Source organism: Salmo trutta, chromosome 14 (genome assembly GCF_901001165.1).
Source record: "Salmo trutta chromosome 14, fSalTru1.1, whole genome shotgun sequence".
In the NCBI taxonomy this organism is placed as follows: domain Eukaryota; kingdom Metazoa; phylum Chordata; class Actinopteri; order Salmoniformes; family Salmonidae; genus Salmo; species Salmo trutta.
In genome coordinates this window covers 22,705,282-22,777,370 of record NC_042970.1, presented here as the reverse complement: position 1 = coordinate 22,777,370, position 72,089 = coordinate 22,705,282, and the positions used below count along the sequence as shown (strand labels likewise).

The 72,089-nt window shown below is 42.8% G+C and overlaps 1 protein-coding gene across 4 annotated transcripts; it reads left to right on the top strand.

Moving 5' to 3' along the window:
• The first annotated feature begins 15,800 nt into the window (after positions 1-15,800).
• Positions 15,801-66,659, top strand: LOC115207645 (FYVE, RhoGEF and PH domain-containing protein 5). 4 transcript variants are annotated; one of them, XM_029774944.1, is made up of 20 exons: positions 15,801-15,933; positions 17,822-20,651; positions 37,686-37,803; positions 38,674-38,732; positions 40,520-40,550; positions 49,728-49,879; positions 51,456-51,612; positions 56,642-56,732; positions 56,904-56,954; positions 58,026-58,084; positions 59,821-59,892; positions 60,093-60,161; positions 62,097-62,180; positions 62,473-62,552; positions 62,682-62,778; positions 63,033-63,170; positions 63,391-63,630; positions 63,756-63,884; positions 64,336-64,490; positions 64,680-66,659. In XM_029774944.1, exons 2-20 carry the CDS (start codon positions 17,896-17,898, stop codon positions 64,714-64,716), a joined length of 4,575 nt encoding a protein of 1,524 aa, XP_029630804.1. In that variant the 5' UTR covers positions 15,801-15,933; positions 17,822-17,895; the 3' UTR covers positions 64,717-66,659. The 4 variants fall into 4 exon arrangements, with proteins under 4 accessions (XP_029630804.1, XP_029630801.1, XP_029630802.1 ...); XM_029774941.1 differs by having other exon boundaries at positions 15,801-16,093; positions 56,645-56,732; XM_029774942.1 differs by having other exon boundaries at positions 15,801-16,093; positions 63,756-63,857.
• Positions 66,660-72,089: the final 5,430 nt, after the last annotated feature.

The following is a 72,089-nucleotide window of genomic DNA, read 5'->3' as shown; positions in this document are numbered from 1 at the left end:
GGCTAACAATGACTAAATAGCTTGTAGCTAAATTAGCTGGTTAGCTTCTGATGGCTAGGTGGCTCTTGCTATAAGGTCTAAAAAAATATATATAATAGCGATTCTGTATCACATTGGGTGAGGCAGGTTACCGGAAGGCATAATTGAGTTAAAATGGAAAGAGATTGAAAATAAAAATCGAAATATATACAAAAAATGACGAAAAATACAAAAGCACATGAGAGGACGAATAAAACACGTCTGCACTGCTACGCCATCTTCGGAACCAAGTCTAAGTGTGAATCAAAAAAATCTCAGACTTAGCCTACACATACAATATGAATCAAGGGATGGACCTTTCTATATCAACACAAAAAGTCAACCCATCTTCTCTCAAGTGAATATACGTTGATGTTATGATTTCTATTCATTTATTGCTTATTTGTTTGGAGCATTGAGAAAGGTGTTTCAAGTGAACATGCTATGGAATATGTATTAGCTGTCGTTATCATAATCAGGTTGGGCTGGAGCTTTGGCTGTGGGTGCCCTTGTAATGGAGGTTCTCTCCCATTGTTCCTTGCGGTAATGGATTCCCATATCAGATGAGACAGAGGTGACTGAGGGAGCTCAGTCCTGTCCTCTAAGGAAGAAAAAGCATGTTTTAATGGGTCAGAAGGTCTAGTGCTGTAGGATCTTACTTGAGTTTCTTTTGTGAAACATCTCAGTACTGTGGTCTTCATTGCGTTTAGTCAGACTGTCGCTCTGTTTTGTTATAGGATTGAAGAATAATGTATCCTTGATTTGAATTCCTATCAAAGCTCTGCAATACATTTAGAGGTTTAGACGGTACAATGACTCTATACACTGCTTGTTTTGTCACACAAAACTAAAATTAGCTGAACCATTAGAATTGTAGCAACCAGGCAATGGCGGAGCGATTCCCGCATATTGCACCTTTTTATAATTAGAATATATATATTTTTACTTTTACCCTTTTTTGTGGTATCCAATTGGTACTTAGTCTTGTCTCATCGCTGCCACTCCCGTACGGACTTGGGAGAGGCAAAGGTCGAGAGCCATGCGTCCTCCGAAACACAACTGAACCAAGCCGCACTGCTTCTTGCTTAACCCGGAAGCCAGCTACACCAATGTGTAGGAGGAAACACCGTATACCTGGCGACCGTGTCAGTGTGCATTCACCCGGCCCGCCACAGGAGTTGCTAGAGCACAATGGGACAAGGACATCCCTGCCGGCCAAACCCTCCCCTAACCCAGACGATGCTGGGTTAATTGTGCGCCGCCCCATGGGTCTCCCGGTTGCGGCCGGCTGCGACAGAGCCTGGGCTCTAGTGGCACAGCTAGCAACTGCGATGCAGTGCCTTAGACCCCTGCGGCACTCGGGAGGCCATATTGCACCTTTATTGGCTATTCTAGTCCCTGTTGTATGTACTGCTGATTGTACTGTGCTGTTGCCCATGGATGCCTTAATTAGCCCCCTGCTGTAAAATCCTAGTGAAACGTCTCCTGTTCCATCTCACCTCCCACCACTGCTTCATTTCCGTCTGTCACATCTCGCTTTCTGCTGAGGACAGGAACACTTCGATAAAAGTCACTCCATGCATATTACTTCTTATTTCTCCACAGTAATATCAGCATTTTGGAAGTATATTCCCTCGCCTGTGTCCCTCCTCACCTCATCACCTTACCGCAGGAAAAGTGCAGATATGCATGAGCACAGGCCATCCCCCATCAGCAGGGGGGGGGGGGGGGGCTGCTGAAACTTATATAACAACCGGAGAAAAGATTTGTACAGCAGAATAAGCACATAGCATATTATGTCCAACCTGAGGAGAAGAGGAGTTCAATGGTAAGTTCGCCCCGAGGATGGTGTTCTATATTGTATGGCCCATTCACGTCTGTGTTAACACAAACTCCTAATAGGACTCATTAAATCTGCTGTAGTAGAATGGACCACATTCCCTCCTGTGAGAACCTGTATCAGCTGTAACAGCAGTAGCGATGCGGTGATAAAACCACTGGGGAAGCCGAACCAGGGAAAAAAAATCCATATTACAACCTATGTGTTGTGATAATTGCGTTGTTTGCTCTATAACCTGTTAGTTCATATGCCTTGCGACGGTGATATATAGGCCTACGGCTAAGACAATAAGAAGACACTGTGGCAGAATAAATTCAACCACACCTTTGTTTCATCACAAAACTGGAGAGCAGCCTCTGTCCGGTGAAGTCCACAAAGCATTTTGTATGTAACAAACCGTTACATGACCTACAGCATTACATTATCAAATCACCAATGCTTCGTCTAATACAGTGACAACTAAAAGATACCAAAACTATTTAGTCCAATCAACATAAGCTAAATATGATGTGGCTGTAGAAAAAACATGTTGACTCGCCCTACTTGTAGAGAAATGCCAATGCCATCCTCCTCTCTTTCATTTTGATTAAACGGTCTATCACTCTGTCATACAGTGCACGCTTTTATTTTTTGTTGTCCTTAGGCAAGCTGACTAAAATGCTTGCTCGCTAGCTTAACTTCCTTTCATGGGCAACATTAGCTAGTTAACATTAGCCTTCTACATCTAGCTACATATTGAACTTCCATCCTCTCAGTCCAGGGGCACAATGTATGAACTTATGGTTGGATCAGAATCGCCGTTATAGTTGGCCAGTTCGGAGAATTAAGTAAAACCACAAGTCCAAATCCTGATCTCCATCCATGGCTAATTTAGGAAAGGGATGATTTTAGCTATCTAGCTAGCCACCGGAGGACAACAACACAACAAAAAGCAACAATTCAAGTTGTTTCGGTCTATTTTATTTTTGTAAAAAAAAATGTACCTTTATTTAGCCAGGTAGGCTAGTTGAGAACAAGTTCTCATTTGCAACTGCGACCTGGCCAAGATAAAGCAAAGCAGTTCGACACATACAACAACACAGAGTTACACATGGAATAAACAAAACATACAGTCAATAATACAGTAGAACAAAAGAAAACAAAAAGTCTATATACAGTGAGTGTAAATGAGGTAAGTTAAGGCAATAAATAGGCCATGGTGGCGAAGTAATTCCAATATAGCAATTAAACACTGGAATGGTAGATGTGCAGAAGATGAATGTGCAAGTAGAGATACTGGGGTGCAAAGGAGCAAGATAAATAAATAAATACAGTATGGGGATGAGGTATGTAGATAGATGGGCTGTTTACAGATGGGCTATGTACAGGTGCAGTGATCTATAAGCTGCTCTGACAGCTGGTGCTTAAAGTTAGTGAGGGAGATATGAGTCCCCAGCTTCAGAGATTGTTGCAGTTCGTTCCAGTCATTGGCAGCAGAGAACTGGAAGGAAAGGCGGCCAAAGGAGGAATTGGCTTTGGGGGTGACCAGTGAGATATACCTGCTGGAGTGCATGCTACGAGTGGGTGCTGCTATGGTGACCAGTGAGCTGAGATAAGGCGGGGCTTTACCTAGCAGAGACTTGTTGATGACCTGTAGCCAGTGGGTTTGGTGACGAGTATGAAGCGAGAGCCAACCAACGAGAGCGTACAGGTCGCAATGGTGGGTAGTGTATGGGGCTTTGGTGACAAAACGGATGGCACTGCGATAGACTGCATCCAGTTTGTTGTGTAGAGTGTTGGAGGCTATTTTATAGATGACATCACCGAAGACGAGGATCGGTAGGATGGTCAATTTTACGAGGGTGTGTTTGGCAGCATACAACATATTTCCCTTCACTCCAGCAGGCGATAGGAGTGAAGCCAAATCCAAACTGGCTTCCCTTGACACTTTTTATTTTGGTGCGCCAGCTCAACGCTGATTGGCTATTATTTATTTTTTTATCAAGGGAGGCCAAGTGCTCGCTGGCTTCCCTTGTATTCAATGCTACGTGTCGCAACAATGTCATACTCTTTATGACCAGACAGCATCAGATAGATGACCTACACGTACAGAGACAGAGGGGTGCTGTTCGCTCGCTCGTATGCTTTCTCTGGTGAGATACCGTACACGAATTGAAGGAAAGTTATGAAAACACAGAGAGACTAAAGATCATTTTTATTATTTATTTTTCTTGGTCAATTGTTTGGGGAGCTTGGCTTCCCTTGGCATCCATGAATACATTCCATTGTGCAGTAGCACAATCTCTGAAGCTTGTCCTCACTTGCTCATTCTTTATGATCACTCATATAGTATAGAGATCTCTACATCTTCACACTGCACCTTTGATCATAAGCGGTCAGTGGTTGTTATTAGTGCTACATAAACCACAAGCAGATATTTTCGCGAAGAGGTCAAGAAATAATGGGGTTCAATCCGATGCAGCAAGCTGCTGAAACATTTAAAAGTGTAACTGCTCTTTATACAATTTCTCAAGAGCCCTCAGAGTAAATGTTTGAAAATGCCATACACTCGCCTCCACCCTCACAATGAGTGTGTGCGCATATACAGTATGTGTGGTCGACATCATTTCATTGATAAGCTTCAGTCTGGTACACTTTTGAGAGAGAGTGAGAGGGGGAGATTAGAGAATGAGTGACAGAGACATGTCTGAGTTTATATGTTTGTCTGTCTGCCTGCCTGCCTGTCTGTCTGCGGTCCCGTGTGGCTCAGTTGGTAGAGCATGGTGTTTGCAACGCCAGGGTTGTGGGTTTGATTCCCATGGGGGACCAGTATGGAGAAAAAATGTATGAAATGTATGCATTTGCTACTGTAAGTTGCTCTGGATAAGAGCGTCTGCAAAATAATGTAATGTAAATGTCTGAGTCTTTCACCAATTTATCCATTGCAGCTTTATCACCAACTGTTTTTTACCTTGAATACAATGTATTGACTTATGAGTCCACTGCTTCAATACCTTGATGCATATCATACGGCCGCTTATCAGTTGATACCAGGCTTGTGTGTGTGTGTGTGTGTGTGTGTGCGTGCGTGCGTGCATGAGTGAGTGCCTGTTCGGTCTGCCTGTCCGCTTCAGTAGAATCTGAGAATCTCTGTTTGTCTTGTTTAATCTTGCCACAATGTTGAGATCTTATTCTAACAATGTCAAGGCCATTCCACCATAGCTTTATTAAGACTGTGAATGCCACTCCAGAAGAGAAAGGTGGCTGCCATAACAATTACGCTTCATGACAGAAAACTTAATACCACAGCTCATGAATCGGGATGCCATTTGAGTAAATCCCTTCTAGCTAATCAAGCATATTTGATTGTTTGAGTGAATTGTTCTCACTTTATCACCACATTTGTCAGTAAGCATTTCACGGTAAGGTCTACACCTGTTGTATTTGGCGCATGTGACAAATAAATAAAATGTGATTTGATTTGACGTATTACTCAATAACAGTCAGATACATTTCAACAGTGCTCGGGGGTCTAAGGGAATTGGGTTTCACTGGGGTGACAAATGGGATCTGAATGAAATAAGGGACAGATGGAGGGGGGTCCAAAATAGGGGAGGTTTGTGTGGTTTGTTATTCGGCACAGGGGAGGGTAGTGTGTTTTTTTCCCGGCTTTACATTAGCTTTTTTGCAGGTTTTACTATAGCATTTCTTCCATCCTAGCCACATTTCCTCATCTGCTTGCATGCGCCTCCCCCATATCAAGGTGTTTTGGTACTTCCCTTATGCACTACGCTTTTCCATGTGCTAACTTTTATTATAAACTGGGTGTTTCGAGCCCTGAATGCTGATTGGCTGACAGCCGTAGTATATCAGACTGTATTACACAGGTATGATAAAACATTTATTTTTACTGCTGTAATTACGTTGGTAACCAGTTTATAATAGAAATAAGTCACCTCGGGGGTTTGTTGTATATGGCCAATATACCACGGCTAGGGCTGTATCCAGGCACTCCGCATTGCATTGTGCATAAGAACAGCCCTTAGCCATGGTATATTGGCCATATACCACACCCCCTCGGGCCTTAATGCTTGACTATACCTCAGGTCAATATAGTCTACCAGTCTAACTCTCTATCCTGCCCTCTATCCACCATTCACAGCGAAAATAGTGGTAGGTGTATCGTTTATCCAGATCTGCAATAGGCTAACTAGCAATCATACCACACATGAATCCACAAGAACAAATAGGAATAGCTGATAGGCAGCAGACAGGCCATGTGCATCATTCCCATGGAAGGACAGTGAAGACATGAGACACGCAGCTCAAAAAGCTCCCCTATTGATCTTATTTAGGGACAATACAATGATCCTACATATTCCTCTAACACCACAATGCAATGAATAATTGCATTATTGTTTTCAAGTGGGTACAAAATTATACTCTAGGCTGCAGTGAAAATATTCATTTGAATAAAGGCACAAAAGTCCTGTGATTTGAATGTTTCATTCCATTTGGATCCATTGTGGGTCTACTCTGGACAGTTTAGAAAGAAACAGTAGCAGGCCAGTCTGGCTGTATTTTTACTTCTGATACTGAATGCGCTGTCTGTTGCAGATCATCATTCTCCCAAGTCATCCTATAATAATGTGGCCTGTGCAAACCTATGCAGACATTTTTGTGGCAAAACCATCAGTAGGCCAAGAGTGGAAAATGCTATGGAAACCCATTTAGCTTGTATTTTTTATTTGGTACTGTACATGGGAATTTAACCGCAAAAGTATGTCCAGTATACTGTGTACTCACAGACTTTTATCTGCAACAAGTCAATTTGATGGAAACACAACTCTGATGGGAAAATGTGAATATGGTTTTTATGCCGATTTTAGAATATTCACATAGATCGTGTACTTCAGGAAACAGCAGAGAGAGCATTTCCCCATCCACATCAACGGGACAGTAGTGAAGAAGGTGGAAAGTTTTAAGTTCCTCGGCATACACATCACGGACAAACTGAAATGGTCCACCCACACAGACAGTGTGGTGAAGAAGGCGCAACAGCGCCTCTTCAACCTCAGGAAGCTGAAGAAATTTGTCTTGTCACCTAAAACACTCACAAACTTTTACAGATGCACAATCGAGAGCATCCTGTCGGGCTGTATCACCACCTGGTACGGCAACTGCTCCGCCCACAACAGCAAGGCTCTTCAGAGGGTAGTGCAGTCTGCACAATGCATCACCGGGGACAAACTACCTGCCCTCCAGGACATCTACAGCACCCGATGTCACAGGAAGGCCAAAAAGATCATCAAGGACTATACCTAATGTCAAAAGCAACCACCCGAGCCACTACCAGCCAAAACAAGCTTGTAAGATTTGTACTTAACCCCCCCCCCATACTCATCTGGAGGAAGAGCATTTTAAGCAGCTAGGCTGGCTGGCTGGCTATAAACGCAACATGTAAAGTGTTGGTCCCATGTTTCATGAGCTGAAATTAAAGATTCCCTACATTTTCCATATGCACAAATCTTATTTCTCTCAAATTTTGTGCACACATTTGTTTCCCTGTTAGTGAGCATCTCTCATTTGCCAAGATAATCCATCCACCTGACAGGTGTGGCATATTAATTATCTGATTAAACAGCATGATCATTTTTACACAGTTGCACCTTGTGCTGGGGACAATAAAAGGCCACTCTAAAATGCGCAGTTTTGTCACACAACACAATGCCACAGATTTATCAAGTTTTGAGGGAATGTGCAATTGTTATGCAGGAATGTCCACCAGAACTGTTGCCAGAAAATAGAATGTTCATTTCTCTACCATAAGTCGCTTCCAATGTCGTTTTAGAGGCCTGCATACTCACCAGACATGTCACCCATTGAGCATGTTTGGGATGCTCTGAATCAACATGTACGACAGCGTGTTCCAGTTCTTACCAATTTCCAGCAACTTCGCACAGCCATTAAAGAAGAGTGGGACAACATTCCACAGGCCACAATCAACAGCCTGATAAACTCTATGTGAAGGAGATGTGTCGCGCTGCTTGAGGCGAATTATGGTTACACCAGATACTGACTGGTTTTCTGATCCACGCCCATACCTTTTTTTGAAAGATATCTGTGACCAGCAGATGCATATCTGTATTCCCAGTCATGTGAAATCCATAGATTAGGACCTAATGAATGTATTTAAATTGAATGATTTCCTTATATGAACTGTAACTTAGTAAAATCTTTGAAATTGTTACATGTTGCGTTTATATTTTTGTTCGTTGTATTATTAATTATTTTGTTCGGTCTAGTATTAATTCATTGGTCTGGTCCACAGAATTACCACGAACTCAGCCCCCAGGTACCTATCAAACCATTTTCCATTTGTTAAAGATGTCCACCAGCATAATGCCAGAGACTCTAATATTCACTGTTTTAAATGTAAGAGTCTATCTAGTAGGAACACATTTTTATATAGCCTACTTGAGCTGTAGAGTGAGACAAACTATCACAGCAACTCAAAGCCATACCAACCATAACCACTTTTAAAGATAATGTCAAAAGCTGGCTAATGTGTAAACAGTATACTTTTTAGGTCTGTATCTCTGTAATGTATCTCTATAATGTGTCTGCATCTATGTAATTGTATATGTATTTATGTAAAACATTGGGACCACAATGGAAATAAGTCCCCGACTTTATTGTGCAATCCTTGTCACTTTTAAAAATCTTTGTACTGTGTGTATTTTTATTTTTTATTTTTACTGACAAATAAATCAATCAATCCAAACTGTGCAGCGGCCATTTGATGAATGCAAAAATACATCTGTTACAAAACACCAAAAAGTTGACAATCAGAGATTGCCAAGCCTTCGATATTGGGTAGGCCTACAAGATAGGGAGGTATGTATTTTCTGTTTGTCAAGATTGACTTAGTCTATTTATAGTGGTTTTGAAGAAAGAAAACATGATATTGAAGTGCCAGAAGTCAGTATGCTTTGTTTATTGGTTGTGGACACTGGCACAGAAACCTGTTGGTGTATTTTTTTCTTCATATACAGTATTTTATATAATGGTAAATATGGCATCAAAATGTTGAAAATCTGATTTCCTCCTAGCTGATCATTGTCTGCAGCTGGCTCTGATCATAGTGTAGCTTTTGAAAAAGGGTTGTGGAAAGTGCAATGTGTGCGTGTGCATGCGTGTGTGTGCGTGTTTTTGCCATGGCAAGGCATGCTGTCTGCTGCTCCAGCTCCGACTACAGCTGTCTCACCTTCATGAGCCACTTAATGTTGTTACGGGGAAATGAAAAGACACTTAAAACAGACAGACAGACAGACAGACAGACAGACAGACAGACAGACAGACAGACAGACAGACAGACAGACAGACAGACAGACAGACAGACAGACAGACAGACAGACAGACAGACAGACAGACTATACACACTTTGCACTTTCCACAACCCTTTTTCAAGAGCTATTCTACTTTATTGCCCACTTAAGGTAAAGTGCCCCAGATAGTTGAGGTTTAATCTCTCATTTACTGCAATGGATCCATATAATGGTGACGATGACACAACATATCCATCATCCTTGTCAAGAGCAAGCCCCTGTCTTGGCAATAACGACTGAGATCACAAAAATATGGATGAGGAAGGGGAGTTTGACCCTAGAGAAAAGGAGAGATTCACATAAGGTTTTCAATTAAAACCTGAGAATAAAGTGACAAATTATCAGCCATCAACTGTTTACCAAGATAGTGATTAGTGACATTTGGAGGGGGTATCATTGTATTAAAAACAGACCTATTTGACCCCATGTGTTGCCATGGCAACAGCAAATCCATCACAATTCAGTTGCCCAGAGTGATAGACATCAGTTGATATGGAGGTTGGCAGGACAAAGACGCAGGGAAATGATGTCACAAAACATCCTATTTGAAATTCCCCCTTTCATCCTATGTCCTTTTCCTGATGTCCCATACAGCGCAATTGGCACAACCAACGTTTATTACGTACATGGTTATTAAAAAATGCAATCACGCACAAAACCTACCAAAACGTCCCATACATATTTCCTTGAAATGAACATTGAATATGCCATTTGAGCTTCCTCCCTCCATCCCCTGGGCTGGGTGTCCTGTGCATGTGAATGAAGGAGAGCTCCTGCTAAGACCATCCAAGCAAAACCTTGACCACAAACAACCCTCACAAAAGATATGTGTGTGTGTGGGTTTGTGTGTGTGGAGAGCAGAACAGACGCATTGAGAGATCTGACTATGGATGACACACTATGCTCCACGCAGTCTTAGCAGTACCTCAGAGGACCTCAGCAGAGGATCCCACGGGCTTCTCCCCTACAAGAGGGGCACGTTGCTCACCCAGGGGATCCTAGCACTGTGGGAAGTGTACGTCCTGCTTATATCAGGAGATCGTGACGAGTTACCTGGAGGGAACCCGATCATCTCTGGGCATAAGGGGTGACAACATAAGACATGAGGGCATACCTTTAAAGCTAGAATCCACAGTTTTGTTAAAAAGGAATGGAACTGGAAAAATGTAACCACTCTCAAATTCATAGACAGAGCTAAGGACTGATCATCCATGATATCAAAATTATTTGTTTTAACCATGTTTTGAGGCTATACAGTGATTATTTAAATGTACATGTTTATAAACATTGGAGTAAAACAAACTTATATTTTGGGTTCTAATGGGGTACGACAGTTTAGCTATAACCTCATGAGGCATGGATAAGTTATTTTCTTCAAGAATCAATGGGTATATATCACACATTTATAAGTCCAACTAAGGATTCTAGCTTCAAGGACTCTTACTGTACTGTACAGTAGGTGTACCACTGGCAGCTGTTATAGAACTGGACTGCCGCATGAAGCCCCATGTAGGCTCCTGTCAGGATAGTAAACAACAAGCAGAGCAGATTGACAGTTGAGTGGTCTGACATGTCCCATATCTGTCTCCTAATGAGAGCTGGCTATCATTCACCGGCTGTCATTCACTGGCTATCATTTAGGGCAGGAGAACTTGCATACACCGTTCACACCTGACAGGTGATATTTTGACTGTGTACTATTGTCAAAACTGACTTCAAATACTCTATGGCATTCATTAAAAATGACTTTAGACAGCAGCTGATACAATGGGGCACTATGTGTAAGATAGGTGGAGACACTTTGAGTGTCAGCTGTAAATGCTGAATATGCATAACTCGTATTATACAGCCTAACACTAATGCTATTTTGACCTTGATTTCAAATTTTCTGTCCATCAGGGATTAGAAAATATTTAATTAATCAAAATCAAAGGGAGAGGATAAAAAAGTGGAGCTACTGATATTGCCATATCAGACAGCCCTGAGCAAGAAGGAAGTGCTCTGTCTGAGCTGCCAAGAAGCAGTGTTTTTGGGAGGGGGGTGGGGATAAGAGACTGCTTTGTGTAAATGTCACGCAGGTCTGGCGGAAGAACCAAAACAACAACCATCTGTGTTTTGTAGTGGCCTATCTCCCCTGCCTAAGCAAACCTGTAGCCAGTCGATGTCACAGAACTCCCTTATATCTACACACAGGCAGCATGATGAAAGGTGCATTGTCAATCCATGTGAGAGCCCCCAACATATGTTTTCTTTCTTATGCTTGCGCTTGTGTGATTGTTTTTCCAATGCACTACATTTTTCTTCGCTATAGAAGGTAGATTACGTAACCTAGGCCTACATAATGACCGCTGATACATTATGAGGTTTGAGTTATTTTTGGTACACTGAATGTTTATGTAGCATAAACGTCTGAATCGACTTTCCACTCCTTTTGGGAAAATATCTAGTGTTACTGTCATTTTTTTTGCGATATCCTGGCGCACGTAATCGCATAACTTACTCCCATATAGTTACACATGAACAATGCCTATGCAATGTAAAGTGTTGCCAAATACATGTATTTGGCTAGAGTAGTATCAGCATCTTCTCTGGCTGAAAGATCACAGTCCACAGGAAGAGTAGGCCTAAATCCAGGCAAGGGAATGTTTTAATTCATGATCCTATTATTTCCTTCAGGCCCTACAGAAAAATACCTTCGAACCACAAGCTATAATTAAGCAATTAGGCACAAGGGGAGGTGGTATATGGCATATATACTGTACCACAGCTAATGGCTGTTCTTAAGCATGACACAACGCGGAGTGCCTGGATACAGCCCTTAGCTGTATATTGGCCATATATCACAAACCCCTGAGGTTCCTTATTGCTATTATAAACTGGTTATCAATGTAATTAGAAGAGTAAAAATACTTGTTTTGTCATACCCGTGGTATACTTGTGGTCTGATATACCCCGGCTTTCAGCCAATCAGCATTCAGGGCTCAAACCACCCAGTTTATAATGAGCTTGATAACACAACTAAGGATTTCACATTATATCATGGGCAGAACCATGGGACATACCGTAACTGTTCAGTCCTATTGCCATGAGAAACAAAAACATATTACACAGAATTAGGAAATATAAAGCCATAAAAGAGTGCACAAACCCGACAGTGCTCATAAATCTATAGCACTAAAGGCTCTCAGCGAATGTTTTGACTGTGCCATTGTGATTCATTTTAAAAGCCATGCACAACTCTTTTTACAATGCTTCTTGAGGGGTTTTGAGCCTTATAAATGGTTGTTTTCACAGTCAAGCTTGGAGGATTGTCTCTCTATGAATAGAGAAAGTAGAATAACAAATCAGTCTGTTATCAGACTGTTATTTTTCAGGCTCTCGGCTAATTAACAGCCATTGTACTGCCCTTTTATATGGACACATATAATACCTTGTTATTAACTGGGGAAACAAAGCTAGAGAAGCACTGCATTCTTCATTCATAGGCTAAACCTTTTTCATTGTACACAAACATTACAGAGATATCATTACAGACAAGTTGCAAATAATGAGACAATGTAAAAACCTTTCAAGCAAAGCACTTAGTAATAATAAATGCAGAAGGGAAAACTCTTCACAAGACTTATATACAGTAGGAATACAAACACACGTTACAGTGCAGTAAATAAAAGAACCAGGCAGAAGGCTGTAGCAATGTGTATTATCAAATCGAGGTTGGTTTCGGTGACCTAGGTAATACAGGCTGGCTGTATTGATTGGCTGCGGAGGTTCTTGGGCCTGTGGGAAATTGAGCCTTTTTTTGCTGTTTTTTGATGAAGTGCTGACTTCCCAGATCCAGCTGTTTACTGCAATACTGTGCTCCAGACTGTGTTACTGGGGGAGGTGGGAGTAGTGGTCCTGGGTTTGTGCTGTTGGGAGAGCATACTGTATTATACACACATTTGCTGATACCAGGGTTTTTTATTTCACTTTTATTACAAAGAAAAACAACTGAGCTTTGGCCAGTTGTGCGACTTCAGTGGATTTGGGTCATTGTATACATCTGTTGCAAGTCCATTTACACACAATCAACCTAAATTAATTGAAATGGTTTATTATTATTATTTTCATTGTATTTTCATTTTATTTTCATGCTTCAAATATTCAAGGTACTTAATGTGTGTAAACCTCAATAAAATGTGTCAATACACTTTCAATGTGTCAGGCTTTACCACCGACTAATTACAAAGGGGTTGAGGTCATTTTAAGGAGGATTTCTTCTTGATTGCTCTCTGAAATGACACACATCAGTACACTAGAACCCGTTGCAAATAATGTGTAATCAAGGCTAATCGTTCCATTGAATGAAACTTCACAGGTAATACGTCTGTGACGTATGTTTGTGCAATGTTTGGGAGTGTGAATAAATACCTACCAAAACAGTGGTTTCCAGTAATTGGCCTCAGTACAAAAATAATGTCTGACAACTTTACTGACTGGGGACAAAAACATTGAGAACATCCAGGTCCAGTGGGTAGCAGAGCAGGTGTTACGAAACATCTGGACATGTCTAGAGGGCTGGGAACAAGTTGCTGACCCCTTTCGCTGGTCTCTTTCCTGTCTAGGGCAGTGGAGGGAATGGAGAGGAGGGGGGCTTGGGATCGATTTGTTCTTTGACATGTTTTTCCTGGTGACTCCGCTCCCTTTCTCTCTCTACTGCTCCGTCTGTGTTCCAGGTGGTGGGACAGAGCACTGCACACAGAGACCCTCACAGTCCAGGAAATGTGTCTTCAGTCCAAAACATGTTTTTATAGTCTATGCTACATCTGGTGGGATATTTACCCATGAACCCATTCTCTTTTCTGTCCACATCTATCATGACACATTACACAAAGACCCATACTCCAGTGGCAAAACAGATTTGTGAAATAATAGTGAAAACAAAAACGGTCAGATACAGCACTCAATACAGCACTCTCCAAAGAGAAACCCCACTGACTGTGCCAACGACCAGGCAAGTGCTATCTTTAGAGGTGATTTGCCGTTTGGGGAACAAAAGGGCAGGCACTGCAGCTGTGAATGTGCTACTGACACATAACATTGACCTGGCTGGCTCAAAAAGTAGGCTAATATTTAATGAAAACATTAACAAGCCCATGCAAAACTACACTGTGTGTAATGAGTCATATCATTTGAGGCTTTGCAAAAGTTAATCAGCCTATGTAAAACAATACAAACTCCACATACAGTAGCAGGTGCCAACCATATTTCAGATAGTCTAGTCTAGAGGACCTGGATCACCTACTGTGGCCTAATATATCTGCAACACACAGTGCTTTCTGCACCAAGCCATCTGGATTGGGGAGTTTGCAATGTGTAACACATGACATGCCTCTGCAGTCCATAGGCCAACCCACTGGGCACAGATGCCAATTCAATGTGTATTCCACTTTGGGCCAACGTAATTTCATTGAAATGACGTGGAAACAACACTGATTCAACCAGTGTGTGCCCAGTGGGAAGTGCTCTCCAGCAATTCAACAAAGGTGATTATTCTATTGCACTTTCCTCCATTCACCTCCGATGTAATATATCCAGGAGGATCAGCTACAGTGTCTGACCTTCTAGTTTGTAGAAAAGAAGAATAAAGAGGCTAAATTTGACCCTCCCAACCTGTGGGCGTTTAGCCAGCGATGTTAGCTGGCAAAACAGGGGCCCCAGGTGGCTGACTATTCCAGCTTCCCCTTGTGTTTCAGGATGTCTCTGCGTCCTTGAACAGCCCATGCTTGAGCACAGATGGAGGTTACTGAAAGTTTGGCTTTCCTTGAGCCTTAAGGAATGTACACAGCACCACTCAATCAGCCAACATTAGCATACCTAAGGGGTTAACGTTGTCAGCCTTGTCCATCTGTTGCTAAGGAAGGGTTGCCTGTTGTGCGGGAAACAGGGAGAGCGGTTTCCTGTTATGTAAAGCGGTTTTTAAAGGGTTGCTTTTCTCCAATCATGCAACAGATGCCCAGCCAGGAAGCCGGGCCAATAGCAAAAGCTTTTGGTGTCCTACAGAAACTGTTTTTAGAAATTGTTTTTGGGAACTTTAGAGTTCCTAGTAGTCTGGAAATGTTTGAGGGACAAATACTGTATGTTCTGGAATGTTATAGTAGGTCTTACAACACAAGTTTATCATGACATATTGGAAAACGATTTTGCTGACAGAGTTCTCAGACCTATCTCATATTCAATTTGTATTAATTAATTATATATCAATATCAATAAAGATATCAATATTGAAAATGAACGTTTGTTTTCTTATTTAATAATAAGTTAATAATTAGAGACACTATGAAACCACAGATTCCAAAAATATCCACTTCATGTGAATGTGATCAATGCCTCATATAGCCTTGTATACTCACACATCTAATGCATCCAACTATGTCTCAAATACATACATCAAAGGTTAATGCATTAATTTATGGTGTACGTACTGTATATAGCTATTGAAATTTGAAATGTCTACTTTTTAATGATCTGAATGTAGATTAAGTGGGTTTGGTCAGTGGTCCTTGTCCGCGCGATAGACCTTCCTCCTCATCAGGAACTGCGAGAGAGCACCTCCCTTCACGAGCGCACCAGTCGCCCATCCGATGCAAGCTATGTGGACAAACAGCTGCTACCTTGACGGAGAAATCCTCGACAAGTAGCGAACACTTGGATAAATAGCGAGAGAAGGTTGTGAACTTTTGAATTTAGACGACTTGAATACTTTCAACATGAATTAGGGATAGGTTTCTAGAACCTGTGGATATATGTGGCGATTGTTTCCTGCTTGTGAAAAATATATGGATAACTGTATGTTGCTATGGTGGATGATGTCCCAAAATGAACACAGGTACTGTATGTAATAATATTCATGTAGCGATGCGCATTCAATAAAATCGGGCTGCTGTAGCCTATTTACTTTTTCCTACGCCACTTGAAATAGCATTGGATAAATTAAATGTAATTTTTTTTAAATCATTGCAGCATCATAGACCAAACAGGTACACAGTTTAGACTCGTTTTTATTTATTCTTTATAACTTTTTCTTTGAGATATCGCCTATAGGGGGTCAAATCAAACTGGGTGAGAGAACAGCTATTGCAGAATAAAATTCAATGAGTAGTGATGGGTAGTGAAGGCACTCACCAGTGTCATCACTGATGTCCTGCAGCAGCCGATAGAGTGATTCATGTGGCATGTTATACTGTATGACCGATGATGTGATTATTTATTCAACTTTTGAGGTGAACCCAAAGATCTACTGAATTTCCCCTGCACTGTGATGATTGGCCCATTTACTGTGTAGTTTATAGAATTATTGTTATTATTTGATGGGTGACATTTCATGATTCCCTCACAGTCTGAGATCATATCATGTGAGCTTGGCACAGTCAGGGTCCCAATGTCTATTTTTCCTTTGTTTTTTAAAATTGAATTGTTGTTGCATAATTCATATCCTGTTGTTTGCAGAGGGACTTAGTGGGATGTTTGTTTTTTCTATGTTTTATTGTTCTTTGACACACTGAAAGGACCTTTTCAGCAAAAGTGTGTGTGTGTCAGGGGGAAAATGACAAGAAGGAAGTCCATTTGTGTGAAAATTTGTACTCCTAGAAGGGTTCATGAAGGAGTAAGGGTGTGCTGTTAATGTCCTTCCCTCATGGACTTCCTGTGTGGAGGGGAGTCTGCTGGAATAGTTTCTTATTGGAAAACAACAATGAGAGAGAGTGAGAGACACAGACAGACAGACAGACAGACAGAGTGGGACAGACAGACAGACAGACAGACAGACAGACAGACAGACAGACAGACAGACAGACAGACAGACAGACAGACAGACAGACAGACAGACAGACAGAGTGGGACAGACAGAGGCAGAGAGATGGACAAGGAGTGAGAGAACATAGTGCCCGCAGAGTTTAATAAGATGTGTGTCACGGCAGGTACTAAATTACAGGACGAGACGAGGGGTAAGTTTTGTTAAGTAAGGGTGTATTTCACGAAAAGACTTAACAACCAGTCAGCTATCTTTGACAGGTTCTCCATCCTTGAATTGTACTAGTTATTGAAAGCAAATAGCTAGATAACACTGGACTTGACTATAAGCTACATGCATGCAGTGTCTGATTCTCAAAACATGGGACTTTGATATAGGTGAAATACAATAAAACTGTGTTGTGTCTGCATGTCGTTTTTGGATAAATGAATTCATTGATGAACATTAAATGATGATCATGCCATATAAGTGTAGAACAATATGTCTCTATATTCCAGTCAGGAAGATATTATTGTTCCTACAGTGTGTTCCCTATGGCTTTGTTGTTTTCCCTGTAGATAGCCATCTGCATATCACAGAGTTTGAGACAAATCTGCAGTTTTTCTCTTTACAAATAAAAGCAAAGGCTAAGGGATTGCTTTTTATATATCCATACAACCAAAATTCAACCAAATGTCTAAAAGGTTATGTAAATATGATTCTAGGTAGGATATTGCACCTTCATCTACTACTTCAATTACTATTGAGGTTGTGCGTTGTATTTGAACTGAAATGAATCACACTTTTCTCTCCTTTTCTTTCCAGATTTACAGAAGCGACTCCAAGTTCCCCAACCAAAGATCCGCAGTTACCTAACGATCAAGGTACAGTCCAAACTGATGTCAAAGCCTTGTCCCTCTACCCGGGGTCCCGAACCTCCCATCGCCCCAAAGCCCAGACCCTCCTTATCTGAGACAGAGCAAGAGGAGGAACAGTGCCCCCCTCACGGTCTGAGCAATGGAGACCTGACCTCCTCAGAGGAGGAACCTGAGGACCCCCAGGAGGTGGCAGAGGACCACGTAACCCACCCCACAGAACACAACCAGGAGGAAGCAGAACCAGAAGAAAACCTCAATGACATCAGAGATGATGAAGGGGGGAGTGTACAGGAGAAGGGGGATGAGGTAGAGAGAGAGGGAGAGGCGTTGACCGATGCAGCCCCTTTGGATAACACTAGTGGTACTGACACTCACATTGCAGTAGAGGAGGAAAACTCTAAAGAAACAGATGACTTGAACCTTGAGAGTGACAATAATGACACATCTGTGGACCCTGAAGATGTTTTGATGCAGTGTCTTTCAGAGTGTGCGAGAGGGGATGAGGAAGCAAAGTGTGTCAAAGAGCGGAGGGAGGAGGATCAGATTTTATCTGAAGAGACTGAAACAGCCGAGGAGCCTACTGGATGTCCAGAAGAAGATGTAGAAGAACCAGACACAGAGTATTATGATCATGGGAACTTCCCTAGTCAACCTGCCGCAGACACTGACAGTAGGCTTGAAGATGAGGACAGGTCCCCTGGTGGATATTTGCAGTGCAAGGTACCCACTGATGAGGCTGAGGAAGAAGCAGAGGTTATCTCACTGGGAGCACACTGCTGTACACACGCACCCGTCTGTGAGGAGTATCCCTACGACGTGATTGGCCCTTCAGATGAGTCTGTTTACACATGTGACACTGGTGATCCCGGTGACACAGGCGTGTGGCAGCCCGAGCGTGCCACCAAGGACCCCTCTGGGCGTTTCCGTTTCTCTGGCAGCACTGAGGATATGTTTGGGCCTTACTCCGTCATCGAGGCGGTGCCTGCTGACAGGATGCGCTCAGCTGACCCTGATGTGAATCATGACGATACATGCTGTGGTGACAAACCACACACTCCAAAGGAGATGGACACAGCAGGTACCTTTAACCAAGAGCCTTGTTATGTGTCATCGGACGACGTGGCAGAGCTAGAGGATAAACAGAAACTCTCAGAAGAGTGTGAGGTCCAGGACAGTCCTGAGCAATCCAGCCAAGACAGAGAAACAGCTAAGGAGGATATGGATGAATACGCAGACATCGATGACTCCCTCTGCCCAGAGGCCCATGACTTTCAGCATCTGGAGGGTGCCTCATCAGAGGACTATGTGGAGATTGGGGACGATGATGAGACGGATGACACCGAGAGGAAGCAGATCAGAGGGAGGAGTATGAGAGAGAGAACAGCCAAGCGTGAGCAGGCTTTCTCCAGCCAGCGGAACAGCTGCCAGCCCCGTCTCAGGCTGTGTAACATCACAGTGCCAGCAGACTTGGACCGGACCCGTACCCCGGAGCTCACCAACAGGGTGGTGTTTGCCCATACCACAGAGGCCTTCGAGGAGGACATTGAGGAGCTGGACGGCCACATCGTGCCTTATTACGAGGACTCCAACTCAGATAGTGAGGAGCACATCTATGAGGAGGCTGGCTTTGACTCTGAGGGGGAGAACTTCATCTCTAAGAGCATTGTGATGCGGTCACGCTCCTACTCTGGGAAAGTTCCGGGTTATGTCCCTGAGACGGTTCCTGAGGAGACATCAGGGTACCAGAGTACTCATGACTACTATACTGTGGCCTTAGACCAAAATGGAGAACCTCTGGTACGTCCTGAGCAGCCTGAGATCAACAGACTCATCCCCTCTCTGAAGCCACGCCGCTTCCTACTATACCCACGCTCATACTCTGTAGAGGGTCAAGAACTGTCATCAGGCGCTCACACAGAGGCTGACCAATCGCTGAAGGAAAAAGACAGGATGAAAAGGACAGATGACACCCTGTCTCTGCCATGTGTTGTCACTTCTTCCGGAAGCTTTTCTCAACAGAGCCACCAGTCATCTAGTAGCATTTCCACGCCAACTTCTCTGGTGGACATTCCACCTCCCTTTGAATTGGCTTACATCACCAAGAGACCCGTCACTAAAAGCTCCCCTTCCCTCCTGATCAGCGTCTCTCCTGAGTCCACAGACAACAAGCCCAATAAGAAGAAGTCCTCATTCAAGCGCTTCCTGGCCCTGAAGTTCAAGAGGAAAATGGACACTAAAGGCTTTGGTGATGGTAACATCCGCTCCTCGCGCTCCTCCTCTGAGTCCAGCCACCACGGGCCAACAAGAATCCTGGACCTAGAGCGCAGGAGCACTGGCTCCCCTCAGCCCCAGTCCCAGTCTCGCATTGTGAAGCCCCAGCAGCGCCCTCCAGACCTGCCCTCAACCTTCCTGCCCTACAAAGATCACAGGAAAGGAGACCCTAAAGCCTACGGAAGCAGGGGCGTGTCCAGGGTAGAATCCTTCGAGGAGCGCTCCCGTCGCCCCCTCATGCCCCTCCCCCTGACCAAACCTCGCTCCATCTCCTTCCCCAATGCAGACACATCAGACTATGAGAACATCCCAGCTATGAGCTCTGACTATGAGAACATCCAGATCCCACCTGGAGGGAGACCCACCAGATCCATGACTGTCACAGAGTTTTTTGAGGACCCCAACCGCATGGTGGCCCCCTCTAATGACAACGATGGCTATGTGGATATGAACAGCTTCCCTGGGATCGACAGCAAACCCCAGTCACCTGAGCAGGAGCCTGAAAGGTACAGTAGTTTATTATACTCTCGGATGTTGGGCCTCTTTAGTGATTGTCTGAACTGAATTACCAGCACATGAAAAAAAATGCCTGTCGATAGCGTACAGTCTGCAGAGAAGGCTCTTCCCCATAGTACTCTCCACACACTGTTTTCTAGTGAACTGGTTTGGCCAGGCTCCTTCAGTTCAACATTGCAATCTCCAGACCAGTTGATAGATAACTGTAGCTCAAATGAACAGCGGGCTCCTGGCTGACCAGACTTCTCTTTTTTGGAGAGTGTTGTGTTCTGTGAGAGATGATCAACCTGCTGTGCTGAGGCTCATTGGGTTTGGGAAGATGGACAATGCTTGTGGGAGAGCTTATCCCACTTTCTCATTTTCTGGATTTCAAGGTCACACCTGGTGTTGGTTTCATATGTGTTTGAGGGGATGGAATAGCTCACAGACACTGAACACTGTAGACAGAGCTTTATGAGAGAGAGAGAGAGAGAGAGAGAGAGAGAGAGAAAGAGAGAGAGAGAGAGGTAGGAGTAGATTGGTATAATTGCTCTCCTGTCCTTGACACCTGTGGTTAAGTTTAGGATCGCTATTATTAAATTCAGTTTCCCCTTATGCCTCTCTTTCATTGAGCCCTGGAGGGGTGGTGAGATTTACAACAAGGCTGAATAGAGATAGGAGGAGGACCAAATCTCTCTGTTCTCAGCCACTACTCTCTACAGCCACCTCAGGTCACCCTCCAGTCACATTTAGACACCTGTTTGATGGTGGCTGTGTTTTCATAGGGACAGAACATTTCTACAGGACTCTTAACAGACGTTTTATTATTTTTCACAGCATTTCCTGGGAATTTATGGCTGCTTCATGCAAAGCTGCTTATTTCACACTTATTGTGATCATTTTAATTCATTATTTATACACTGCTCAAAAAAATAAAGGGAACACTTAAACAACACAATGTAACTCCAAGTCAATCACACTTCTGTGAAATCAAACTGTCCACTTAGGAAGCAACACTGACTGACAATACATTTCACATGCTGTTGTGCAAATGGAATAGACAGCAGGTGGAAATTATAGGCAATTAGCAAGACACCCCCAATAAAGGAGTGGTTCTGCAGGTGGGGACCACAGACCACTTCTCAGTTCCTATGCTTCCTGGCTGATGTTTTGGTCACTTTTGAATGCTGGCGGTGCTTTCACTCTAGTGGTAGCATGAGACGGAGTCTACAACCCACACAAGTGGCTCAGGTAGTGCAGCTCATCCAGGATGGCACATCAATGCGAGCTGTGGCAAGAAGGTTTGCTTGCCAGGAGACAGGCACTACCAGGAGACAGGCCAGTACATCAGGAGACGTGGAGGAGGCCGTAGGAGGGCAACAACCCAGCAGCAGGACCGCTACCTCCGCCTTTGTGCAAGGAGGAGCAGGAGAAGCACTGCCAGAGCCCTGCAAAATGACCTCCAGCAGGCCACAAATGTGCATGTGTCTGCTCAAACGGTCAGAAACAGACTCCATGAGGGTGGTATGAGGGCCCGACGTCCACAGGTGGGGGTTGTGCTTACAGCCCAACACCGTGCAGGACATTTGGCATTTGCCAGAGAACACCAAGATTGGCAAATTCGCCACTGGCGCCCTGCGCTCTTCACAGATGAAAGCAGGTTCACACTGAGCACATGTGACAGACATGACAGAGTCTGGAGACGCCGTGGAGAACGTTCTGCTGCCTGCAACATCCTCCAGCATGACCGGTTTGGCGGTGGGTCAGTCATGGTGTGGGGTGGCATTTCTTTGGGGGGCCGCACAGCCCTCCATGTGCTCGCCAGAGGTAGCCTGACTGCCATTAGGTACCGAGATGAGATCCTCAGACCCCTTGTGAGACCATATGCTGGTGCGGTTGGCCCTGGGTTCCTCCTAATGCAAGACAATGCTAGACCTCATGTGGCTGGAGTGTGTCAGCAGTTCCTGCAAGAGGAAGGCATTGATGCTATGGACTGGCCCGCCCGTTCCCCAGACCTGAATCCAATTGAGCACATCTGGGACATCATGTCTCGCTCCATCCACCAACGCCACGTTGCACCACAGACTGTCCAGGAGTTGGCGGATGCTTTAGTCCAGGTCTGGGGGGAGATCCCTCAGGAGACCATCCGCCACCTCATCAGGAACATGCCCAGGCGTTGTAGGGAGGTCATACAGGCACGTGGAGGCCACACACACTACTGAGCTTCATTTTGACTTGTTTTAAGGATCAAAGTTGGATCAGCCTGTAGTGTGGTTTTCCACTTTAATTTTGAGTGTGACTCCAAATCCAGACCTCCATGGGTTGATAAATTGGATTTCCCATTGATTATTTTGTGTGATTTTGTTGTCAGCACATTCAACTATGTAAAGAAAAAAGTATTTAATAAGATTATTTCTTTCATTCAGATCTAGGATGTGTTGTTTAAGTGTTCCCTTTATTTTTTTGAGCAGTATATTTTGAAAGTTTTGCCTAGATGGAGTGTTCTATTAAATTAACATGCAATTACAGTATATTTTGATTCATAGAATAATTAAGCAATAAGGCACGAGGGGGTGTGGTATATACCCAATATACCACGGCTAAGGGCTGTTCTTAGGCACGACGCATCGCGGAGTTGGCCATATACCACAAACCCCCGAGGTGATTTATTGCTATTATAAACTGGTTACCAACGTAATTAGAGCAGTAAAAATAAAAGCTTTGTCATACACGTGGTATACAGTCTGATATACCACGGCTGTCATCCAATTAGCGTTCAGGGCTCGAACCACCCAGTTTATAATGTTGCTTATTTCCCATGCATAGTTGTAAGAGGCTAAGTAGGCGTGTATCTTTCCTCTCCCCCAGAGCAGGATATTTCTCAGCTGGTGACATTATCGATTGGGCTCATTGTGTGGTGGTGGTCTAAAATCTCAGGCCCTACTCACTGATCTAAAGGGGACTATCTGTTCTGTCGCCTCGGTTGCATTCTCCCTGGAGATACCTCTGTTGCCGTGGATGCTGTGTCTGTTTTGTTTCATTTTGCTGTGTGTGTGTGTTTGTGTGTCTGCATTCGAATGTTAGGGTGTGTGTTTGTATTTGCCTGCCAAGCTTATGCTGAAGGGTCGACATTGCCACTGTCCGGTGGACCGATGATGGCAGGGTGATTTATTGAGCATGTATTCAGAAGTTAACACTCTTCTCTCACCACCCAATAGAGAGGAGCGAGACTGTTGAGGACAAAGGGACAAAGGGACAGTGGGCTGAAGTAAGACAATGGGATAATACCCACATAAGAAGGCAAATAGTTACCACAAAGTTAGAATGTTGCAACAGTATCTTTTTTACAACAGATTTGATTAATGTACAACACAGTTCTCACACTGTTTAGCATAGAAAGGCAAAGAAAAACCCATTTTGTTTGTAAGTGTAAACTAAGGCAGGGTAAAGAAATGCAAAGTAAGAATTTATGCAGACATTAATGAATGTGCATGCCTGTTTAAACTAGGGTGCTGCTGGATCAGAGCTGGAGCTCACCGGGATAGACTGAGACTGTCTTGCCCTTGCCAACATAGCTGTATAGGGACAAACAGAAGAGTGAGCTCTGTAAGAAAGCATCATGTCAGAAAGGAAGGCATATTGACTGTGCTTGTTTTCTTTTCAGAGAGCAGTCAATGTGCTTATGCAGTACCCGTAGGATCAACAGCACCAATGAACTAATGTCATCCCACTGGAATAACCCCACAACAGATCAAACCACAGTAGTCAATATAATATATATACAGTGTACATACTGTATATATTGTGCAGGTCTTGTTATATATTTCTATATTAGTTCCATCTGCAGCATATGCAAATATAGTCTTAGAGAGAGTGAGAGAGACCTGCCCATTATACACACACACACTCATCGGACAGTTTATTAGGTACGGCAACCCGTTCATGAACATGGATGGCTCCTACAGACAGCGAGTCACATGGCCGTGGCTTGCTATATAAAGCAGGCAGACAGGCATCATGACATACTGTTTGATTGAACACTGGAATGGGTTAAACAAGTGACCTAAGTGACTTTGAGCGTGGTATGATGGTCGGTGCCAGGTGCGCCGGATCCGGTATCTCAGAAACGGCCACCATCCTGTGATTTTCACACACGACAGTGTCTAGGGTTTACCAAGAATGGTGCGATAAACAAAAAACATCCAGTCAGCGGCAGTCCTGTGGGCGAAAACAGCTCGTTGATGAGAGAGGTCAAAGGAGAATAGCAAGAATTGTGCAAGCTAACAGACGGGCCACAAACAGATAAATAACGGCGCAGTACAACAGTGGTGTGCAGAACAGCATCTCGGAACACACAACTCGTCGATCCTTGTCACAGATGGGCTATTTCAACAGACGACCACACCAGGTTCCACTGCTATCAGCTAAAAGCAAGAAGAAGCAGCTCCAGTGGGCACGCCATCACCAACACTGGACAACTGAGGACTGGAAAAACATTGCCTGGTTTGATGAATCCTGGTTCCTGTCGCGTCATGCTGATGGCAGAGTCAGGATTTGGCGTCAACAGAATGAGTCTATGGACCCATCCTGCCTGGTACAAGCAGGTGGCGGTTTTGTAGTGATGTGGGGAATGTTTTCTTGGCACAAGTTAGGTCCCTTGATACCAATTGAGCAATAAACGTTTCCAACACTTTGTAGAATTCATGCCCCAAAGAATTCAGGCTGTTCTGTAGGCAAAGGGGGGTCCAAGCCGGTTCTAGATGGATGCACCTAATAAACTGGACAGTTTACAGTGTACATACTGTATATATTGTGCAGGTCTTGTTATAGATGTATATATTAGTTCCATCTGCAACATATGCAAATACAGTCTTAGAGAGAGTGAGAGAGACGTGCCCATTATTCTTATTTATGGTAAAAAGCTTTACTCGACCTTGAGATACAGCAGCATGATGGGTGAATCCCTAGTGCAGCCTGTACTAATAGTTCCTCTTTGCCTCTGTGCTGTGTTCTGTTAGTTCTACTCAGAGAGCCGTCCTGAGTGCATTGTTGTAGAGGGCGGTGGCTGTCCTCTGTGGCGAGGTGGCCGGGTGGACTGCAGGTCTGTTGGGCGGCAGGGCTGCGGGGCTGCAGGGAAGGGTGTGGGTACTGCAGGCCTGGAGCCAGGCCCTCTGAGGTCATTGCCAGGTCATCCCCAGGGAGGAAGAGTCCTGCCTTAAAGCCTTCCACTCCGCTCTGCTGTTTACAGGAAATGCAGGATAAGGGCAGAGGGAAGGAGGGAGGAAGACAAGGGTGAGTGGATAGGGGAAAACTGAGGAGATCAGGGTCACCAGGGCTGGATTGTTTGTGTGTGTGTGTGTGTGTGTGTGTGTGTGTGTGTGTGTGTGTGTGTGTGTGTGTGTGTGTGTGTGTGTGTGTGTGTGTGTGTGTGTGTGTGTGTGTGTGTGTGTGTGTGTGTGTGTGTGTGTGTGTGTGTCTGTGTGTCTGTGTGTGTGTGCATGCGTACGTACAACAAGACGAGGTGTTATCAGGAATGTAAGGTCTGATCTAGAACTAGAATGTTCTGATGTCTTCACCGATAGAAGAGAGGGGGGGTTACTGGTTTGTATTTTCCAGTGATGAAGACATGGATGTCTTATGGTATGGTGGGTTTTCTAAAATGGTTCAACATTGAGCACCTTTTGAATCAAAAAGTAACTTTCCATCCAACCCAAGATGGCAGAGTAGTGCAGACGTGTTTTGTTCGTCCTCTCGTGTACCTTTGAATTTTTCGTACTTTTTTGTATATATTTCTATTTTTATTTTCAATCTCTTTCCATTTTAACTCAATTATACCTTCCGGTAACCTGCCTCACCCAATGTGATACAGAACCGCTATTATTTTACATTTTTAGATGGGTTGACTTTTTGTGTTGTTATAGAAAGATCCATCCCTTGATTCATATTGTATGTGTAGGCTAAGTCTGAGATTTTTTTGATTCACACTTAGACTTGGTTCCGAAGACGGCGTAGCAGTGCAGACGTGTTTTGTTCGTCCTCTCATGTGCTTTTGTATTTTTCGTCCTTTTTTGTATATATTTCGATTTTTATTTTCAATCTCTTTCCATTTTAACTCAATTATACCTTCCGGTAACCTTATAGCAAGAGCCACCTAGCCATCAGAAGCTAACCAGCTAATTTAGCTACAAGCTATTTAGTCATTGTTAGCCACTGCTAACGGCCTTTACCTTCTGCACAGACACCAGCCCTTTTTTTTAGCTTGGATAATACTCACCAGCCTACCAGTATCGGACTGTCTCTCCACTACAACGCCGGATTCCTGCCGTAATCCCTGGACCATTACTCCTGATCTTCACAGCTAGCTAGCACCCACTGAGTTACCCAGTACCAAAGCTATCCCTGAGGTCCACCTCCCGGCCTACTCAGTTGTTCACCCCAACCCCACCCAAACACGGCTAGAACCCACTACTCCACCGGATCCTTGCCGTAAGCTCTGGACTTTTGCACCGGATCACCGCTGCTACCGAGTGGCTATAGTGGCTAACGCCCCATGCCCTGAAGCTAGCACCAGGTAGCCGTGAGCCAGGCGCATCCCCCGGCTAGCAAACTAAATTACTACATCTACAATACCTCTTTCGCCATCTGGCTTGGATCCTTTGTTGACACAGCGCCACGCCGCACCACCACGACTGGTCTGCCGACGAATACTCCATCCGCTGTGCCTCCAACCGGCCTCCGTCGGACGTCAGAGCAGACGCTTCTACTAGCCCCGGGCTACTAACTTTAAGCGGCGTGTTGCCCGCGTGCTAGTGTAATGGCGACTACTCCGCGGCCTTCCTGTTCCATCTACCGCTGCCCCCTGGACCCTATGATCACTTGGCTACATAGCTGATGCCTGCTGAACTGTCCATTAATCACGGTACTTCATTCTGTTTATTATTTGTTTATCTGTCGGCCCCAGCCGTGAACTCAGGCTGTGTGTGTAGTTAACCGACCCTCTCTGTCCAGTCATCGCCATTTTACCTGTTGTTGTTGTTGTTTTAGCTGATCAGCTGTTGTCTCACCCGTTGTTGTCTAGCTAGCTCTCCCAGTCAACACCTGTGATTACTTTATGCCTCGCTGTATGTCTCTCTCAAATGTCAATATGTCTTATATACTGTTGTTTAGGTTAGTTATTGTTTTAGTTTACAATGGAGCCCCTAGTTCCACTCATCATACCTCTGTTACCTCCTTTGTCCCACCTCCCACACATGCGATGACCTCACCTATTATAACCAGCATGTCCAGAGATACAACCTCTCTTATCATCACTCAGTGCCTGGGCTTACCTCCGCTGTACCCGCACCCCACCATACCCCTGTCTGCACATTATGCCCTGAATCTATTCTACCATGCCCAGAAACCCGCTCCTTTTATTCTTTGTCCCCAACGCTCTAGGTGACCAGTTTTCCTAGCCTTTAGCCGTACCCTCATCCTACTCCTCCTCTGTTCCTCGGGTGATGTGGAGGTAAACCCAGGCCCTGCATGTCCCCAGGCACCCTCATTTGTTGACTTCTGTTATTGAAAATGCTTTGGTTTCATGCATGTCAACCTCAGAAGCCTCCTCCCTAAGTTTGTTTTAATCACTGCTTTAGCACACTCCACCAACCCTGATGTCCTTGCCGTGTCTGAATCCTGGCTTAGGAAGGCCACCAAAAATTTGGAGATTTCCATACCCAACTACAACATTTTTCGTCAAGATAGAACTGCCAAAGGGGGAGGAGTTGCAATCTACTGCAGAGATAGCTTGCAAAGTTCTGTCATACTTTCCAGGTCTATGCCCAAACAGTTTGAACTCTAATTTTAAAAATGAATCTCTCCAGAAATAAGTCTCTCACTGTTGCCGCCTGCTATCGACCCCCTTCCGCTCCCAGCTGTGCCCTGGACACCATTTGTGAATTGATCGCCCCCCATCTAGCCGCAGAGTTCATTCTGTTAGGTGACCTAAACTGGGATATGCTTAACACCCCGGCAGTCCTACAATTTAAGCTAGATGTCCTCAATCTCACACAAATCATCAAGGAACCCACCAGGTACAACCCCAAATACGTTAACATGGGCACCCTCATAGACGTTATCCTGACCAACTTGCCCTCCAAGTACACCTCCGCTGTTTTCAATCAGGATCTCAGCGATCACTGCCTCATTGCCTGTATCCGCTATGGGTCCGCGGTCAAACGACAACCCCTCATCACTGTCAAACGCTCCCTAAAACACTTCTGCGAGCAGGCCTTTCTAATCGACCTGGCCCGGGTATCCTGGAAGGATATTGACCTCATCCCGTCAGTCGAGGATGCCTGGTCATTCTTTAAAAGTAATTTCCTCACCATCTTAGATAAGCATGCCCCTTTCAAAAAATGCAGAACTAAGAACAGATATAGCCGTTGGTTCACTCCAGACCTGACTGCCCTCGACCAGCACAAAAACATCCTGTGGCAGACTGCCATAGCATCGAATAGTCCCCGTGATATGCAACTGTTCAGGGAAGTCAGGAACCAATACATGCAGTCAGTCAGGAAAGCAAAGGCTAGCTTTTTCAAGCAGAAATTTGCATCCTGTAGCTCTAACTCCCACTGTAAATCCATGGAGAACAAGAGCACCTCCTCCCAGCTGCCCACTGCACTGAGGCTAGGTAACACGGTCACCACTGATGAATCCATGATAATTGAACATTTCAAGAAGCATTTCTCAACGGCTGGCCATGCCTTCCTCCTGGCTACTCCAACCCCGGCCAACAACCCCGGCTAACCCTAACCCTAACCCTAAAGATTGGAAAGCTTCCGCGGTCATCCCCCTCTTCAAAGGGGGTGACACCCTAGACCCAAACTGTTGCAGACCTATTTCCATCCTGCCTTGCCTATCCAAAGTCTTCGAAAGCCAAGTTAATAAACAGATCACTGACCATTTCGAATCCCACCGTACCTTCTCTGCTGTGCAATCCGGTTTCCGAGCCGGTCACGGGTGCACCTCAGCCACGCTCAAGGTACTAAATGATATCATAACCGCCATCGATAAAAGACAGTACTGTGCAGCCGTCTTCATCGCCCTGGCCAAGGCTTTCGACTCTGTCAATCACCGTATTCTTATCAGCAGACTCAATAGCCTTGGTTTTTCTAACGACTGCCTCGTCTGGTTCACCAACTACTTTGCAGACAGAGTTCAGTGTGTCAAATCAGAGGGCATGTTGTCCGGACCTCTGGCAGTCTCTATGGGGGTACCACAGGGTTCAATTCTCGGGCCGACTCTTTTCTCTGTATATATCAATGATGTCGCTCTTGCTGCGGGCGATTCCCTGATCCACCTCTACGCAGACGACACCATTCTGTATACTTCTGGCCCTTCCTTGGACACTGTGCTTCTGGCCCTTCCTGACACTGTGCTAACTAACCTCCAAACGAGCTTCAATGCAACAAAGCCTCGTTCACTCACGCCGCCAAACTTACCCTAGTAAAACTGATTATCCTACCGATCCTCGACTTCGGCGATGTCATCTACAAAATAGCTTCCAATACTCTACTCAGCAAACTGGATGCAGTCTATCACAGTGCCATCCGTTTTGTTACCAAATCACCTTATACCACCCACCACTGCGACCACCACTGCGACCTGTATGCTCTAGTCTGCTGGCCCTCGCTACATATTCGTCGCCAGACCCACTGGCTCCAGGTCATCTATAAGTCTATGCTTGGTAAAGCTCCACCTTATCTCAGTTCACTGGTCACGATAACAACACTCATCCGTAGCACACGTTCCAGCAGGTATATCTCACTGATCATCCCCAAAGCCAATACCTCATTTGGCCGCCTTTCATTCCAGTTCTCTGCTGCCAGTGACTGGAACGAATTGCAAAAATCGTTGAAGTTGGAGACTTTTATTTCCCTCACCAACTTTAAACATCAGCTATCTGAGCAGCTAACCGATCGCTGCAGCTGTACATAGCCCTTCTGTACATTGCCCACCCAATCTACCTACCTCATCCCCTTACTGTTTTTATTTTATTTACTTTTCTGCTCTTTTTGCACACCAGTATCTCTACATGCACATCTTCATATGCTAATTTATCACTCCAGTGTTAATCTGCTAAATTGTAATTATTTGCTCCTATGGCCTATTTATTGCCTACCTCCTCATGCCTTTTGCACACACTGTATATAGACTTTCTTTTTTCTACTGTATCATTGACTTGTTTATTGTGTTATTGGCTTGTTTGTTTACTCCATGTGTAACTCTGTATTGTTGTCTGTGTCACACTGCTTTGCTTTATCTTGGCCAGGTCGCAGTTGTAAATGAGAACTTGTTCTCAACTTGCCTACCTGGTTAAATAAAGGTGAAATAAATAAAATAAAATAAATAAATAAGCACTTCTACAGTGGGCAAATATGAATGGAAGATTTCATTCAAATCAAAAGGGGTGCTGTCAAAAAAAGTGATTCAAATCAAATGGATTTACCTCAGGGCAAGGGGGCATTTGCCACACCACTTTTTAATCGTGTGTAGCAGTGCCACACCACTTTTAAATCGTGTGTAGCAGTGCCACACCACTTGGTTTTTAGACCGATTTGACACATGATTTGACACCTCGCGCACAATTTCTCTGTCCTTCACATGAGACTTCTGGCTGCAGGCTCTTAAGGTGTCTTGACCATTCAGATTCACGTAAATTGCAGGTCGTGTGGGTCGGGCACAAAGCTCAAGGCGTTATCTCCACTTTCCTTTGGTATTTATTTAGCAAGCGTGATAACACATCACTCCCGACAGACACAAGCAAAAACTCTTCCATAAATGTAGCAGCCTATACACCTAAGCATTAGTCAATAGTTGACATAGACTGTGACTTAATGTTTTATTAGACCTACAGTTGCAGGGATACAAACCTACATAAAGCATGCTTAGCCCTGTGAGTTGTATTGTCCAATCATGTTTCTTTCTCTGTGTCTGTATATAGGAAACCCCCTAGTCCTTTAAAATATAATTTATATGAACAAGTACAAGTTTGCTACAGTTTGACAGGGTTTTCATTCTCCCCAAGGCCAGGAGTTTGTCCAGGAGTTTTTTTTAAACTATTTGACCTGATTAGAAAAACTCTGGTCCCATCATAGCCCATATTAAAAAGTTTTACAACAGATAGTTGTCGTCATACTGTATAAGGTCCAGAGTTTTACCTGGTTAGGTTACCAGATCAGCAAAAACTACCGGCCCCAGAATTGTTTCTGTTGTCACACCACTCTGGGACCTGTGGTGCCACCATTGATTTACCCTAATGTAAAGAGCAAGTGGGACCCAGTCTTGACAATTTAAACAGGGTGCTCACAGTATGACATGACACAGGCCCCACTCAAAAGACAAATAGCCTCTCAGACTCTCTTCTGTTGTTTGTGTGGATGCTCTATCATGGCAGTCATGGTCAGGGGCCAGGATCTTAGCATGCCGCCTCATACAACACTGTCAGACAACTAGCAGAGAAACAGCCATAAGTCAAACATAATGATCAACATAAGCAGAACAAAACAATTTAAAACTGTTGTTGTGTTTTTAAATCCCCATCTGCGTTTACATTTCCCTTGTTGAGTCAACTAATGACCTTATTTCAACTTTTCCTGTTTTCTTTAATAGCACAATTACAAGGACAGAATAGCACCTGACCTGTGCATGCACAGAATACATATTTAAATGCTCAATGTTTAGCCAAATTGAATTACATATTACAGTTGAAGTCGGAAGTTTACATACACCTTAGCCAAACACATTTAAACTCAGTTTTTCACAATTCCTGACATTTAATCATAGTAAAAATTCCCTGTCTTAGGTCAGTTAGGATCACCACTTTATTTTAAGAACGTGAAATGTCAGAATAATAGTAGAGAGAATGATTTATTTCAGCTTTATTTCTTTCATCACATTCCCAGTGGGTCAGAAGTTTACATACACTCAATTAGTATTTGGTAGCATTGCCTTTAAATTGTTTAACTTGGGTCATAATTCGGGTAGCGTTCCACAAGCTTCCCACAATAAGTTGGGTGAATTTTGGCCCATTCCTCTTGACAGAGCTGGTGTAACTGAGTCAGGTTTATAGGCTTCCTTGCTCGCACATGCTTTTTCAGTTCTGCCCACAAATCTTCTGTGGGATTAAGGTCAGGGCTTTGTGATGGCCACTCCAATGCCTTGACTTTGTTGTCCTTAAAACCTTTTAGGGCTAGGCACCTTTTTTCTAAATACCTGCCTGACTGACGTGCCCAAAGTAAACTGCCTGTTGCTCAGGCCCTGTAGCCAGGATATGCATATAATTGGTACCATTGGAAAGAAAACACTTTGACGTTTGTAGAAATGTTAAAATAATGTAGGAGAGATTATAACACAATAAATATGGTAGGAGAAAATCCAAAGAAAAACCAACCGGAAATGATTTTTTTTGAGAGACCATGCTCTTACAATGGAAAGTATAGGGGCATACTTAATTCTAGCTCCCAGGATGCAAAGAAGGACAAATCAGAGGAAGATTTTCAAAAAGTAAGTGAATATTGAATCGCTATTTGTAAATTTATGAAACCTATGCCGGTGGAAAAATATTTGATATGGGTCGCCGTCCTCAAACAATCGCATGGCATGCTTTCGCTGTAATGGCTACTGTAAATTGGACAGTGCAGTTAGATTAACAATAATTTAAGCTTTCAACCGATATAAGACACTTGTATGTACCTAAATGTTTAATATCCATAATTTTTATGATTATTTATTTGAACTGTGCGCCCTCCTGTTTCACCGGAAGTTGTCCCACTAGCAGGACGGCCATTTTGCCACAACTTTGGAAGCATGCCTGCGGTCATTGTCCATTTGGAAGACCCATTTGCGACCAAGCTTTAACTTCCTGACTGATGTCTTGAGATGTTTCTTCAATATATGCACATCATTTTCCTCCCTCATGATGCCATCTATTTTGTGAAGTGCACCAGTCCCTCCTGCAGCAAAGCACCCCCACAACATGATGCTGCCACCCCCGTGCTTCACGGTTGGGATGGTGTTTTTCGACTTGCAAGCATCCCCCTTTTTCCTCCAAATATAACGATGGTCATTATGGCCAAACAGTTCTATTTTTGTTTCATCAGACCAGAGGACATTTCTCCAAAAAGTACAATCTTTGTCCCCATGTGCAGTTGCAACCCGTAGTCTGACTTTTTTATAGCGGTTTTTGAGCAGTGGCTTCTTCCTTGCTGAGCGGCCTTTCAGGTTATGTTGATATAGGACTCGTTTTACTGTGGATATAGATACTTTTGTACCTGTTTCCTCCAGCATCTTCACAAGGTCCTTTGCTGTTGTTCTGGGATTGATTTGCACTATTCGCACTAAAGTACGTTCATCTCTAGGAGACAGAATGAGTCTCCTTCCTGAGCGGAATGACGACTGTGTGGTCCAATGTTGTTTATACTTGCATACTATTGTTTGTACACATGAACGTGGTACCTTCAGGCATTTGGAAATTGCTCCCAAGGATGAACCAGACTTGTGGAGGTCCACATTTTTTTTTCATAATGTTCTGAGGTCTTTTCTTTTGACGTTCCTATGATGTCAAGCAAAGAGGCACTGAGTTTGAAGGTAGGCCTTGAAATACATCCACAGGTACACCTCCAATTGACTCAAATTATGTCAATCAGCCTATCAGAAGCTTCTAAAGTCATGACATCATTTTCTGGAATTTTCCAAGCTGTTTAAAGGCACAGTCAACTTAGTGTATGTAAACTTCTGACCCACTGGAATTGTGATACAGTCAATTATAAGTTAAATAATCTGTCTGTAAACAATTGTTTTAAAAATGACTTGTATCATGCACAAAGTAGATGTCCTAAATGACTTGCCAAAACTATAGTTTGTTAATAAGAAATTTGTGGAGTGATTGAAAAACGTGTTTTAATAACTCCAACCTAAGTGTATGTAAAACTTCCGACTTCAACTGTATATACCCCATCAAATCCTTGGAAAATGGGGACATGTACGCAGGTCTTTTAATGGAAAATCTGACTTTGTCACAGTCGATTCAACTCCCAGGTATTAAGGAAGACACTGGTTGCAAAGTCAAAGATGTTGCCGGCATAATTATATTGCTGTGTAATGAGCATTTTAAAGTCTTTAAAGTATTGTTCGTATTGCCAGTTTTCCTGATGGCAAAGTTATATACAGTGTAATGAGGACATGTATTGCATATGGAACCAGTGAAACATAGAATTTTAAATGTGGAATAGATATCTGAAAATAAACCATTGGGCTTCCTATGAAAGCAGTGGTTGAGCAGGAGTTAACTCTTGAAATTACCCTTAGTTGGCAGTAAAAGGCAAATATTTCAATCTAACTGTTCTGTAATGGTTTATGTATATTGTCATTAATGTAGCTCTATAGTACTTCATTGCTTTATGAGTACAATTATGTCCTGAGTGCCTAGACTCTGGGAGAGAGAGTACAGTACTATTCAAAGAGTGACATATTATTGGAGAATCTGAGGATTGTGATGAACTCTGGTGTTGGTAAAATAGGGCCTTGACTTGAACAGTCGTATATGGGAAGAAGTGCTGCTGGAGGCAGGCAGGTTCCTGTGCAGAAGTTGTGATATTACTTACAGTAGAAGATGGTGATACACAGATCCAATTGGCAATATTTACAAATAATAAAAAATATACATTTACAAACTTCTCAAAAATATTTAAATGCAAAACAAAATACCTTGGAGCAGACAAACCTGTCTACTTCCTTGAGACTCAGGTTGGGTATACCAGGCTCACGTCAGCCTCCCTTCACATTTACCGCACATACTCTGTCGATGAAGATCAAAACAGGCGCTTATAATCACAAGCCCCTTCCTGGGAGAAACCACTGTCAAAATTACAATTAATCGCTTAACTGGTAATCAATGTAAAAGGCATGTTCCAAGTATACGAAACGTTAAGTGGCAGGTAGCCTAGTGGTTAGAGCGTTGGGTCAGTAACTGAACGGTTGCTAGATCGAATCCCTTAGATGACAAGGTAAAAATCTGTCGTTCTGCCCCTGAACCTGGCAGTTAACCCATTGCTCCTAGGCCGTCATTGTAAATAAGAATTTGTTCTTAACTGACTTGCCAAATTAAATAAAAAGAACACCTGTTCTTTCCATGATATAGACTGACCAGGTGAAAGCTATGATCTCTTATTGATGTCACTTGTTAAATCCACTTCAACCAGTTAAATCAGTGTAGATGAAGGGGAAGAGACAGATAAAATAATGAATTTTAAGCCTTGAAACAATTGAGACATGGATTGTGTATGTGTGCCATTCACAGGGTGATTTTTGTGCCTTTGAACGGGGTATGGTAGTAGGTGCCAGGCGCACCGGTTTGTGTCAAGAACTACAATGCTGCTGGGTTTTCACACTCAACAGTTTCCTGTGTGTATCAAGAATGGTCCACCACCCAAAGGACATCCAGCCAACTTGACACAACTGTGGGAAGCATTGGAGTCAACATGGGCCAGCATCCCTGTGGAACGCTTTCGACACCTTGTAGAGTTCATGACCCGACGAATTGAGGCTGTTCTGAGGGCAAAAGGCGCGGGTGCAACTGAGTATTAGGGATGTGTTCCTCATTTTTGGTATTGTCAGTGTATAATAATAAGCAGACATGATCTTAATTAGAATCCGTTCACAAAGGAAACACCATTTTATTCACAATTCACAGTCGATGCATAATAGTGACATCCAGGTAGTTCACGTACTGTAGCCTAGAACGTTATACAGGAACAGGACATTAGAAACAGACGAGACTCTCCAAGAACTATCAGAAAAGAAAATACACTTGATAGATAGAGTCTTGCAAATGTTAATGTGTATGTAGTTTAACTTGGGAAAACAACATCTAACATGTTCAATGCAAAAACAAAACGCTCTCATTTGGCAGGAGAGCGCACTATGGAGAGATGTGCCTAGTGTGTCTTGGGCACAATATGCAACACTGTAGACACATGTCATATGGAATCAGGGAAACATATTTGAATTTTAAATGTTAAAATTGATCATGAAAATAAATAATTTGTGCTTCATAAAATAGAGGTTGTGCAGGAAATGACTCTTTAGTCCAGACACTGGGAGAGAGAGTAGGCCTACTATTCAAAGAGAGATTCTATTGTTGGAGAAGCTGAGGATGGTGATTTAACACTGGTATGACACAGTGCAACAACTGAAGCAGTGGTCACAAGAAAATGAATAAGGGACTCCCGCTATTTTAAATACAGTAACTATGAGCTCATAGGATTCAAAGGTTCATAGACCCTCCCCTCTGGTCTACTCACCATCCCTGTGACTTGGCCCCACAGGGGGATAGACGGAGGTCACAGATGAGTAATGTCTTCTAGAGGCCTCCTCCAGCCCAGTCAATAGCACCAGTGTGAGAGCCTACATTGTGGTGTGGCCCAAATGAAGGATGACTGTGTCTCGGTGAATATGAAGTCCGGCAGGGAACTCTTTTAACATTTGGTACTCAGAAGCTGAGAGGTTAGATATGCAGTACAGGCCTGTAATAGCCTCTGTCTTTATGGGGTGATCTGTTATAGTCATCAATATAACATGCTCGTTATACCCTCTACCGCAATGTATGTGTGTGTGTTTCCTTGTAAATCTTGGTACAGGACAATATGTGTGCGCCTATATATTTTCATGTCAAACTGTGTGTGTGTGTGTGCATGTGTACGCGCATGTGTGTGTGTCCCTCTGGTCTGTCTCTCTGTGATGAACCTGTTCACAGCAGGATCCCAAAGCAGACACTTCTTCTCATGCTATTAATGCCCCTGCAATCTGGCTCCCGTCATCCATAGTACTACTGTAGGACACACACACACACTCAAACGCAAACTCACAAATCTGAGAGGATATTACATGCAAGGTCAGGAGGAGCGGTGCATTGAAAAATGAAGAGCACATTTGACTGTCTTCTTTGCACTCTTGCAGCCTCTATAGTAAAACTTTATGTCCCTCTTCTCTCCCTGATGTTGCAGTGCCTACACCGAGCCTTTCCCAGTGCACCATACTCCAGCAGGGCTCTCAGCTGAGGAGGACCATGGACGTACCTCAGAGGAGGAGGAGGGAGGAGTGGAGCATGGCTACGACAGACAGGTGAGACATCTAGCAGGAAAGACAATAGACTATGTAATTTTATGAACATGTATTAAGTCACAGGTTTCACAGATCTTCAAAGATTTGGGAATAAAACGGTTATGAGCAAATTTTTCTAAGATGGATGACCTTTACTTGTATTATCCACAAAATAATATTTAACTTGGCTACCATATTCAATGATGTGTATCACTTTCTGTACAAACTCCAGGTTCCTCCTTCTTTCTATTCAATCAGCCATTTTATAGCAGCCCAGAGATAGACCCCACCCCATCCCTCTGCCACAATAATATCAGCCTGGCTCTGGCCACGTGACTCACACTTCCTTGTTTTATTTTTCATCAAAAGGAGAGAAATAGTTGAGCCAGTCCCAGGAACAGTTCTCTGGATGAAAGTGGGTTTTGGTCACATTCTAAGGAAGTGAGGATCGACATACTAGTACGGTTATATTTGTACGCGGTTCTGGTTTAGTAAAAAACTAGAAGAGTAAGACTAATGGCCATAATTCCCTAACGTGTGTTCATGTTTATTTTAGGTCCTTGAGGTTTAGAGGCTAGTGATTACCCTCTAAATCAATGGGGAGCATTGTTGTCGCCACGGACACAGCCAGTCAGCCTCTCATACATAATGCATCTGAATTTAAACGTGTGTATTTGAAAAGGCTTTCTCGTCTATGCTCCACACTAATGAAATAATCAGTCTTATTTTGACAGCAGAAAATCTGAAACAATCTGAATTTGCTTTTCCTCCATCTCCTGTTCCCCACGTAGCTGTTGCTATTTCTGTTTCACAGGAATAAGTGCACAGAGATAGACTTTCAACATCAGCTCTGTTCATTGATCTCATGCTACTTTCCCTTTTGTCACGCAGATTGATGGGCGATCCAGAGCCTTCTACATCGCCAAAGAGCTGGTGGATTCTGAGAGACTGTGAGTATCTCTTTTAATGGATTCAAAATCCATCCCTGCTTTAGTCAGGCCATTCACCCCCGCTCTTGTTCTCTCTTTCTCTCCTCTCTTCCCTCTCTGTCCTCTTCATCACTGTTTTCACAAATTCATTGAGCAGCATCCACAGTAACCCAAACTGACAGACAATTATGTTTAAACCATAAAGCATGAGAACCCGAGGATTATTGTGTGATAACTCCCGACTAAGGACTGTTCTTAGGCCCGAAGCGAAGCCGAGAGCCGGGTAACGGCCCTTAGGAGGGCCTTATTTATTTTATAAAATGGTTGCCAACATATAGTAAATGTGTTTTATTTCTTCCTTCCAACAGACGATATAGTCCAGGCAAAAGCCAATTGTTAATTCTGAAGTTGCTAACCAAACAGGCTGGTCGTTTATTCTATTATCATGTTTGACCATCTTGGCACTCCCCCACCATTGTAAAATATATTTAGGAAACTATAGAAATGCATTTATTAATGTTTTTGCCACATGTATTATATTACAGACACCTTAATGCATACTTTTAAATTGTATTATGTGAGCTAAACATACAAATATTTGTTTTTACTTCAAATGTAATTTTTTGAAAATTCTAGTGTTACTGTCCCCACTACAACAACAAAATACTTAAACACATGTCATTTTGTCCTTTAAAGATGAATTGAAATACTGTAGAAATACATGAATTCCTATGGAGGACTGCTCCTACTGGGTAGTGCCAATATGGCTGACTGGGGGCTTCAAAGCCTCTCACTTGCCAGTATATAGCATCAGGAATCCAGGGTTTATATACATCATTGGTTTTGACCCAGTCTTTCATTCTATTCACTCCACTTTGTTATGCTAAACAAGTCATTGGCATGTAGCGAGCTACCAGAGGGTCAATGATGACGAGAGACAAGAAATTCAATCAATAATGATTTAATACATATAAATAGGAAACAAGAACTTCAGAAAATAATGATTTAAGAAATATAAATAGGCAACAAGAACTTCAGAAAATAATGATTTAATAAATAATTTATAAATAGGCAACAACCAGTTGATTGTCGAGTCAATTCTACTGTATTATTGATTGTATGTTTGTTTATTCCATGTGTAACTCTGTGTTGTTGTATGTGTCGAACTCCTTTGCTTTATCTTGGCCAGGTCGCAGTTGCAAATGAGAACTTGTTCTCAACTAGCCTACAGTGGAGAGTGCAAAAATCTATATAATAATACTTCATGTTGCACAGGTCGGATGGGCACACAGCAAGGCTTATATAACTCCCGCTGTACCAAACCAATTCATGTCTAGATGTTTTTAAGTTTATATTAAGTTTATGCATGCCTGGTTGGGCAGCGGGACAGTGGATGCGCATTGATACTTGAAATTTAATGGTCATCTTTTTACTATACTGAACAAAAATATAAATACAACATGCAACAATTTCAAGATTTTACTGAGTTAAAGTTCATATAAGGAAATCAGGTGGATGGATTATCTTGGCAAAGGAGAAATGATCACTAAAAGGGATGTAAACAAATTTGTGCACAACATTTGAGAGACATTTCTGGGATCTTTTATTTCAGCTCATGAAACATGGAACCAACACTTTACATGTTGCGTTTATATTTTTGTTCGGTATATGTAAATCATGGAAAATACTTTGTACCTTGTTCTTTTATATCTTGTTATAAGCTCCTACTAGGTCTGAATGGATGTGTGAATGGGTTCCCATTCAAGCTGACAATACAATATCACTAACTCTCTCTTGTTGTTTTTCAGACATGTAAAGGCCCTCAAGCTCCTTCAAGAGGTAAGATAAACAAACTGATCAACATCACTGTCAGTGAACAGACTAGAATGAATTCTGGAAAAAGCCCTCTGAATACTACAATTAAAGGTCCCAAAAGCCATTGATAACATCACTTCCTGTGTGTCTGCTCCTTGGTTTGTGGTGGTTTTCTCCAGCCGTCAGCCTGCACTGTGCTCAGGTTTATCAGTGTTGTTCCAGCTAGGTTAACTTCCTCGCCTTGACAACTTGTGCTCGTCAGCCCAGGGGTAGTCAGCCAGAGGATGACGCAGAAACGTACGCACCAGGCTTTGTTTTGGATGTCCTTGCACAAGCGCTCAGGCACAACCAAATTCGTTGACACCAGGGTACCTGACAAAGGTCAGGAATAGGTCAACCTTTTATTCAGCTATGCCTATTGTAACTTCACCTCTTCAATAAAAATGTTGGTACAAGATGGCAAGGGTATTGGTTCTTTGTACAAGTTGCCCTGGGCAGGAAATGCAGCAGAAGGAGACATTTTGAATGAGGGCAGTGCAGTGAGGAGAATAAAGGGTTGAACTGTTGATTCCCAGAGGTCAGTGATGCATCAAACCCAGAAGTTGTCATTCCTCTCCATTATTCTGTTCTGCCTGTCAGAGTAAGTGTCCAGTCCAGATCCCATCAGGGTTGGCTGAAAGATGGACATATCCCAGTAAGGCACTGAAGCTCAACCTTCACATTTAGGATAGATTGAATGTGGTCCTCTGAATAATTAATTTGATCCCATTTTGTTCTCAGAAGAATGTTGTATGTAGAGCTGGTGTGTGGTTACTTGGATAGTTGGAACCTGACAGGTTGAATCCAGGGAACCTCATCATTCATACTGGATACCCTTGAGCAAAGGCACAACCTGAATTAGTTAGTTAGGTATAGACCCATGATTTATGATTTGTTCATTTGAAAGCTGTAGTCTATGCAATTTGATCCAATTAAACAAGCTGAGTGATACATATACAGTACTCTCCACTCTAATGATCGTACTCTATATCATTATTATACTTGGTTTGTTATTTAGATACTATAGTGTAGACATAACGATATTTATGGGATTTTTTTGTTTCTTTGTTATGAGTCTTTCATGTAAAGATCATGAGCATTTTCTTTATGTTTTTTCATTTATTCTTATTCCTGCACACTTCCCATGTTTTTGAATACTGAACGCAGGTAGTTTAACCTTGGGTTTTTACCTTCACAATAATGTTATTATTTCAGCTACTTGTCCCTCATACCCAGAGCCACCTCTTCCTATAGGCAGACTACACACTGCGTGTGGGGTCCTGTGGCAGCTAGGGGGCCCCTGACCAAATAAACTCAACTTACTGTTGAGTTAGAAAAGCAGAATACACAAAGTGTGATTTTGAAATTTGGTAGTGTATTGGCAGGTCTCCTCTTTTTATGTCAGTCACTGACAGTCGCTCAATTATCTAATATCAGATGAACATTTTTTGATTGCTAAATAAGGTAGTCTAGCCAGCTTCTAAACCTTGTAGGCCTAATTATCACCAAATTACCCACTAAGCACACATGGCATTTGCCCGGGGGCCCTGACCTCCACAGGGCTGCCATTGATTTTGTTAGTCACTCTCACATAGATATCATTGTACCCGGCTCTACAAGGGGGCAAAAGGGGGCTTAGTCCCCTCGGTTGAAATGTGTGCCCACTCCGTTTTAATGTTCCAATATAAAAATAGAAAATGTATTACTCAGCTTGTTTAATTGGTATTTTACTGCAGCTCTTTAATTACTTGTTACTTATATTTCTTATCCATATTTTTTTTAACTCCATTGTTGGTTAGGGGCTTGTGAGTAAGCATATCACTGTACGTTGTTTTTTTTGTTTTTTAATGTCTGAGTGACAGGTTGGCAAAGATCTGTATCTGGGCTGTATCAGCACAATGGACAGAATTCTCCGTGATGTGGGTAGGGGGGCTATGGAATGCCACTGGGGTGCAGGGTTTCCGTTAGATGCTAATTGCCGGCTTTTGGCCGATAAAATAAATGAAATGCCGATAAATAAAATTGTTGCCGGCCAAATTGTCGGGGGATGCCCTGCTGTTGAGGAGAGACAGAAAGTGAGAGAGGAGCCTTGGCCTAGGCTACTGTTGATTGCTAAGATGGAGGCCTTTTTCATTTAAGTAAAAAGAAAGTTAGAGAGTATGCCATTAGGGCCCCACAATGGAGGTGTCATAATACCCCAAAAACCTAGTGGTCAAACAGGGAAATGGTACCAATCATTTTTCCCATGGGGAATTTTAGAAACACTTAAAATGAGGGCTGTGTTTTTTGTAGGCTTACCCTGCGTGACGTTTTAATAACCATTTAAATCTCTCGGACAAGGTGACTTTTATCAAAATATTCGGCTCTATTTACTCTCATATTTTGAAATGATAATGAGCATCAAAGTAGACGTCATGCAAGACTACAAATCCCTGCAATCTCCTGTACGTCATGTCTAGCAAACATCTTTGCTAACAGGTATTGTGTACATTTAAAACTTGCACAAGACAGTTCAAAGAATTGTCAATTCTTTGAACTGTCTTGTGCAAGTTTTAAATGTACACAATACCTGTTATGTTTAATATATATATATTTTTAATGTGTTTTCCTTCTTTTTATTTTCCCTTAACCCTGCCACCCCTCCCCTAATTGGAGTAAACTAATTAAATATATTTTCCTTCTTTATTATTTTCTCCAAACAGAGATCCTTACCTTTGCCTCAATTTGGCAGTCTCGTCCATATTATCATGGCATTTGTAGTTCTTTATGATAGCCAAATTAGCAGCAAATTATCTTTTCATTTTTGGGGGTTATAAATACAGGCGAATATATTGATAAAAGTCACCTTGTCCTAGAGAGATTTACACGGTTATCAAAACGTCACACCAGGGTAAGCCTACACGAAACACAGCCCTTATTTTAAGTGTTTTTAAAAATGCCTATGGGAAAAATGAATGGTGGAAAAACGATTGGAACCATTTCCTTGTTTGACCGCTATGTTTTATGGGTATTATGACCCATATTGTGGTACTCTATAGTGAAAACCCTACAAGGCAGGTCTCCAGACTGTGACCATTTAGTCACATTTTGTGACCCTTTGACACCTGGCTGTGGAAGTAAAAAAAATGTATTGGTTGCATCAGTGCAGGCTGCACATTCATTCACTAAAAACTTCTGATTTTTTAACGAGGTTATAACTATGATGCTACTGGGAAAGAAAAGTGTTCTGACTGTATTACATAATGAAATCTAATTGCTTGGCAAACACAGGTATCCTGTTGTCACAGATGCAGATAGGGTGTTCTCAGCTGTCTGTAGGTATGCTTTTTATTTCTCAACTCTCAATTATGAGCTCAATAGCAACTATTTTACAAAAATATTTGATATGGCACTGATAGACAGAGCGCACAAAATGCGCATTGGCCATTGCGAGTGCATAGGCCTCATTGGACGGTAGGCTACAACAGCAATGTTTTTTGGGACATTAAATGCACTGTTAGATTAATACATGGCCACTATGAGTGGGTATTATCTTAAGAGTTAGTGACCTAGCTAATGTGTTCTGAGTTTCCACTTGCTCAGGTGGGGAATTAGCCCAAAATACATTTGCCTATTATATAGTGGCAAATTCATCTCTATTGAAAAAAAACCCCCAGAACATTCTGGAGCCCTGTTTTAACAGTAAAATATAACAAAAATAGCTTAATTGTCTACCCAAAATGCATGACAATCTTTAACATATTTGAATCACAACATCACAAGATGATGAAATAACTTATTTCTTCAAAACCATCTCAGTAGTCTATTACACCTTTTTTTAAGTACTGTGAATGGCTTTATAATCTGATAGGCGTACTCATTGGTGCTACCAAATCATGTAAAGGCACCAGTGCCACCAGGGGAGTTAGTCTGGAGCTCTGCTACAAGAGGAATGTCCTCCGTATGGAAAATGTTTAATGTTGGCGTGGCCAAAGCAGGCTATTGTGCAACTCGCTATTCAGTAGAATGCAATTTTTGAACTTGTAATTTAATTTTTTTTGGTATTTATAATCATTGGTTATATCATTATTATTATTATTGTATATCATTGTTATTATTGTAGGCCTATTTATTCTTTAAATAGTTTTTGTATGCTAAATTAAGTTTGTTCTCTCCTATTTATGACCTAAATTGTGTGCTCTGTATTTAGTTTAAGATAGTTTATTAGTAGGCCTGTTGTAAAATAAATATCTTTAGCATATTGCTGTCATTTGTTGGGTACGTTAGGCACTAGCTTTTCTTGGTAATTGATGCAATATAGCATGTTCAAAACTTTTGTGAAGGTTCAATCCATTTCGCAAGTGTTTTGTTTCATTCTGTTGGGCCATTTTCTTTGGTCAAATTAAGTTCAAACTGTAACGTTGTGTTTGCTGCAATATAATATCCTGCTTGTATTTTCCCTATAAACAATGGCTTGACTTACTTTTGATATTACCCTAATAAAGTTGGGAAACTTTTATGAAGGTTTGTTGTGGTGTGGCTATTAGCCGATTATACTGCAAGCCTATGGTTTGAAGGCAGGGCGCACAGGTGCTCCAACTGATTCCAACGGTTTAACTTGAGGTGTGGAAGAATGTTTTTAGCCTATCAGTTTCTCCTATAATCTAAAAATATAATGCTTATCTTTATAAAAAATATTCTAATAGAAAATTAACGAATTAGCCTCCTCCTCCTTTTTTAAATGTTAATACAGTGGACGCCTAATCCAATAGGCCTTGTAAGCAATGCCCTGATGCATTTAGTGCTCAAATCTCCGACAGCTGAAACGTGAGGTGAACAATTATTGTTTTAGGAAAGTAAAAACCAATGAAACAATAAGCTATAAAGTTTTGCATATGCTACACATCGAAACACAAGGAATAGTGTTTTTGTACAGTGCTTTCAGAAAGTTTTCATACCCCTTGACTTGTGTTACAGGCTGAATTCAAAATGTATTCAGTATAATTTGTTTCACCCATCTACACAAAATACCCCACAATGACAAAGTGAAAACATTTTGTGAGAAATGTTTGCACATTTATTGAAAATGAAATAAAGAAATATCTAATTTAAGTAAGTATCCACACCCCTGAGTCAATAGATGTTAGAATTACCTTTGGCAGCGATTACAGCTGTCAGTCTTTCTGGGTAAGTCTCTAAGAGCTTTGCACACCTGGATTGTACAATATTTGCACATTAATGTTTTGAAAATTCTTCAAGCTCTGTCAAGTTGGTTGTTGATCATTGCTAGACAGCCATTTTCAAGTCTTGCCATAGATTTTCAATCCAATTTAAGTCACAACTGTAACTAGGCCACATAAAGTTAATTTCTTAGTTCACTTTAGTTCCTTATTGCAAACAGGTTGCATGTTTTGGATAATTTTTTATTCAGTAGAGGCTTCCTTTGTTTCGTGTCATTTATGTTAATATTGTGGAGTAACTACAATGTTGTTGATCCATCCTCAGTTTTCTGCTATCACAGCCATTAAACTCTGTAACTGTTTTCAAGTCACCATTGGCCTCACGGTAAAATCCGTGAGCGGTTTCCTTCCTCTCCGGTAACTGAGTTAGAAAGGACACCTGTATCTTTGTAGTGACTGGGTGTATTGATACACCATACAAATTGTAATTCATAACTTTACTATGCTCAAAGGGATATTCAATGTCTGCGTAGATGCCCTTCTTTGCGAGGCATTGGAAAATATTCCTGGTCTTCGTGGTTGAATCTGTGTTTGAAATTCACTACTCAATTGAGGAACCTTACTGATAATTGTATGTGTGGGGTACAGAGATGAGGTAGTTATTCAAAAATCATGTTAAACACTATTATTGCACACAGAATCAGTCCATGCAACTTATTATATGACTTGTTAAGCACATTTTTACTCCTGAACTTAACAAAGGGGTTGAATACTTATTGACTGAAGATATTTCAGCTTTTCATTTTTATTCACTTTGTGTGTAGACCAGTGACACAAAAGCTCAAATAAATCCATTTTAAATTCAGGCCGTAGCACAACAAAATGTGGAAAAAGTCATGGGGTGTGAATACTTTCTGAAGACACTGTAATTAGTTACCGTGTAGGTGGCTCTTCTGAAGAGGTAAGAAACAATCTAGCATATTGTTTTTTTTATCAAAATCTTGCTTTAGTTTGTAGGGCGCTGTCCATGGTGCTGATAGAGCGCAGTAGAAATTTCTCGCCAACCTATCACTTCTTGGTCAAAAGCATTTAAAAGTTTATGTGTATTATGGTATAGTGTGATATAAACAGAATTCAATATAATTCCAATGAAAGAACCCAAATCACGCCCCTGGGTATAGCTGCATATCGGTACAGTGTGTTTCATCATAGAAATGGATACATTAGAATATTTTTTTCTTCGTAGCCTATTGGACTTTGTGGTTGTAAATGGAACTGTATGTATTGGAAATGTGTTCGAGTTTGATTCACAGAAGTGTATTGTGCATCACAACGTGTTGCTGAACTCATGAGCGGCATGATTTTTCATGTCTGAAGCGGGACTATTTATTTGTCAAGACACCTGAACATGACTACATCACTGTAAACTGTTTTGGTTATTTGGATCTCCATTCGCCTTTTATTTACTCCATTTGTTTACTGTTAATGTAACCTAACTAGCCTGAATATACATTGTGTCATGTCTTTATCGATCTGATATTTTGTTTACTAGGCTTACTACTTGGTATCGCTGTTTTGTTCTGTTCCATTCATTCGCATTCACAGTTGTGTCGGTATTCTAAGCCAAACTGCTATTCAGTATGTATGTATATCTAGGCTGCTACGTTCAGCATTTAGTTTACATTATTTTGGTAAGACTGCTGTCTGTACAGCTGTATTCACATAGGCTGTTTGTAATAGGTGAATTACCCTATTTATCTTGTAGCCTATATTCATTACCAAGACAGCCTTGCGTTACTGTGTAGGGCGCTGTCCATTTAAGCTGATACAACGCATTGGAGATTGGTGTGAAATCTGTAGTCTACCTGTTATTTCAAAATAACTCTATGATCTTAGAGTCTCTGTCAGGGTTGTTATAAGGAGCGGACCAAGATGCAGCGTTTTCATAGTTCCACATACTTATTGACCGTGAAACTAAATGCCATACATAAATAAACTTGAATTACAAACACAACAAACCGTGACGCAGAGAGGACAACACACTACTCAAAAGATAATCACCCACAAACAACAATGAGAAACACCCCTACTAAATATGACCTCCAATTAGAGGCAACGAGGACCAGCTGCCTCCAATTGAAGGTCAACCCAATAAACCCCAACCTAGAAATGGACAAACTAGAACTACAACATAGAAATAGAAAACATAGAACAAGCACAAAAACACCCCCTGTCACGCCCTGACCACTCTACCATAGAAAATAACAACTTATATTGGTCAGGACATGACAGTCTCAGCATTTTAACTTTATGTTTATAGTGGTATAGCGTGATACAAGCAGAATTCAATATAATTCCAATGCAAGAACTCCCAAAAATATTTCTCCCACACCAATTTCAACTGCCGCCTTATTCACTTTATCCTGGTGCCCGGTCTGGATATCATATGAGCATGGCATAAATCATGGCCAAATGTGTAAATTGCAGGAAATGTGCTTTAAAATTTCAATGTTTTCTCTCTGCCTCATGGCAAAACGTCTACAATTGCAGGATATTACCTTTGAAATCTCGCTTAGGGCCTCCAAAATGCTACAGGCAGCACTGCTCATACCCACCTATCAGGCATGACATTCAACCATGTTTCATCATTCTGTTGCATAATGCATAAAAGCAACACTGGTCTATAATAATTATTAAAGCTGGAACCGCAGTAAAGATACATTTTTAGATTGGTAAGGGATATTCCAAAGTGGGTTCCCTCTCCAACAGACCTACCCCCCCCCCCCCCTCCCCCCACACACACACACAAAAAAGAACACTGTCAGTGAGAGTTGTAAGAAAACATACTGGCAATTGTTCCATTGTTTGATAAAGAATAACACAAATACAAAGAATTTCCAGACACTGTCCCCAAATGGAAAGTGAAGATCTTCTTCTGAGGGTTCTTCTCCAGGGCTTTCCCAATGACAGGTTGAGTATACAGTATGTTACTCAGGCCTGAATTTTGATGTCTTTATAAAATGTGTCTCTCAGGTTTGACTAAGCTTGACTGGCTGTTTAACCAACTGTCTAATGCTGTCATTTGACCTGGTATGGCTTTATTCAATAGACTGGGGCCGAAAGGAGATTAGAGAAGTAGAGGGTAAAGCTGCTGACCTGTGTAGGGACTTAATGAGCTGTGTGCAGGACAACAGTGTCCGTCCCTGGGGAGCGGACAGCCAGGACATAAAGTAGCAGGTCTGCTTCACAGCAGCAGTGATGAATGCTAACTCAGATGGGATCGATAGTAGATGATGAACGGGAGGTGCTAAAGTAAAGTGTCATACTTGTTTTATGTCTGCAGTGTTCTAAAACTGAAATTGATGAGGTCCAGACGCTTGTCCTTGTAGACACATTATGGCTTTATATTATAGATGGTGTTCGCTACCAGACAACCATACCAGGAGGGAGAATTGATATTAGTTAAGTATTTTGACACCTTCAATCGATTAGTGAGCTTTCATGTTTTCCCCAATTGTTGGAGTAAATAAATGTCCCTTCTCATGAGCATTTCCTCCTAGAAAAGTGCCATAACTCCACTGCCGTTTCAGCCTCTGTGGTCACACTGACACAGCCACGTTTTAAAGGCTTACTGTGGTTATGAACATATAAGTAATGTCAGTATGTTGAAAAATGGTAGGGTTGTGGTCAGCAATGTATCAGCAACCAAAGTCATTATGTAACCCAACAACTGGTATGTAACTCAGGTCCAACACACCTTTTCCTGAGTGGTTGGACAGGCAGAGACCACAGAGGAACACAGACTAATTTTATACTGGATTAGGGGACAGGAAGAATGTTAAGCTCTAGGAGAATCTGACCCATCACCCCGCTACCTCTCTCCCTCCTTCCCCCTTTCCCCCTCATTCTCCCCCTCCCTTTCTCCCTCTGTCCTTTCTCCCTCCCTCCCTCCCTCCCTCCCTCCCTCCCTCCCTCCCTCCCTCCCTCCCTCCCTCTCCTGCAGGACTTCAGGGCAGCAGTGTTGGAGGCGGTGGGGGAGGATGGGGAACCTGTGGTGGAGGAACAGAGGCTGTGGGAGATACTGGGCACGCTCCCTGAGGTCTACATACTCCACAGCAACATCCTCACCGAGCTGGATGCACGCATCAGACAGTGGTGAGACATACAGTAGATAAAACACAGTGGGCATATGACAGTCTATATGCACTCATAGAAAAATACCCACAGACTTGTAAACTCCATAGAATAAAGCCTGGACAGTTTTGCATTTCAAGCACATCAAGTAGAATGATTGTAAATGGTATATTACCCTACTGTATATGTTTGTCAAATCAAATTGCGTTTGTCACATGCGGCGAATATAACGGGTCTAGACTTTACCGTGAAATGCTTACTTACGAGCCTTTACCAACAATGCACAGTTAAATAAAAATTAAAATTCTAACACGAGGAATAAAATACACAAGAATGGAGCTATATACAGGGAGTACCAGTACCAGATCAATGTGGAGCTATATACAGGGAGTACCAGTACCAGATCAATGTGGAGCTATATACAGGGAGTACCAGTACCAGATCAATGTGGAGCTATATACAGGGAGTACCAGTACCAGATCAATGTGAAGCTATATACAGGGAGTACCAGTACCAGATCAATGTGGAGCTATATACAGGGAGTACCAGTACCAGATCAATGTGGAGCTATATACAGGGAGTACCAGTACCATATCAATGTGGAGCTATATACAGGGAGTACCAGTACCAGATCAATGTGGAGCTATATACAGGGAGTACCAGTACCAGATCAATGTGGAGCTATATACAGGGAGTACCAGTACCAGATCAATGTGGAGCTATATACAGGGAGTACCAGTACCAGATCAATGATGGAGCTATATACAGGGAGTACCAGTACCAGATCAATGTGGAGCTATATACAGGGAGTACCAGTACCAGATCAATGTGGAGCTATATACAGGGAGTACCAGTACCAGATCAATGATGGAGCTATATACAGGGAGTACCAGATCAATGTGCAGAGGTACGAGGTATTTCAGGTAGATATGTGCATGAAGGCAGGGTAAAGTGACTAGGCATCAGGATAGACAATAATTAGAGTAAAATAAAGAACAGAGTAGCAGCAGAAATGATTTGTGTAAGTGTGTATGTATGTTTATTCAGGAGCTCAGGAGGTATTGACATATTTCTCTGTGTCACAGCTGTGAAAAGGAGCAGACCAAGATGCAGCATTTTTGTTACACATATTTATTATAACCATGAAACGTGATGCAATACATAAATACTTTAACTAACAAAAACCAACAAACCGTGACGCAGAGAGGAATACACACTACTCAAAAGATAATCACCCACAAACAACATGAAGAAACACCCCTACTAAGTATGACCTCCAATTAGAGGCAACGAGTACCAGCTGCCTCCAATTGTAGGTCAACCCAATAAACCCCAACATAGAAATAGACAAACTAGAATTACAACATAGAAATAGAAAACATAGAACACAAAAAACACATCAACACCCCCTGTCACGCCCTGACCACTCTACCATAGAAAATAACAACTTATTATGGTCAGGACGTGACACTCTGACCATAATTCAATAATTTCCCTGTCAACTGTTATTCAATAACTTACCTGTCAACTATTATTCAATAACTTAACTGTCAACCAACCTGCCAAACCTCAACATGATTCTATTCCCCATCACCAGGGAGGAGAGCCAGCAGGTGGTGGATGTTATCCTGTCTCATCAGGAGGAGTTTGCTGTGTTCGTTACCTATATCTCTGAGTATGACCGCAGCATGTCCCTACTGGCAGAGAGCTGTAAACTCAACCCTGCCTTCCATGACATCGTCAAGCAGTTTGAGGTAAGAGGCTGGACTTAGTTTGAGCTTACAGACTACTTATTAAAGTGGAAGTCCTCTAACTAAAAACTCAATGTGAGTTTATAGTCTGAAAACTAATCTCTGCATATGCAGACTCGGAAAAATCAGACCTGAGTCTTTAGCTACTGTACCTGCCAGTCACATGCATGTTTCTCTGTGAGCAGAGGGATTTACTATAACAATGTCTTTATTCAGGCAGGAGTTCCCTGTTCCATTTATATAGCAGCTTTAGTTTGTTATCCAGACTCCACTGGGAGTCAATGGCCTTTCCAAACTCTATTCTGCTCTGCTCTCCTCTATGGGACTGACCTTTTCAATGCGCTACTCTCATGTTTGATACCTTTCAAAGTCCGAACACATACCTTTTTGTACTGTGAATCCCTTTATCTTGACTGCCAACAGAACGTAGGAAGTAGTATCTGAGAGGATGTCGTCAAACTATATGCACAACTCCATAGTAAGCAAATGACTTCTCTGTTGAGTAGGGAGATATGTAATCAAGGCCCCTAATGATGATGATAGGAACCATTAACCATGGCAGAGGATATTAAACATGCTCTCAGATAAGACCATTGGGATGCAACAATGGATTTCTCATTTCCATTCCAGGCATGGTCTGACCTATAGACTTGATTCAGTGCTCATATAGTGGAAATCTCTCACATGCTCCAGGTTACCTAGCTTACCCTGTTATGTCCTATTGATCGGTAACAGTAGAGTTAGCAGTTCGACTTGTAGAATGCTTGTTCATCTTTGTGCAAGAATAATGCACTATTTCTATGTTAAATTGACATTTGTGTTATGAAGTAATTCAATTAATTTACCACATTAAATTTAATCACCTCAAGTTTCATTAGAATTATGTTAATTTTGGAAATTAGTCTTGGCTCTACATGCTACCAAGATTCTACCCAAGACCGCCCACAGATATGCATAACATACTGTTTCTTGCATATTTATCAGTTAGCGGTTCCTCACCATATTTTGATGCATAGTGATTGGTGGACATAATGATTCTACGCATCTCAATGGTGATTAGGATCACAACCCGACAAGGAAGCAACTGTCTCAGAACTCATGAATATTCAGGAGCAGCTGCCCTCACCAGAGATACTGTGGTTCCACAGTACTATGATAGGACAGGCAATGTAGGTGAGCGCGAGAGAGAGGCCGAGGCAGAGGCCAGTTGGCTACAGCAAAAAAATTATCCTGCAGCAGGATACAGGAAATGTGGAAATATTACATGGATTATAATTCATGGACATTTTTCTAGGGGTTTATATTTTTTGTAAGGAAAAATCAAGTCAAATTTCAAAGTGGAAATTACAAACTTCAGAAGCCTTTTTAAACCTCAAATACACTACACGTTTTAACATTTCTGCATTGCAGGAAATCCTGCAACATGGGGATCAAATTAAGATCGTGCATCTGTAGATAAAATAGAAATTTCAGTAAATGCATGACAGAAACAAGCAGAAAGCAAATCTAGGGTTTTTTGCTCAAATATGAATACTGAGGAATATTATGAATATGAATGTTATTCCTAGTTAAAAGCTTTTACTAGAAATAACATCCCCGCTGCCTGGCTGTGTAGTGGTGTGGGGACTGCCAGGGGACTCCTTCTGTGTGACCTCCCTGTAATGTGACACACAGGGCTCTCTGGGACAGTAGAGACCAATGTCACAGCCAGAGTCACAGACACACAGTTGAGAGAGACAGTAGGCCTAGTTTATCCTACTATTTATCCTGCTATGGCAGTTTAGCCAATGATCAATGCAGGAAGTGGTTGTTATTATGTCAGATGACCATGTAGATGATTTATGTATACTTTATATCTCTTCCTAATTGTTTTTTTTTTTTGTTAATTTTGATATCTTAAAGGAGTTTGTCCTTCATATTATTTCATCTGCTCTCTCTCTCTCTCTCTCTCACTCTCTCTCTCTCTCTCTCTCTCTCTCTCTCTCTCTCTCTCGCTCTCTCTCTCGCTCTCTCTCTCGCTCTCTCTCTCGGTCTCTCTCTCTCTCTCTCTCTCTCTCTCTCTCTCTCTCTCTCTCTGTATCTCTCTGTATCTCTCTGTATCTCTGTCTGTGTACTAGTGAGGGAAGTGGAGGGTTAAGCTCTTTAAGCATTGGTCCAGCAGTCTTGTGTTGTGGGGTGTAATTTCATTGTGGATGTGGTGATGACAGTGATGAAGTAGCTACGGGCTGTGATCAGATCACCATAGGACCTTACAGGATTAGCCCCTCTTCAGCCAATTTGTTGTTTACTGTGCTGCTATATACAACGGCCAATGGTGTGTGTGTGTTTGTGTGTGTGTGTGTGTGTGTGTGTGTGTGTGTGTGTGTGTGTGTGTGTGTGTGTGTGTGTGTGTGTGTGTGTGTGTGTGTGTGTGTGTGTGTGTGTGTGTGTGTGTGTGTGTGTGTTTTATATGATATTGAACGCTTGTGTGCTTTTGTTTGTGTCTAGGTGTTTGTGTTCCCTTGAAAAGAAAACACAGGTGTGTGTGTGTGTGTGTGTGCGTGCGTGCGTGCGCGTGCGCGTGCGTGCGTGTGCGCGTGCGTGTGCGTGTGTGTGTGTGTGTCTGTGTGTGTGATGCAGCAGGTGCGCAGAGAGAGATAAAGACAGTCCGATGGTGTGAAATTCCAGTATAGGCAGCTGGGCAATGAGGCAGACACAAGCTAATTAGAGATGCAGCCTCCTTTACAACTCCCCAATTAGATCAGCTGTGTGTGCAGCCACTGAATCAGCTGGCCGTGTGTGTGTGTGTGTGTGTGTGTGTGTGTGTGTGTGTGTGTTTGTGTGTGTGCGCACACTGGCATGTGAACTGCAGACATCTTCTCTCTTTGGCTCACTAACCCAAACAACTACTCACTAATTATCGTCTTTGGCTCACCACAGAAGCCACTTCCGCCTTTCAATTGGATCACAATTTATATGAACAAGCGACACTTGAGGAGCTGGTGTTCTGTCCGTAAGGTTTTATGATGGGATGTTGTTATTGAACAGGAAGGGGAACATTTTAAGGGTAATCCAAAGAGAAAGGAAACCACACTGAGCGAATGTATTGTAGTATTTTATTGGGATATTCTTCCTGGGGTCGAACAGGAAACAAAACAACAACAAAAAATACATAATATACCTAATATAATATACATAACACTACATAAAATACATAACACAACATAATACTACATAATGCTATATAATACTACATAATATCCTGCCTCTGCCTCATGCTTCAGAAAGAGTAGATGGCTCCTGTCCTATGAGCCGTTCTGGCTCACACTAGCCAAGGCTCGTGCAAGGCCACCCACCTATATATTATAATGCATAATACAGTACAACATATATCAAAATGTCTGTCTCTTCACAGTCCTCGTTGTGCCGTAAGGTGTTCTTTTATCTGTTTTTTATCTGTTTTTATTGCTAGCTTGAGTTACCTGAGGTGGCTGAGATTTCCATGTAGTCATGGCTCTATTTAGTACTGCACGTTTCCCAGTCTCTGTTCTGGAGCTGGGGACTATGAAGAGACCTCTGGTTGCATGTCTTGTGTTCTACCGATGAGTGTCCAAACTGTGTGCCAACTGCTTGAACAGATGGTTCGGTACCTTCAACACCTCACACAAAGACCAATAGTGATGCAGTCAATCTCTCCTCAACTTAGAGCCAAGAGAGATTGACATACATGTTATTGGAATTCACCCTCCGTGTACATCTAAATGCAATACATGCTGCTCTGTTCTGGACTAACTGCAATGTACCAATGTCCCTCTTTGCCGCACATGACCAGTATATATTTTATTGTCGTAGCCGCCGTGTATACTGTTTATTCATCAGCGTACATAGACACACAGGCATTATTCAAGGTCAGTGGAAGGTCTTTAGTTTAGTTTAGTTTATTCATTCAACCATTTAAAATAAACAAGCACACATATAACTTGAAAAAGCCATACATGCACATGAATAAAACCATAGAGGATAACACTAAATAAAGTCTGGGACTTATTTCCATTGTGGTCCTCTTGAGACAAGATGGCTAGACAAGATCGAACACAATAATAAAACAAAAACATAGAAGAAGAACATCTATCTCATCATTCCAGTTACATCATAGGGGTTATTCATATGGGCACAGAAGACTTCAAACATATTTTATATTTTTAAGCTGCTCAGAGAGGATGTTGTTTTTATGGGCAGAAGCAACTCATTCCATTCTGAGGCTCCAGTATACAAGAAAGTACCTTTCACAGCATTACTCCTGAACCTGTATAAGCACACATCAGCAACACCTGATGTGGTGCTGTGATTGTGTGCATCCCTAACACGAGGAAAGTAATCACTTAGATATCTGGGTGCAGGACCATAAATACTCCTGTAAATCAAACCTAGTCTAATCTGGGACACCCTAGACTCAACAGGCAGCCAGTTTAGTTCCTGAAAGCAGCTCCTGCCTATGTGAGTACGTGGACTCACCTTCAATTACTACCCTGATCAGCTTATTCTGGGCTATGAGTTGCCTCTGCCTATAAAAACAATATCCTCTCTGGGGCGGTAGGTAGCCTAGTGGTTAGAGCGCTGTACTTGTAACTAAAAGGTTGCAAGATTGAATCCCTGAGCTGACAAGGTAAAAATCTGTCGTTCTGCCCCTGAACAAGGCAGTTAACCCACTGTTCCTAGGCCGTCATTGAAAATAAGAATTTGTTCTTAACTGACTTGCCTAGTTAAATAAAGGTAAAATAAAATAAATATCTGGAGCTTCCCCTTCATAAGTTTAGATAAGCCCCCAAACCAGGAAGTACTATCATAGTCAGCTAGGCTTAAATTGAAGATGTGGAAAACAGGAGTCGCAATGACATTTGAACCGAGGTCACTTATGTAGAGTAGTGTGTGCATTGTATTATCTATGTGCTTGTGTGAGGTTGTGTGTTTATTTCTGTGCGCAATGCGTGTGTGTATGTTCCACAGTTAAGAATGCGAGCATATATTAACCTGACGATGTGTTTGTGTTCAGAAGCAGGGCCCAGATGGACCTCAGGTCCCACTGCGGCATCAGCTGCTGCAGGTCATTGCGAGAGTCCTCCAGTACCGCATGCTGCTCACAGGTACCCTACACTCACCTCATGATGTACTATTGCAATATTGTAATACTAACTTTCATGTGCATACCCTATCATGGCTCTCCACCTTGAATAGTGTTTCAGTATGTGGCATTCTATACCTTATTAACCAGTTTATGTTTTTGACTAATTTGTCTGTGCCATCATTTTTTCTAGATTACTTAAACAACCTTTCCCCTGATTCTAAAGAATATGAGGATACACAAGGTATAGTCTTACTCTGTAGTTTCTCCAATATACGTTAACAATTCAGTTGTTTCTTCAGCAGTCAAACACACACACACACACACACACACACAGACACACACACACACACACACAGACACACACACACACACACACACACACACACACACACACACACACACACACACACACACCACACACACACACACACACACACACACACACACACACACACACAGGCTGTTAGATACAATGTCAGAGGATAGTTGTTCAGGGACAGACAGAGCCGTGTATACCGTAATTTCCGGACTATTAAGCGCACCTGAATATAAGCCGCACCCACTGAATTTAAAAAAATAAATATATTTTGAACATAAATAAGCCGCACATGTCTATAAGCCGCAGGTGCCTACCGGTACATTGAAACAAATGAACCTTACACAGGCTTTAACGAAACACGGCTTGTAACAAAAAATAAATAGGCTTTAGCGAAACACGGTTTGTAACAAAAAGAAATAGGCTTTAACGAAACGGCTTGTAACAAAAAAATTAAAATTAGCAGTAAGCTTTAGTTGTCTTTTTACACTGAGTCAATTCCTCACGCTGCTGTTTCCAACGTCTTGTCATCGACTCATTAAGACCAAGCTCCCGTGCAGCAGCTCTATTTCCTTTTCCAACAGCCAGATCAATCGCCTTCAACTTGAAAGCTGCATCATATGCATTTCTCCGTGTCTTTGCCATGATGAGGGTGACAAAATGACTACCGTAATCAGAATGATGGGAAGTTTGAGGGCACTCGATTTAATCTAAACAGTAAACAAAAAAGTTGTTTGACCTTAACCCATTCGGCAATTTCATTGGTCTAATGAAAGCTTCATGCCGCCAAAAAACTGAGCACGTCACAGAATGTGTTTTTTTGGAGAAAAAATTATTGAAAGTGGGAAAAATCCATATATTAGCCGCGTCATTGTTTAAGCCACGATGTTCAAAGCGTGGGAAAAAAGTTGCGGCTTATAGTCCGGAATTTACGGTACTCCCAGCATATTGATGTGCATTAACCCATTCTGTTTCTCTCTCCATTCTCTGTTTCAGCTGCCTTAGTAATCGTGTCAGAGGTGGCAGACCAGGCTAATGACAATCTCAAGCAAGGGGTAAATCAGTGTGTATTGGTGTTTCTGTATTTATTTCAGACTACTGTGTACATTTGTTCATGCAAGTGTTTGCTAGAGGTATGACAGCTCAGATTTCAGGTTTTCCCTGTGTAAATCCTTCTTCATTCTGGATGACAACACTATTGTGAGTGAAACCACGTCAATGATCTTGGAGACGCCTGTCTCTTTGCTTTCACTGGGCTCTGTTGCCTATTGATTAATGAGAGGGTGAGGAAAGATGATGTCATCAAAAGATCCCCGGTGCATCGTAACAAAGGGTGCAGTGTGAGAGAAGACATGACGTACATTGTGAAGCACACACACACCCTCACACAGATCATCCTAAAACAGATCATCTCTCCCGTCTCTCACATAATCCTTACCATTTCTCCCGTCTCTCACATAATCCTTACCATCCCTCCTGTCTCTCACATAATCCTTACCATCTTTCAGGATCCCTCTATCTGCTCCACTCCCTTCAGGATCCCTCTATCTGCTCCACTCCCTTCAGGATCCCTCTATCTGCTCCACTCCCTTCAGGATCCCTCTATCTGCTCCACTCCCTTCAGGATCCCTCTATCTGCTCCACTCCCTTCAGGATCCCTCTATCAGCTCCACTCCCTTCAGGATCCCTCTATCTGCTCCACTCCCTTCAGGATCCCTCTATCTGCTCCACTCCCTTCAGGATCCCTCTATCTGCTCCACTCCCTTCAGGATCCCTCTATCTGCTCCACTCCCTTCAGGATCCCTCTATCTGCTCCACTCCCTTCAGGATCCCTCTATCTGCTCCACTCCCTTCAGGATCCCTCTATCAGCTCCACTCCCTTCAGGATCCCTCTATCTGCTCCACTCCCTTCAGGATCCCTCTATCTGCTCCACTCCCTTCAGGATCCCTCTATCTGCTCCACTCCCTTCAGGATCCCTCTATCAGCTCCACTCCCTTCAGGATCCCTCTATCTGCTCCACTCCCTTCAGGATCCCTCTATCTGCTCCACTCCCTTCAGGATCCCTCTATCTGCTCCACTCCCTTCAGGATCCCTCTATCTGCTCCACTCCCTTCAGGATCCCTCTATCAGCTCCACTCCCTTCAGGATCCCTCTATCTGCTCCACTCCCTTCCGGATCCCTCTATCTGCTCCACTCCCTTCAGGATCCCTCTATCAGCTCCACTCCCTTCAGGATCCCTCTATCTGCTCCACTCCCTTTAGGATCCCTCTATCTGCTCCACTCCCTTCAGGATCTCTCTATCTGCTCCACTCCCTTCAGGATCCGTCTATCTGCTCCACTCCCTTCAGGATCCCTCTATCTGCTCCACTTCCTTCAGAATCCCTCTATCTGCTCTACTTCCTTCAGGATCCCTCTATCTGCTCCACTCCCTTCAGGATCCCTCTATCTGCTCCACTCCCTTCAGGATCTCTCTATCTGCTCCACTCCCTTCAGGATCCCTCTATCTGCTCCACTCCCTTCAGGATCCCTCTATCTGCTCCACTTCCTTCAGAATCCCTCTATCTGCTCTACTTCCTTCAGAATCCCTCTATCTGCTCCACTCCCTTCAGAATCCCTCTATCTGCTCCACTCCCTTCAGCTTCCAGCAGCACATCCCTTTCCGCCGCCCTCCTTCTCATTCACAAACAGACAAGGAGAGTTTCTTTCTTTCTCCATCTCTCACAGGAAAATCCCTCGTTCTCTCACTCTCCTATCTTTGTCTCTCTCTCTCCCTTTCTCTCTGACACACAGGAGAACTTGCTACGGCTGGTCCACATTGAGTACAGCGTCAGAGGCAAGAGAGATCTACTCAAGCCAGGAAGGGTGAGATCAGTCTGCTTCTCTCTCCTCTCCATCTCTGGACAGTGTTACTCTGTTCCACAAACATAACATAAACAGTGAATAATACCAATCTCAGACCGTGGCCTACTAGGATTCCCACACAGGAACTAAAAGCCCAGTGATACTACAGTATAGGCAGCCCCTCTTGCTAACATCGTCTCTGTTTCTCTGTGTGTTTGCAGGTGTTTGTGAAGGAAGGCACTCTAAGGAAAGTGTCGAGGAAAAGCAGACAGCCCAGACACCTGTTTCTGGTAACTACTACCTACTAGCTTAAAATGCATTTAATAAATAAAGATCTTTAGGGTTACGGTATATTTGGGAGTGTTATACATTTTCATAAACAATGTGGGATGGCAGTATCAAATGTATGTGAACCGGAGCATATCTTGTATCATTAGAACTATAACTTTCACTATCTAATATTTCAGTTTCACACCTGGTGGTTATTCTGATCATAGAAGGGTGGGGTCTCATCCAGGCTGGTAGAGGCAATCAGATATAGAGGGAGACAGGGTGAGGCAGAGAGAGGCAAACCTTGGAGGCCTAGAGAGACAGAATGTATTGGGAGGCAGGAGGACAAGGCTACAGGGCCCCACCACACCCAGCCAGGGACCTCCCTCTCTCAGGGCTTGTTTTTGAGGGCCCTGCTTCCTCACAGGATGTTTGGTGTGGGTTACTGGATGCTGGCTTCCTGTGCAGAGAGGGGACTGACAGGGCTGTGAAGGCCAGACACTTTGTTGGATGGGGGAGACATACAAACACAGTCTTAAGGAAGTAGATGGGACAGAAGAAAAGTGTATGAATTATTAATGTGACATTAATATATTGTGAAATTCGGTTGTTTCTTCAGCAGTCAAACACACACACACACACACAGACACACACATACAAACACAGTACTATAGACAATAACGCTTTTAACACAAATCATCTGAACAATTCAAGAAAGAGAGAATAGGAATCAGCGAGATGGGAGATGAGAGGTAGAAAGGCCCATTGAGGAGCTATTTTCTTTCTCTGCTTCTTCACTTCCTTCTTCACTTCCTAGTGTCTTCATGTCTCTCTCTCCATGTGTCTTTCTAAACTGGGTTGTTTATGAGTGATGGTTGAGAGACTGATGTGTGTGAGTAACTGGGTAGCTCCTCTGGAGTAGATGGCTGGAGAGGGGCAGCAGGTGTAATATATGGGCCTTTAAGGAAAGTCCAAACAGAGAGGATGAAAGCCATCACTCACTTAGTGAAACTGAGGAACAGCGCTCAACAACCATCAAGGCACTGTCATGGTAACCAGAGGGAAGTCTTAGAGAGGAGAGAGCCATGAGTGAAGGAAAGGATTAGGGGAGGATGGAGAAGAGAGAGGTACTGTCACACTGTCTTCCTCTCTTCTACTTGAAGCAGAAGAGAGGAAGAGAAACGTGTTGGGAAATTGAATGTGTAGTAGTTGGGCATCTAATGCATGGTCAAAATGGTGTTTGTAGGTTGTACTTGGTACACATCTCTTGCCTGGGGTCATTTTGAGCAATCTGTATGTGGTGAGTTTGCTGCTGAGAGTGAGTGTATGAGCCTGAGGCAGGGTGGCATAGGCCTGCAGTGTGAGCACCACTAGAGGTCACAGTCAGGACTGTAGGGTCACGTGCTGTTTTGTCCCTGCTGAGCTTGTGTTGTTGTTATGGTGGCTGGTTCCAGAGCCTCCACCCAGACCAGGCATGCTCTCAGAGCAGCTGGGAGCTGGAAAGGAATGGGCAGAGAATTCCTGGATGCTGCCTTATGGGCCACACAGGTTTAGAGCAAACATGATGTGTGACCAATGATGTCACCACTTTTGTCCCACTCTAAATGAGGCCCTTTAACACAATAGGCTAAAGTTCTGAGGATTACAGTACATTGGGTGTGATGAGCAAATAAACGTTGGTGCCTTTTTATCATGTAGGCTTTGTTGTGTGTTACATGGGAATGTCTGGTTTGAGTGGTAAACATGTGAATAACATGGAAATCCAAAGCTGTTTTTGTGTGACTCAGATTCCCCATGAACTGCAAAAGCTTATAGTGCCCCCCTGTGGCATCAGAGTTACACTAGCCAGATATTTGAATGAGATATACATTTAAGGCTGGCAGGTAGGCTTTCCATGCACACAATAAGCTATGATTGTAACCATCCCTCTAACCCTCTGCTTCTGTCTCCACCAGATGAATGACGTGATGCTGTACACCTACCCTCAGCAGGATGGTAAATACAGGCTGAAGAACACTCTCTATCTGTCTGGGATGAAGGTGAGTTCCTCCCCCTCCTACAGAGATTACCTTCCCTGACACTTTACCCCTGACCTATGGCTGTGTCAACAAGTCTGGTCTGGTCTGTCTGTCTGTCTGTCTGTCTCTGTCTCTCTCTGTGTGTGTGTGTGTGTGTGTGTGTGTGTGTGTGTGTGTGTGTGTGTGTGTGTGTGTGTGTGTGTGTGTGTGTGTGTGTGTGTGTGTGTGTGTGTGTGTGTGTGTGTGTGTGTGTGTGTGTGTGCTCACTGTGTGCTGAATGTGCTATGCTGTGCTGTGTGTCCTGTTCTCCCAGGTCAGTATACCCGTCATAGACAACGTGCTCAATGCCCTGAGGATCGAGGTGTCTGACGTCACCATCACCTTGTCAGCCAGGTGAGTCAAAGCAGAGGGCACCTGTCTGGGGCTTTGTACAAGGCTTGTCCATTGGTTAGATACAGTATTTATGTATATATGTATAATTATATGTACAGCCTCAACACATATCTGTTTCTGTGTCCCTAGCTCCTGTGGAGAGAGGGAGGACTGGTTCCACACGCTTAGTCGGGCCATAGCAGACCATGCTGCAGGCCTGTGTACTTTTGGTGGCCCCTGCAGTGAGGTAATGAGTTCACCCCTGAATGACTCAGTACAGGACATACCGTTGAAGCTCACTTGTATAAAGTTTAACGTGTGAAATGTATAAAATTCAATTAAGGTTGTTAATGTTATTGTAACATTGTTGTTATGTTATTGCAACATTGTCGTAACGCTGTCATAACATTGTGGTAACGTTGTTGTACCGTTGCGGTGACGTTGTTGTAACATTGTTGTGACAATGTGGTGACGTTGTGGTAATGTCGTTTCCTCATGCAGGGACGTGAGAAGCTGTGGATGGCCCTGGGGGAGGCAGCTCCAGTGCTGGTGCCCGTGTCTCATGTGATGATGTGTATGAACTGCACCTCTGACTTCAGCTTGACCCTGAGGCGCCACCACTGCAACGCCTGTGGGAAAGTGAGACACACACCTTACTGTAGGCGTCCCTCACTCCTACTGCTGCTTTAGGACCCCTCACTCACACTGCTGTTACAGGACAACATCCTGACCCCAGCCCAACCCACTGTTTTACATTATCCTGCCAGAAGGACGCTCTTTACCTATGCTTTAACACTCCCCAAATCACCCCTCTCTCTCCACTCTCACACCTGTTCTCTCTCTTTCTCTCCAAACCCAGGTTGTGTGTCGTGCCTGCTCCAGGAACAGGTATCCTCTGAAGTACCTCAAAGACAGAATGGCCAAAGTGTGTGACCACTGCTACGGTGAGCTCAGGAAGATAGGTGTCAGTATCTCAGGGGCTTGTGGTAACTCCAGCCCCTGCACCCACCGGGCCAGTCGGCCCCTCTCAGCCGTGTTCCAGAGCCTACAGCCCCCAAGCCTGTGGAGAAGCAGGAAGAGCACCTCCCCTCTCAACCAGGTCTGCAATATTCATTACATTTGACCTTTGACCTATCAGTGTAGTCATGACGTTCTGCACTGATGCAGGGAGCTATGGTAGACCCAGCTAACTTCCTGGCGTTGACCTGTGAGTCTTTGTTACAGGTGGCATTGAGGGCTGAGGGCTCGGCCATGAGTGGCAGCCTGCAACGGCGTAAGAAGAGCAAGAGGAAGTGGAAGAGGCTGTGGTTCATCCTCAAAGACAAGGTGCTCTACACCTTCACAGCACGCGAGGTGAGGGGGCACAGAGTCTCCCACACCAGCCCCAAACAGACACATACACACACACACCGTTAATATACTCACAGTATGCCCATGTTAAAAGCTTCTACATAGTCTCTGTGCTCTCTTTCTCTTTATTTTTGTACTGTTTATTGTGTGTTTTGTATCAAGCTTTGTAGCTACCATTTTGAATAAGCAGTATCATTAACAACTGAACTCATGAATACAATTGTATCAGTTAGTTTCCATGCTTCTCAGAATGTTTTACAAATGTCATTGGTATATACAGCTGAGTATGTGACTTGTCCCTTATGAATGTCTCTCCCTCTCTCTCTGGTTGTTATTATGTCAGATGACCATGTAAATGATTTATGTATACTTTATATCTCTTCCTAATTGGTTTGTTTTTTTTGGTTAATTTTGATATCTTAGAGTTTGTCCTTCATATTCTCTCTCAACACAGGACAGGGTGGCATGTGAGAGTCTGCCTCTGCAGGGTTTCACAGTGAAGCTGACAGAGAGGCCAGAGGGTGAGGAGAGCTTCAACGTGTTTCAGCTCTACCATAAGAAGACTCTATACTACACCTTTAGAGCAGATGACCAGCACACTGCACGCAGGTCAGGATAAACACACACACACACACACACACACACACACACACACACACACACACACACACACACACACACACACACACACACACACACACACACACACACACACACACACACACACACACACACACACACACACACACACACACACACAGGTCCATGGTGTTCATGTAATTCACTTGTGTTTCACAGGTGGGTCAATGCCATGGAGGAGGCCACAGTGTTATAACATCTGCCTGTCTGCACAGACTGACCCTGCTGTGCATCACCTACCTACGCTCTCTGTCCTGGTTTATAGCTGTCCCTCACAATGCCTCACACTTATTTTCTCTTGAAGTACATTGAATATCATTCTTATAATCCATCCCTTTAATGCACTGGATCAATTCTCACTCTGGAAGAATACACGTTTCTGTGCAAGAGCATCTTTGACACGGCTGCCATCTACAGGCAGAAAGAAGATCATGCAGACTCTGTGTTGGGCAAACATCCAAGCGTGAGGTTACTGCTTGGGAGTCTCTAAGGTGAAAACCTCTCAGATGAGTATACTGCATGCCACAACATGCCACAAATTCTGCTCCTGTGACTGAAAGCTCATAGACAATGTGTTTTTACAACTTTTTCCATTGACAGCCTCCAGTGCCATGTACTTTCACACAGACTTAACTTTACTTTCTGACACTCTTTTTCTACCATGGATGTGTATGTACATAGAACAACTTTGTATGGGTTTTGTTTTTGATATCGTAGGCTTTTTGATGCTGTTAAAACAATACCAAGTTAATATGAACAGCTTATGTATTGTATGAGAACATGTAAGAGTCATGTCATATTTGGAATATATAGTGTAATATTCAATTCACATATTTTGAAGTGAGATATAATAATTATTTGTACAGAAATGTTATTACATGATGTTTCAATCGAGAGCCATTTTAATCATATCTTGTCCAATGTATTTTCTGTACTCCATGTAAACGCGTTTATTTTACACCGTAGGTTTACACCTGTAATAACAATGACAGAATGTGAAATGTTACAGACAGTATTAGTATTATTCAACAAAATATCATTTTGAAGTATATTTCATAGCTGAATGTATAGTTTTTAAACATTTTTAAAAGGGTGACTGCATTGTTAGGGGCCAACAGTTTCCACTTGAATGCAGTGCCATGTGTTATGGCTGAAAGAATGTGCCTGACGTGACATTATTATCCTTATTATCATTCATTCAAATTATAATTAATCGGTTTTGGGGAGTAGTGAACTGCATGTAGTTTAACTAGTAATTTAACTATATTTTGCAGTAGCTTGGTGGTAGTTGAACTAAATTCAAATGTAGATAGTGTTTTCAGTAGTTCATAACTTGTAGTAATTTTGTAATATGTAATTTTTATGAGGATCCCCATTAGCTAACGCAGTAACGCTAGCTAATCTTCCTTGGGTCCAACACCAATTAACAAGACATTACAAACAACCACAATCAGGACTTCACAAACATTCCACAAGTAGACAATACGGATAATTAAAATACCTGACAGGAAACACATTTAACATTCAGTTGATGTTTTCTATTTCCTGTCCAGTCATATGGTCTATCACATTAGATGTTATTTTAGGTGGATTTACTTTTTGCCTGAGAAATATGGATTGGTAAAAAGTTCCATTCAGCTATAGCTCTATATAAAACTGTAGATTTAAGGCGATTTGTCCTTGGCTTGAGTTGTTTTAGCTGCCCTGAATTTGCCTGTCTGGTTTGGTGGTTATGCGTGTTGCTAGTATGTACTAATTGGACTGAAAAATACTGTGGTTTTTTGAAAAATATAACATTCCTAAAGAAAATCAGAAGACTAGATAGTAATTTGTTTTTAACGTGAAGCCATGAGAGATTCTGATGCATTTTAATAATATTAATTCGGTTAGAGCAATGAAGAGATAATCTGGCAGCCCTGTTTTGAGCCATTTGGAGCTTTTTTATATCTTTCTTTGCTGCAGATGACCATATAACCGGACAGTACTCTAAGTGTGATAGGACCAGGGATTGAATCACCTGATTCAGAGTGCTAGATGTTACATACTCTGAACATTTTCTTGTAACAGCAATTCCCTTACCCATCTTAATAACAATATTATCTATGTGTTCTGACCATGATAAAGCTGCATCCAACATGATGCCTAGTAGATTTGTTTTGTTCACTTGCTCTACATGTGTTCTATTCATCAACACATTCAATTGGGGGTCATCAGCAAGCATATATCTTCAACCAAATACAATACATTTAGTTTTAGAAATGTTCAACACCAATTTGTTCATATCAACCCACTCAGACACCATTCTTAGTTCACTGCTCAGTACATATGTTAGCTCATTACATTCTGATGCTGCACTATACATTGTAAAGTCATCAGCATACATGACCACTCTTGATTTGTTCATTACTGAAGGTAGATCATTAGTAAATATAGAGTAGAGCAGTGGGCCTAGGCAACTTCCTTGAGGAACACCACAATGTATATCTTTACTATTTGAAAAGCTACCATTAAAGAACACTTTTTGCCTTCTCCAGGATAGATAGCTTTCCATCCAGGATAGAGCTGCATCCTTAAAACCATAACATTTGAGTTTTCCTAGTAACAGTTCATGATCACATCAAAAGCAGCACTGAAATCCAGCAACACTGCACAACTAACTTCCTATCATCCATACTATTTAACCAATCATCTGTCATTTGTGCTAAAGCCGTACTCATAGAATGCCCTTTGTATGCATGCTGGAAACCCGTTATTAGACCATTACATGAGAAATAATCCTTGATTTGTACAGATACAATTTTTTTCCAATAATTTACTTAACACAGGCAGAAAGCTTATAGGATGACTGTTAGGATCAGTGAATGCAGATTTTTTTATCCTTAGGTAGTGGAATAACTTTTGACTCTTTCCAGACTTCTGGGCACACCCCATACGTCAAGCACTTATTAAAAATATGAGAGATTGGGGTAGATATTTGGTTAGCTGTAACTCTGTACCAGGTGACTTGTCATCCGAAAGAGACAACAGCATCCTTTCTGCCTCTTCCCTTTCTACTTGATGAAATTGGAACCTGCATTGCCTCTCCTTCATAATACAATCTTTTATAGATTGCATCAATCTTTTATTTTATTGTAGTGGTGTAACTAACTACTGAAACTACACACTACATGTTTTGCACAGATAAATGAAAATATGGGTGAAGTAGGCAGTCATTTCCTTTTCGGCATCAGACCTTCGTAATTCTCACTTGAAATATATTTTGGGGTGTTTAATAGGTTAAATTACACATTATGTTAACATATGACCCCAAAGTGATCTCTTCTTGTAATTTGTAGTCATTTACATTCTCAGATTTACATATAATACTTCTTCACAAAGTAGTTGTAGTGAACTACTTTATTAAAGTAATGTTACTTACGTAAAATATATATTTTTTAAGGGTAGCTTTAGTGTAACTTAACGTCTTTCAGTTTAAAGTAATTGGTGGCTTGGTAAACTCTCTTTTCAGAGTAGCTTCCTCAACACTACAATTAATTATGTCTTATGTGCCAATCTCATCCAGGTAGATATATAAAAGAAAAACGCTCTAAACTTATCAAAGAGAGTCCTATTCATTTATATAACATCCTATCACCTTAAATCCATGTGATTCCACTGTGTCTTTTTGCAATCACTAAAAAATATGTGGAGGTGCCATGTTGATGCCTTTTGACATGCTGTTTTTTGCACTGTACTGTCCAATTCATTAACAATTAGGTTAATACCATAATCTAAACACTCTCAACTACATTGTATTATTATTGTATATAAATTACATATAGAAAATTACAGTCTTCATGAAAAAAAACTGATGCAAAGAAAATGGTAAAACAAAAAATACCTATATGTAATGATCGTCTGGAAGAGGGGACCAAGATGCAGCGTGGTGAGTGTTCATATTGAATTTTAATAATACAAAACATTTGAACATAAGACACAAACGAACGCCAACAGTTCTGTCGGTGCAAACCACACAACAGAAACAACTACCCACAAAACCCCAAAGGAAAACAGGCTGCCTAAGTATGATTCCTAATCAGAGACAACGATAGACAGCTGCCTCTGTTTAGGAACCCTACTTGGCCCAAAACAAAGAAATACAAAAACATAGAAAAAGGAACATAGAACACCCACCCAATGTAACACCCTGGCCTAACCAAAATAAAGAACAAAAAACCCCTCTCTATGGCCAGGGCGTTACAGTACCCCCCCCCCAACCCCCCCCCCCCCCCCCCCCCCCCCCCAAAGATGCGGACTCTGGCCGCAAAACCTGACTCTGAAGAGGAGAGTCCGGGTGGGCCTTCCTACGGTGGTGGCTTCCGTGCGGGATTCCTAATCATGGCTTCCGCTCCATCGTGGCTTCCGCTCCACCCTCGGCTTCGCCCACTTAGGTGGCGCCCCTGGCTGCGCCGGAGGACTGGCGGACGTCCCTGGCTGCACCCGGCTGGCGGGCGACCCTGGCGGCTCCGGCGGCTCCGGGCTGGCGGGCGGCCCTGGCGGCCCTGGCTGGCGGGCGGCCCTGGCGGCTCTGGCCCAGGATTCACCAGGCTGGGGAGACATGAAGAAGGCCTGGCCCTGGGCGCAGGCATAGGACTCACCAGGCTGGGGAGACATGAAGGAGGCCTGGCCCTGGGCGCAGGCACAGGACTCACCAGGCTGGCGGCGGCTCTGGCGGCTCCGGACAGGTGGGCGGCTCTGGCGGCTCCGGACAGGCGGGCGGCTCTGGCGGCTCCGGACAGGCGGGCGGCTCTGGCGGCTCCGGACAGGCGGGCGGCTCTGGCGGCTCTGGACAGGGAATGCGCACTGTAGGCCTGATGCGTGGGACTGGCTTTGGAGACGCCAGACTAGTAACACACACCTTCAGGCTAGTGCGGGGAGCAGGTAGAGGACGTAATGGAGAGAGAGTGCGAGAGGCAGGCACCTGAAAAGCATGGGTAGTTGACTCAGGCCTCACCCCTGGTCCAGCCGAACTACCCGTGTGCCCCCCCAAAAAAAATTGGGGGGGCTGCCTCTCGTTCTTCCCGGGTAGGCTCCGATATCTTTCGATCACCTGGCCCCATGTCCAGTCTTTCCTCCCAATCCACTCCTGATGAGACCAGGTGTCCATCTCCTCCCGTGCACGCTGCTTGATCCAGTTGTGGTGGGTAGTTCTGTAACGATCGCCTGGAAGAGGGGACCAAGATGCAGCGTGGTGAGTGTTCATATTGAATTTTAATAATACAAAACATTTGAACATAAGACACAAACGAACGCCAACAGTTCTGTCGGTGCAAACCACACAACAGAAACAACTACCCACAAAACCCCAAAGGAAAACAGGCTGCCTAAGTATGATTCCTAATCAGAGACAACGATAGACAGCTGCCTCTGATTAGGAACCCTACTCGGCCCAAAACAAAGACATACAAAGACATAGAAAAAGGAACATAGAACGCCCACCCAATGTAACACCCTGGCCTAACCAAAATAAAGAACAAAAAAACCCTCTCTGTGGCCAGGGCGTTACACTATATCAGTTTTAGCACCAACAGTCGATTTTCAAGAGAAACATTATTTGCATTGCTGTTATTTTTAGAGGCTGATGACATTACTCTTTTCTAATTCTGCTTCTTTGAAATCATACGTTAACTGACTATCCTGTCAGACTTGTTAGACTACATTTTACAGTAGTCTGTTCAAAATGCAGCTTGTCATACACATCATGGGTATGTCCTGTATATCTACACTTAGCCAATACATGTTTGTTCTTCATACCTGTGTTTATGGGTTATATCAATACTGTTATGGGATTGTACCTCTAAAATGCATATAATTCGGCATTGTAAATGAAAATGTTGATGTACAGTATGTAGTTAAAAAATACAGTAAATAAACTCATCAGAAAATTATTTCCTCTGTACTTAAGACAAACAGAGAAAGAATGTATATTTGATTAGAAACAAGTGTTGCAATTGATATGACAGAGATACTGGGACTATATAAATAACAAAGTCAGTGGGACAGTCATCATAAACAAACTGATACCTGTGCAGGTGTTTCTCGACCCATAGAGCTTGAGCCCTGTCTACTGCTAGAAATAGCAGTAGACCGAAATAGCCTCAGAGAAGACCTGCAATCTGGGGAGGGAAAGACCTTAGATCTTTAGAGGGGGAGAAAGATCTGAGGGGCTGAGCACAGGGCAGGGTGGGGCAGCGGTCAGTTCAGTGGGTGTGCGTCAGTCAGGCAGTTGGTTCTTTGTCGTGGGCTGGCTATGCTCCTCATCCTCATCCTTACAATCAAGGACGAGCTGCTCATACCCCACTTCTACCCTGTAACCCTTCACATCCCATATACCACTCTAACCCACAGATGGTCTACTGCTGACCCAAACGCGTCTCTTTTCCCTCCCAAATTAAGTTAGCCGAAACCACACCCTGTTTATCCTAGGGGCGTATTCCAGCCTCAAAAGTCTGCATCATTGGTCAACTGCATGAGAGCAGTGATTGGATAGATTCAGAGAGCCTCCGCATGCCGTCAAAAAGTGTGCTATCAAAAAGCTGGGGTCCAAACTCATGGTTGATAAGCAACAAAACCGTCATTGTCCATTTGGAAGACCCATTTGCGACCAAGCTTTAACTTCCTGACTGATGTCTTGAGATGTTGCTTCAATATATCAACATTATTTTCCTCCCTCATGATGCCATCTATTTTGTGAAGCGCACCAGTTCCTCTTGCAGCAGTCATTGTCCATTTGGAAGACCCATTTGCGACCAAGCTTTAACTTCCTGACTGATGTCTTGAGATGTTGCTTCAATATATCAACATTATTTTCCTCCCTCATGATGCCATCTATTTTGTGAAGCGCACCAGTTCCTCTTGCAGCAAAGCACCCCCACAACATGATGCTGCCACCCCCGTGCTTCACGGTTGGGATGGTGTTCTTCGGCTTGCAAGCCTCCCCCTTTTTCCTCCAAACATAACGTAGGGCATTATGGCCAAACAGTTCTATTTTTGTTTCATCAGACCAGAGGACATTTCTCCAAAAAGCACGATTTTTGTCCCCATGTGCAATTGCAAACCGTAGTCTGGCTTTTTTATGGTGGTTTGGAGCAGTGACCTCTTCCTTGCTGAGTGGCCTTTCAGGTTATGTCGATATAGGACTCGTTTTACTGTGGATATAGATACTTTTGTACCTGTTTCCTCCAGCATCTTCACAAGATCCTTTGCTGTTGTTCTGGGATTGATTTGCACTTTTCGCACCAAAGTACGTTCATCTCTAGGAGACAGAATGCGTCTCCTTCCTGAGCGGTTTGACGACTGGGTGGTCCCATGGTGTTTATACTTGCGTGCTATTGCTTGTTCAGATGAATGTGGTACCTGCAGGCATTTGGAAATTGCTCCCAAGGATGAACCAGACTTGTGGAGGTCTACAATTTATTTTCTGAGGTCTTAGCTGATTTCTTTTGATTGTCCCATGATGGCAAGAAAAGAGGCACTGAGTTTGAAGGTAGGCCTTGAAATACATCCACAAATACACCTCCAATTGACTCA

Bases quoted from the DNA above. Each gene is read 5' to 3' on its own strand.
- LOC115207645 (XM_029774940.1), top strand. The intron at 38,733-40,519 runs GTGAGTATCTCT...GTTGTTTTTCAG, and splicing joins CTGGTGGATTCTGAGAGACT to ACATGTAAAGGCCCTCAAGC. The intron at 56,733-56,903 runs GTACCCTACACT...CATTTTTTCTAG, and splicing joins GTACCGCATGCTGCTCACAG to ATTACTTAAACAACCTTTCC.